The sequence below is a fragment of the Lutjanus erythropterus genome, chromosome 5 (genome assembly GCF_056507025.1).
Source record: "Lutjanus erythropterus isolate fLutEry1 chromosome 5, fLutEry1.hap2, whole genome shotgun sequence".
NCBI classification, from domain to species: domain Eukaryota; kingdom Metazoa; phylum Chordata; class Actinopteri; order Lutjaniformes; family Lutjanidae; genus Lutjanus; species Lutjanus erythropterus.
The window spans coordinates 39,187,686-39,259,774 of NC_139321.1; the positions used below are offsets into that span (position 1 = coordinate 39,187,686).

Genomic DNA, 72,089 nt, shown 5'->3' on the forward strand with positions numbered 1-72,089 from the left:
TTATGAAAACCATGCAATAATACTTTATGGTTTTAGCGAGCTAGTTAGCCTCCTGGGATTTAGCTATGATTACACATTAAAGTTTCAAACCACCCAAAGGTAAGATACCATCGAACTGTATCAGAAGGACAGCGCAATACCTTTTTTTTTATCCATAAAAACTGATGACTACAGCTCCCAGGTGTGAATGTGAAGGAGGGCGTTGCCGAAAAGCAGCCGGCGTGCTCAGCAAAAGCCTCCCTGGATAAATAAAGGTTTGAAAACTGATGCCAGCTCAAATTAGAATGAGAGTGCAGGAGAAAGTACAAGTCGTGCTGCTGCTGCCAAGTGAACATTTGAAATGCAGTCATCAGGTTTGTGTTTGTTTTATTCCACATTTTAGTGGAGCAAAAAGGCAAAAGGATGGTGTGTTTTAAGTTTGTGTCACTTGTGAAGGTTGGATCACCTTCTTTCTGCTGAGGTTTGCACACTTAAAGAGATAGTTTGTGTTGTATGAGGTACTTCAGAATCAGTGTATCACCTACAGGAGAGGGCAATCGGGACACCTCCAGTTTGGAGTAGCATGAGTACTGGTGTCAGAGGCTAAGAAATCCCTGCTCCCTGCTCCAATCTGTGGAGAACACACTCAGAGTGCATTTTTGACAGATGCCACATCAAGCTGCACAGAGCAGATCGAGCAGGCCGGAAGTCAGACACAAAACCAACTTAGAGAATCTAGTCCATTTTCAAAATAAAGTCAGATGTGCTATCATAAAAACTGACAAAAAAGAAACTGTTTAACTATGTAGCCTACTTATCCATGGTAGAAGCACGGTAAGCAAGGAAAAATGACCAAATCAAAAAATTTCTGACTAAGTCAACATAATCAGGCCTGCAAAACGCTCTGCCTCTGAAACACTGCTGGTGGGGCATAGGGAGACATGACGTCCCCAGTAGAACCAATGAGTAGGTGTACACTATATTTACAATATTTCACCACTTTTCCTTGCTGTGAGACAGCCTTTTCTGATGGGAAACATCAGAAGTTTTATCAGTTGTAATATCACTCGTACCAAAGCTACCAGACTCCATTGGCAAAAACAGTAATTTTACATCACATCGCTGGACTTCCGCTGCCTTGATCAGTTAGGTTGTTTGTGTTATTGTGTGAGTTTGGGGCTTAAAAGAATAGTTCATATTCACAGAGATGACAAAATCACAGAAACAAACTAACAAATGGAGGCAGCGGTAGACCTGCAACTGCTGTGTTCTTTAAGGTAAAATTACTGACTTTGTCAAAGGAGTCTGGTGGCTCTGGAGAGAGAGATATTTGGCTTATATTATGGCAATTTCCTGTCTGTCAGACAGCAAGGTAAAATGGTAAAAATATTCTAAATATAGCATACACTTAAAATGATATTGATCTCTTTAGGTGGGACTTTTTTAAGTGTCTAAAAAAACATTGCTTAGTTTCCTACAGTGGTACTCCTGCTGCTGCTCCAAACTGGTGGCATGCCAACCACCTTCTATTGTGGGTAATGTACTAACTACGGAAAGGTACGAACTGCAGCCCGACGTCAAAAAAATTTGAACTATCCCTTTAAGAAGCCCTTTAATGCCTTAAGTCTTGCACAGTGTGAAAAACAACTTTCGCAAGAGTGAGCTAATCAGCCAGTAAACAGGAAGCCATGGTTTGATTTGGTCAAAGTCCTTTTCCATTATGTTACGCTCTGCTGACATCTAGAAGAGGAATGCAAATCTCTGCCGTCAAACAATCTCTTAAATACCTGTTACATGACAAATTTGATCATAATATCTAATTTATGTTCCTCAGGTTGATGTTTGTTATTTCAGACGCTCCTGTGTAGATGTTGGGGAAAATGTCAACCAAATATAAACAATGGTTAGGTGACACCGAAGAATTGTTTTGGATGTTTGTTCCCACACCATTTTTGGCACTGGCTTCCATTGTTGTCTAGGTGAATCGTGGACACATAGACACCAGACAGCCATAAACATTTGTTATCACCACATCCATCCTATCATGCAAATGCTTATCACGCGAGTCATAACAAAAACGACTTATCTAGAAGCACAGTAAACACATCATTCAGGTTCCTTGCCCGTAAATGAGCCACCACCACCATGAGCGTCACAGGAAATGCACCCACCTCCTCCCCTTGACAGCCATTTTATTGGACCGCATCATGTCAGCCTCTTGTTAATCTTGGCCGTGCCTGCTGCTGACAAATACCGATCTATCACAACCCTCTAGGATGAACTCCTGGGCGAACATCTTGTACCTTTTGTTTGGGATATCAACAGCATCTGGCTGCTCCAGCCTCCAGGTTGTCGCTCAGAGCAGGTTGATGATTTGGTTCGAAACAGCTGTCTGCAACTGCAGCCACCCCCAACAACCCTCCAAACACAGCGCTGATGTTTAGTCAGTTTTTAGGACGTCTTGCCTGGTTGGGATCCTGTCAGTAGCAGGCAGTTCTCCAGGTGACGCCTCCTCAACCCCCATTTCCTCCGCTCCCTGGAGCTTTCATCTCTCTGTCTCAGATGCCTTGAAGACGTGACTTGGCCCATTCTAGAAAAATTCCTCCCTTTACTGTTTTCAAAACCGTGCATTGTGTTTTACTACAGGTGCTTAAAGATTTTTTTTCTCCTCTGTTGTCATGGCTCTGTTTTTTTCTCACCCCCTCTGCCTCTCTGTGTCCTTATCCAATAAAATGTCACCACACAAGATGAACAAGAGCGAGAGGCTCAGGCTATATCAGACTTCCTATCAAGCACTCTATTTTGAACAGGGGAACCAAAAAACTATTCATCACTTAAGCTGTGTTGTGCTCTGGGTCACGCTCCGTCTGCTCCCATCAGTTGTTTCCATCCTCAAGAAACACTGTAAACATTTCTAGGCAGCCGTTGGAGCTTCAGTGATCCAGTGAGTTGACCACTTTCTGGTGTGTAAGGGTTTGATTCATAAAGAGGGCCTGTTATAGATGGGGGGTAACTAAGTACAAAGAAATTGTCACTTTTTCCAGGTATCTGTACTTTACTTAAGTATTTATTTTTCTGACAACTGAGATGACAATGACATAAAAGACAAAACAGACAGGGAGGAAATCCTGACCCCGGAAAAAGGTGTTGGTGAAAGGCTTTAGCACTGCAGGACTGATTTTTAAAAATTGATTGACTCAAAGAAATTTCAGAATTAGTTTCTGCTATGGCTGAACAAAAGCTTTTGGTAGTCCCATAGAGACAAGGGAATACAAAAAGAAACAAAAGAAAAAAAGCTTTATTAGACCTGAAGTGTGTTCTCGTGCAAGTTATTGCTGATATCAAAAACTGATTTGCACTGGAGGAAAGTTAATGACCATTGTTTTAAGTATGTTTTTTTTTTTTAATATTTCATCTGACATTAGAAGTAAAGAAGTTGAAACAGTACTTCTACTTTTACCAGTCTACAGTTTACACAAGTATCTGTACTTCTATTTGAGCAAAGGATGTGTGTACTTTTGCCACCTCTGGGGACTGACAGACCTTCTGGTAGACCACCAGATGTCATAATTTACAGTATATAAATGGTCACTTTGAAACTTTATACAATCCAGAACTAATCCTTACCTATCAGGTGTTCAATAATTTACTGTATTTCATTACTTAAACTTGAAGCAGTCACCATAATCTTCTTATTAAGTGGTCCGTTCTTTTTTACATACAGTATATTGTGTTTATATATGACAATTTAGTTTTGTTTACTGAGATTTCAATAGTTAATATATGACTGTGCAGTCAAGTTGATTGCTTGGCCCCCAGAAGTGCTGTTTGCAGTGTTGCTGAGTGTTCTGAAGCATTCAGGGAAGATCAATTTTTTTTGAAAAAATAAATTCTGCCCACAGCATTTGAGCAAAATGTGAGGGCCAGTAAAACAGTATAGACTATCAAAAATCCAAAAGGTGTTCTGTTCCAAATGCAAAAAACAAAAAACAAACAAAAGAAAATGTGGATAGATTCCTCTGGATGCATAGAAGAAAAGAAGAAAAAAAATCTTGTTGAGACTTGTAAAGTTAATTGTTCTAGCGCCACCATCTGGCTTAGTTGTGTCTATTTCCACTGTAGTCTCTTGAGTCCTCAGAAATAAGAGCTTAAGTCCGTACTTTTCTGGTGGACCATCATGAAACCTAACTTAATAGGAGTCAGTAGTGAGAGACAAAATATTTTTTGTTTCTGCCACAAAATTTCACGTTTGTTAAAATACAACTTGTCTTTCCTGAACTGATTCATCCAGTGAATCCTGGTCCTTTTAATCAGCCAAGAAGCAAAAGAATGAGTAAGACCTGCTGTTGTGTGACTACATCCCGATGTGAAAACACACAGGCATCGCAGCCTCAGCAGCGAACAATAACTTTTAGAGAGAGAAAATCATGACGTAACTTGCAAGACTTCGGGTTGTGTAAGTCTTTTTAATTATGTATCTTTACAGGGTTGTACTAAAACAGTTTGAGACTTTCTTCACTTGTAAAATCATTTTTGAAATTGGCAGACATCTTGTGTGCAATATGTGGCAAAATTCAAACGGGATAAGAAAATTATTTGTTGCTCGCCACCAACAACAGTTCATATTTTTTGCGAAAATGGCGGTTCACCAAAGGGGATGTGACTTCACCTCTCGACACATCCATCACGTAGAGGCTGACATTTTGGAGGAAATCCGTTGCCCTAGCGAGATTTCTGTAGGACACCTGAAGGATGGGAGTCAATTTCACTATTCTTCATGGGACTGGGACAGGACAGGAAGAAAAAGTCAACATGGGCGAGCGAGAGCTGGAATCTTAATGACAATAGGCCAGTTTTTTGCATTTAAAAATGTGTTGATTGATGTGAGCAGGAGGAGAGGAGTATTTTTGTGAGAGTGGGATGGAACAGGAATGAAAATCCACTCTCTACCGCTAAGTGTGAAGTTGATTGGATGAATGGTTGTCAAGACAACTGAAGGACAGACATACAGACACTCCTTCCCTTAAGCAAGTTAAAACACATTTTCAGTGTTTTATCTGTTTCGTGACAATCTGTTACTTTTCACAAAGCTGAGCATGAGGATAAGGAGGACTGTTAACGGGATAGCTCACCCACAAATTATTATCTTATCACTCTCATTTGTCCACAAAACACTGCTGGAGTTTCACAGGAAAACAGTGTTGCAGAATCTCACAAACAATGGAAGTGAATGGTGACCAGTTTTCAAATGTAAAAACAACTGGAAAAAAACATAAAATGCCACCATACTGCTTGTCTGGCATAATCTAAGTCTCTCAAAGCCCCAGCATGCTGTTTGCACACCATCACACCACACACACCCAGTTCAGACAGTGTGCACGTGCACATAAACATGACTCCAAGCTAAGAATCTACAGTGAAGATTCAGGCTAAAAACATGGTGGAAATAACATTTCTTTAGTCATCTTGGCATGTTGGGGCTTTAGGAGACTTGGATTACACCAGATGAGCAGTGTGGAGGCATTTTATGTTTTTATTGTGTTGGGGTTTTTTTTACATTTGAAAACTGGTCACCATTCACTTCTATTGTTTGGGAGATTCTGCAGCATTGTTTTCCTGTGAAACTCCAGCAGTGTTTTATAGACTAAAAAACTAAACCCAACTTTCAATCAGCATGAGAATGAGTAGATAATGACTAAATTTTAATTTTTGAGAGGACTAACCCTTTTGGTAATGTAAAGAATAAAAATTAATTGTGTTTTACTGAAGAGTCTTGTTTCTTTAACATGTTTATTTGACTATGGCTAACATGTTCAGTGGGATTCTCTGCAGCACATCCACAATTACACAAACTCACGATTAATACAAGCTTGTCATGTGATATCATTTTTTTTATTATTTTGTTTCTTCACTTGATATCAGATAGAATAACAACCATTTTCAGGCCATGACAGCTGCTAGATATTGTAGGAAAGCAACGGCCACCTCTAACTGCCAAACTCTATTAGATTCCTGCTAATGTGTTGACGTGTGAGGCTTTGTTGACAAAGGGCTATTATGGTTCTTGACTTTAAAATTCTGCCACGGTCTGTTAGTATGAGTCACTTGGAAAATAACGTTTGCATATTGCATTATTGTATCAGCTCTAAATCAATAATTCAACAAAAATAAACCTACATTATGATGTGCAATGATCTGTGCAGATTACCTCTCATGTTAGGTTGAGTATGAAGTCCTCTTTCAATAATAATTCATAAACAGGTTTTTACGTGTGAGGAAAACAGATTTTGGGAAGTGGGGAAACAAATGAACTAAAAAACTAGTTTTGCTCCACTAGCTGTGAAAAAATGAAACACCTTTATTCTCTGTGCTCGTTTCAGCTCTGATGGAAAGTTTGAACCAGACATCAACTTTGTATTCAATCATGAAAACAGTTTACATCATTGGTATTTCACAAGTGAAAAGCTTTCTCACAACCATTTAACCTTTATCCTTTCCAATAAATCAACATTAGTAATGACTCAGAACCACAATGCTCTGGTGATAGATGTAATGGTTATTTTATCTTCAAATGAATTATTGCTCAGGAACAAATAAGGTTCCTCAATATGTCCTCCGGCTTGCCAGATTTCACAGCAGCTTTTTGTTTTTGGTCATTTTTGCATTTAAATTGTGGGAGCAAGTAAACATTGCAGATAAAGTTCTTTTTAAAACTCAAAGGCAACTTTTTCCCAGGAAGAATGAAACCACACTCTGTTCAAGTAACCTCACCAAAAACTGTTTCATTCAAAAATGGAGAAGGGAAACAAAATGTTTTTGGAGCTCAACCTCAGTGAAAAAGTAAAAAACTAAAACATAAAAATATGCATAGCATCAATACCTGTCAGTAACGATGACAAACCTTGTGTTCTTTCCTGTAGTGACAATAAATAAATTACGAGTAAATAATAAAACATTGAGTCGATACATTGTGATGTATGTGTACAACATTTGTTTGACTGGTGAAACTCACAGCGAGCTATGATGACTGTCAAATCTACGGAAAAGCTGCAGTGATTGGACAAAACTGCAAGGTTGTGCAGAATTCACCAGGATTGGCTGAATTTGAGTTAAATGTTGCAATCACAACTTCTTGGAGGGACTGACAAAGTTCGGTGACTTTCAAGTGTTTTAACACAATAGATGAGTGCAGGGCCTTTTGATGTCACCATAGCTGAATAGAAGATGACTATGAAACTTCTTTTATTCCTACACCTTCAGGCATCTGTACAAAGTGCAAAGTAAATGTGTTGAGTAAGTCCGAAGGGAACAACAACATATCAGTCATGAGAACAGATCTGCAGACGTGTCTCGGCAATCTGTGACACATTAAAGTTTTCAGGCATGCATGAAGACGACTCATTCCTTTGGGTGACTCAACACCTGCTCAATACGGGCCGGTTACTGACACACTTTGAGGTACTTACTTAGCGGGTTAAAAAGACATTTCACGATTAGATTCCAGATATTTGAGATGCCTCTGCGCCCAGAGACAGAAATTAAACGAAGTGAAGATGTCAGGGAGTCAAGGTGAAAGGCTGTCTTTCTGCCTCCCAAAATTCTGTTTATGCTGAACAGGGAGGTCAGAAGCCTGCAGCACTCAGTGGGTAAGTACACTGTCCAGCTGCTGAAAGGCCGTGACTCAAGGCCTATGTGACTAACAACCAGCCTGCAGTGCCTTTGAGCTAAACAGTGAATCTACACCAGCTCTAGGACTAAAGAGCAAAACAAGCAATCCAGAGTGTCAAAATTAAAAAATATAGTCATGACAACAGGAATGGAGGGAAAGGAATAAAGGCTATTGAATATCTGATCAACGTAGAGTATTAATCAGCTCTCATATTACACTAAACTTTTAATGATAATATATGGTTGTAATTTAAACCAACAGACCCAGAAGAGGAATGCTTTAAATACACAATAAATTGTGTTTTTTTTCTCCCTAAAATAAGCTGTGCCATTGATAAAATTATTCAGTGTGCAGTTTGGAAAGTTTCATACAAGGTTATGTAATTTCTCTCCACTGTAATACTGCAATGGCTCTCCATTTTACTATCAATATTTTTAACCACCACAGAAGACTCTTCAAGGGCTGCAACTGCCCCTTGGGCTGGACTTTTAATATTACTGGCCAAAGGCCTCTTTTATTTAGTTCAAACAGCACATTAAGCGATGGACATAAGGGAGAATATCCCAATATTAATATAAAAGCTGTAATGCTTATTTGAGGAAGCTGTTGCAGATTAGGAAGATACAAACAACTTGCAAAAGACAGATAATCAGGAACCTGGTGGCTGTGCAAAGAACACTTTATATGTTATATATACCTGATTATCAAACACGTGATCATTATTTCCCTTCTTGTTATCTACCTTGATGAGTCTCCTATTCCTCCTTACATATTTTAATATCTATTTTTTGAGTGTGGATTGTAGGTTATATATATATATATATATGTATATGTATATATATATATATATATATATATATATATATATATATATATATATATATATATATATATATATATATATATATATATATATATATTAATTACTAATTATTTACTAGTACATGTATGTATGTATGTATGTAGTCCAATGTAGCTTATGTCAGAGGTTCTCATTTTTTTCTAAGCCAAGGATGCTTTACAAGATAGCAAATAGAGCAGGGACCCTCTTCTATGCAGTATGTCTCTTGGACTACAGAGAGCTGGTTTCCACTAGGGGTGGGAGGAGGATTTATATTGTATATTTATTAAGGGTTATGGGTGTTTGGATCAGATCAGAACATAATTCATCTGTTAAATATTTTAGATTTAAAGTAGTAGTAGAAGTAGCAGTCATAGTAGTCATGGTAGTAGTAGTAGTAGAAGAAGAAGAAGAAGAAGAAGAAGAAGAAGAAGAAGAAGAAGAAGAAGAAGAAGAAGCCTCTGTTGAAAGATGATGCATAACTTCACTTTCAGATTAATGATTATTACATTCATTTGATTTATTTTTTTGTTTACAGAATGCCATTTAGTTGAGAGAGGCCCTCAATCTACGGTATATATTACGACAGCTCCATCTAGTGTTCATCCATTGGCACGTTCTATTTCGTTTGTCCCGCCAAGTCAGAAATTCTATTGGCTCAAGTGTTTTTAAACGTCATCATGTACTACTTCGCCATCGGCTCGATGATGTGTCTGTCACAGCAGTTTACGGAAGTGTAACCACCCACTACAAAGATGGAGGACGATATCTCAGATTTGAGCAGACCCCAAATGTACTTGTTTGGTGAGCTCGCTTATACTGACAAACCTAATCATTTTTCGGTCGCACAATCAGTTTAACTGCCATGTTGTCATGCACAGGTAGCCATTTAATAATTCTAACTGGAGGAAGTTAGCTAAATAGCTGGCTAACCTGCCTGCCCCCACTCGCGCCAATTCAGCTCTTTTGTTAGCTAGCAGAGCAAAGCATGGGGATACACAGCTAGAAGACGCAAAGTCCCCACACCTCAAACAGTTTTATACATTTAGGTATGGTGTTTAAGATAAATGCTAGCATAATGTTAGTTAACACGTTGCACTTATCGTTTTCACCAGGTTGCACCCTCACAACGGACAAACGGGAGTTCAAAGTTGACGTAGACGACGATGATACGGAGCAACAGCTGTCACTCAAAGCAGTAAGGACAACTCTTAACATTGCATGTAGAATATAATTTTCCCAGCTGAATGACGGCTTTAACGCATGTTTCACATGTAAAGATCATGAGCATTACATATATGAAGTTCCAGGTTGTTTGCACGGAGTGATGAGGAGGCAAACGTATATGTTAATTACATAATCTGTGTACTCTCTGTTCATGTGTTATGCGCCAGGGATTACATCCAGTCTAGTTGTACAAATATAGGTCCTACATGCTAATTTAATACCTTACACGTTTTATATATTATTCATATGTAGGGCTGCACAATTTATTGCATAATTATCATGTAATAGATTATTTACAGTTTGCAGATTATTGACCAGGGTGCTTAGAGATTTGACTTTTCATTTTCACAATGATGCAATTCAATTTTTTTTTTCACTAATGACAGCTATTCCATTGTTAGATTATAGAGTTTCCACCTGGAAAAATACACCAGCTCCCTTTAGGGAAGGTGGCCTTGTGGGTAGCCTGAAGTCTTATATGTGACAAAGACAAAAAGGACAGGAAGAGTCTGTCTTGGTGCCAGCATGTTGCTGCAGTCACAGAAAAATATATGCTATAAGCAATAGTTACATGTACAACAAGAAACAAGAAAAAAGCAAGAAACCTGTGAATCCTAAAATTATATCCTGACTGATAAAGTTACGGCTCTAATATTAAAAGTTGTACTTTTAATATTAGAGCCTCAGTTGACTCCAGGTTGGTACCTTAACTGGAAGAATTGCATTAACCTGCAATAATTACTGTCAAATTAATTAATCAACCAATTGTTTTAACTGTCAGTAGCACTGAGATCATTCTTACTCACTCAAACTGGAACTGGCATTCACGGGAATTTGAAAGAAAGTTTGACTCTAACTGGGGGCAGTAATCTTCCTAGGATGTCTTATTGCAGAAAGAAAAGAAACATAAGATTTATCAGTTGAAACGTGCACTTTTGTGGAACATCAGGATCAGCGTTAGCCTGATGATGCTCAGAGATTTAGGTGGTGGTGGTGTTATTAAGGGTAATCTGTGCTGTTTTTCCAGGTGTGTCTGGGAGCCGAGGCTGAGGATAAGTTCCACATGGTGGAAGTCGAGGGTCTCACTTATGATGGAAAAAGGACCAAAGTGCCGCTGGTTGTCCTGAAACCGTCCGTCCTGCCCTCTGTGAGTGATTTAATGTCTGTTGAGGCATGTCTATTAGGTAGGGCTGCGCAATTAATCCAAATATTATTGAAATTGTAATATGGCCAAGTGAAATATCTAAATTACAGCAGCTGCAATTTTTAAATAAAGGCTAAATGTGTGGCAGTGTTATAATGAAGTACTTTAGTGCTGTAGGGATGCCTTGATCTACAAATCTTAATCTCCAGGTGTAAGAAAATGTCCCATCTTTTTTTTTTCTGGTGAAAAGGAAAATTGTGATGTAAAAGTGATCATTCCCACTAATCATAAATTATACTGCAGTTACAATATCTGTCAATATAATTGTCTTTTTTTTTTACCATATCATGCAGCCCTACTAGTAGATGATATATAATCTATAATATCTAGCTTTGTAATTTTCTTTTTTTAAACTTGGAATAGTAAAAATTACATTTATTTCAGCTCTGTCATGCTTAATAAAGTGACAAAAACTTATAAGGAAAAGTCATTCATACCATGGAACAAACAAACAAAAACGTAACAAACCAAGAATGTAAGTGGGGAAAAAAAAACAATGAAATGATACAAATAGTATATTAATTGTTATGAAATAGTTTTTTTTGTTGTTGTTGTAATTGTCCACCTTGTCTTGCCAGATGGGTTTAGGTGGATTTGAAATCACACCTCCTGTTACCTTCCGTCTCCAGTCTGGTTCTGGACCAGTTCACATCAGTGGGCAGCATTTTGTTAGTGAGTATTAAAGTAACAGTTGGTGGTGCAGCTATTTCCTTTCCCTGAACAACTTACCCACCCCACACTAAGGCTGTCAGAATTATGGCATACCTCAGTACCTCATGTTTGAAAACAACACTATACTGACATTGGTTATCATGGAAAGTACAAGAGCAATAGTTCAGCTCAGTTGAAATTTGTCTTGCAGCAACACCAGACAGTTTTTTCTGTGTCAGCACTGTTTGCAGGTTTGTTAACAGTGAAAAGAAAAGGAAAAATAGCCTTTTTTGTGCATAGGACTTCTTCCTTTTTTGCCGTGGTATTGAAAGAGGTATTGAGAATCCGTTCTTCAGACTTTATTTTTGGGGTAAAGTGTTCCTTTAAGATTTGCATCTTTACAGCTAGTTTTGGTGGGAAAGGACCAATGAATAATGGGAAATATTTTTTCAGTAGAAGGTTAAAAAAACTGATTTTTTTTTACAAATGGCTTTTCTTCTAAAACAACTATGGATTATTACAGCGGGACATGTTAATTTTTGTATGAAACATCATCCATTGTTAAAATGTTATTTTACTCAATTGATCATGTAACTACTGTATATTACCAAACAGTCAATATATGGTACAGGTAAATCTTAATTAAACAGAATTCATCACTGTGCAGTTCCAGTGACGAGTGCTTTGCTCTGTAGGTGTGAAGGATTCAGAGGATGAAGAAGAGGAGAACAACACGTCACCAGTGAAGCGGCCTGCAGGCCTGATGTCAGGGAAGAAACCTCCACTGGTACCTACCTTCTGTGTGTTCTTTCAAATCGTTTAGCTACAGAGCTGCTTTCAACTCTTTTAATCTTTGTAAAATCATGACGTACAGTTTTTAAACTGTAATGTTAAGATGATATCAATATAACATAAGGTTTGGGAAAACATTCCTGTAGCACAGTGTTTCCCAACCCTGGTCTTCCTGATTTAAATGATCAGGTTGTTATCAGGCTTCTGCAGAGGCTTGATGATGAGCTGATCATTTGAATCAGGTGTGTTTGAGCAGAGAAACATATAAAACATGCAGGGGGCCCTGAGGACCAGGGTTGAGAAACACTGCTGTAGCTGATGCTAATTTCTTGCTTTGTGGCTACTAAAACAAATACAAACAAAACACTGCGTGTTGTCACATTGTGTAAATGAGATGAGATAAAATCCCTCAAAAAGTCCATTTAAGAAAAGATATATTGTTATTTTGTCATTCCATGGTAAAACCCTCAGCAGTACTGACCTTTCAGACCCTCTGTGAAACTGATTAATTTTCTTTGTAGAAAAAACTAAAGATGGATTCTGACGACGATGAAGACGACAGCGACGAGGATGATGACGAGTACGTTTTATTCATCCCTCAATGAAACTACCACATTTATCTGCCTAAAATTTAAGTCTCATGCATAATTAAGGAATCATTTTATTCACCATACTTATTGTTTATTTATTACTTTACCCTGAGTGCCTGAGTTTTTTTTTTCTGTACCCCTTTTTTGTAGTGATGATGAAGATGATGACAGTGATGAAAATGAAGTGAAGCCTCAGAAGAATGTCGGAAAAGAGCTCAAAAAAGTAAGAATGGTCTTTTTTTTGTTCTTTTTTAGAAATAATATTTAAAATTAAACTTTGATTGCACCTGTAAAAAAATGAACATCTGTAAACTGTGAGGTGCACTTCCTCATGAGGGCACACAGATATGATACACATATTTTTAGATTCAACCTGACTTAAGCTACACTTTCCAGTAATATTATGTGATTCTGATGTCTGTCACAAATAAACATCCATAAATACATGTAGAAATCATAGGAAAAAAAAACATGTTGGGGAGTTTGTCTTGATTTTGTCTTTGAAAAATCTCTGCTTTCGAGAAAAAGTAACTAAACATATGATGTGTAATAATGAAGTGGATATATTTTACTACCAGATACAATCTCCTTCACACTGCATGCAGCGAAACACCCATTATCAAGCACTTGCAATGTCACAATTCTGTGACTTACACGGCCCAGTATGACTGCCATGACATTAAATTAGAATTCGCTGAAATTGAAAACAACATATCTGTCCCCACTGTCAACATGCCAACCTAGAGCCTCTGTGGAGCAACTTTTCTGGAGTATTATGTAGATTTCTGTCCTTTTTAAGCGATCCATGTAACTGGCATTAAATAGTTATAAGAGCTTGATTGATTACATCTGACAGGGTCCACATGTTCTGAAAGCCTGTAGGGATCAAAATGAGTCTGAACTAGTGCTGGTTTTACCATCCTTACCATTTGGTCTTTGTTAGATAAACCAAAGCAGGGTTCAACATAAATGTCTTTTTTTTCACTTGCCCAAGTGGGTCAGAAATATCCTTGTTCCACTGTTAATTGCCCCTGTACAAATTGTTTTATTTATTAGCAGTTATCAAACAACCACAAATACTAAAGTTGATTGTCATGTTTAGTTTAGGGCTGCAATGTCTACAAACTTTCAGAAAATAGTGAAAAACGTCCACCCAGTTTTTCAGTCCAAAGTGATGCCTTTGAATGTCAAATTTCCAAAGATATTCAGTTCAATATGATGAGAAACAATATTTGAAATTTTCCATATTTGAAAAGCTGAAAACGGCAGGTTCCACAATTTTTGCATGAAAGATTACTTAAACAATTAATCCATTATCAAAATAGTCAGTAGTGTAATTCCTCTTTAACTGTTGCCCAATTGGGAAGGTGAGTTGCCTGACATTGCATTTTACTTGCCTCAGGCAAGCAAGCAGTCCTTGAGTCCCGAGGAGGAATTTGAGAAGCATAAATAGCATTAGATATTTGTTTGAATAAATTTAAATTGAGTTTTTATCCTTTTGAGATGTGTAAATGTTTGAAGCTATCTGCAGTCTTGAATTGTACCTTCAGTATTATCAGTTGAGAAATCTTCCTGTGTTTATTTTTTATAAAATATTTGCAAAGCCTTCATTGCATCACTGTGATCGGTGTTCAAACCAAACTAAATGTCCTTGCAGGTCACCAAACTTAAACTTGTAGAGTAGATCAAATGAAGTTGGAGTGTTTCCAGTCCCGTGTTGTCCACCAGGTGTCAGGGTAGCCAAGGGCTTCCCCTCAGTTTTTTCTTTGTGTGTGTGTGTGTGTTTGTGTGTGAAAGGAATTTCTCTGTGTTCCTGCAGTCTGCCTGCTCCCCTTTTGTTTCTCCCACATCATTTAAACTCCCACAGACTGTATCCTATAGAAGCATTTCATTTCAGCAGGCCCTTCCCATTTCTGCACTCACTGACCGTCCACCTTTCTGTATGAGACAAAACATGGAACTTTTTCATCCTGTTCGCTCATGTACCCACCTGTTTTCCACGAGTAAAACACAGGGTCTGTGTGGCGTAATGATTGGATTTCTCCTCTGTAATCTGCTTGAATTCTCACTGTCTCACCAACAAGGCGGCACTATGTTATCTTATACATACACACACGCAGAGACATCCACACACACACACACACACACACACACACACACACACACACACACACACACACCCTGTAGACATCTACAATTAAGTGTGCAGGTACACATGCATACTTGCAAAATGCACACAGTCTGCAAACTTTAACTACATATATCTACAGTACATATGCAGAGAAACACAAACTACATCCAGTTTCATGTACACAATATATGCACAAAGACTCCCTCTAGCACACACACACCAGTTATGGGAAACATCTTCCCCCATTTTTCTGTAACGCTGCATATCTTTGTCCCTCTGTCATCCCACTGTTAATATGATTGCTCCTTTTTATCGTCTCTCATGCCATTTCAGCTTTGCACCTGGCCTTTTTCCTTTGAACACTTGTTTTGCGTGTTACCACAATCATTTGCAAGTGTGTGGGTGCATGTGTGTATCTGCCTCATTTTTTACGTCGGTGTCTGTTTGTGATTTCTTTTCTTTTTTTTTTTTTTTTTTTTAAACACGCTATCCCAGTGCAAACTGTGCCAGGCAAAAGATCAAAGCGGGGCAGATGCGCATACCTGCGACGTGAGCGCCGATCCTTGCCTCAGGGTCAGATGACAGCTGAGCATTTCTGTCACCTGTTGATTTATTCTGTTGTCTTCTCTTCCAATTCGTCTGCACCCCACACCCTCCCCTCCATGACCTTAATCCTTTTTTTCACCTTTCTTCTCTTTAGTTTCATGCCTATCCTGTCCCATTCTTTAATAATGATAGCACAAAAGTCTAAAAAGTACGGCTGGGAGCAATTATAATTTTTTTGACTGCTAATTTAACAATATGTTATCATTTTTCCCTCTCTATTGTGTTGAACCGTATTACTGTTTTAGGTACCAGCCAAAATGTGTCCAGAGCATTGTTCATGGAAAGTTTGCATCAAAGTCTTGGTCACTTACAGATACTGGTCCTATAATCTAGTTTGCGTTCTTTGATCAGACATAGGGTGTTGTGATGTTAATAATGAAGTTAATAAAACATATATGTTAATTTCATGTAAATCCAGTGCAGCTTAAACATACTGCATGGTCATTTCCTTTTCTTTCTGTTTGTGCTTTGTCTCCCCTCCCCAAGTGCTACACACACACACACACACACACACACACACACACACACACACACACACACACACACACACACACACACACATAAAGTGTCATTGCACTTTTTGTATGCTTTTGTGTGTTTATGGTAACAGACTCTCTCTCTGCCTCCCTATACTTGTATTTTGAGTGTAATTCATTTGTCAAAAAACAGACAAAATACATCAATTTAAAGATAAATTTGACTGATAGAATTATTATGTTCCCTATAAAGTTTCTATAGATATTTCTATAATATCATTATTGTGAATTCTTTTTGCCACAATAATGCCGTAATGAAAACATATCGTAATCAGATATTTGATCTAAACAAGAAATGAGAAAACATTATAAATGTAGTCTGTAATTTAGACTAATGTCTTCTGAAGAGTAAACATGTTTGTTACAAGATCCAGAGGCATGTGGCCCACGTCTGAATTGCATTCAGGTGTTTGAATTGCAATTTTTCACCATTGTCATGACAAGTAAGTCTTGCATCATTACTTGAAGCAGTTATCTTAATTTTGGCAACGGAGCAGCTTGGCAATGCCAGTTTCATCACTGGGAATAAAACACATACAGTATTAAGGAGAGGACACAGTTGAGATACATTGTATTTAACGGGAAACTATGCAGGATTTCCACCCCCCAAAAAACAATGCATTGACTCATAAAAAACTAATCATCATCATTCACCGTGCACGACCCACCAGAGGTGTGTGGCAGTGCCTGCACCTGCAGAGACCCTGCCCTCTGCTCTTACCTTATTCTCTTTATATCATTATGCCTGGGACACTTTACCAAACCAAAACATTGGTATTTGACATCCTGAGAATAAGAATCAACAATCAACTACCTTTCTGTTGTGTTTACAAAAAGCAACTGACAATTCCTACCTTCTGATGAATCAGGAACTTGCAGTTTGCAGTCCTGAACATCTCAGACTGCTGCTCCAACACAAGCCTTGAGACCAGGGCTCTATAGAGTTTAAAAAATTACAATACTACTACCAATACCAGTCCATGTAAAGTGATACTGATACCAATGGAGTTCATTCAAGTTCAGTCCTACCTAGTACCAACTATGAAACCTCTCCAGTCAAACCATACCTGCATTCAATCCTTTTGGTAACCAATTCTAGAAATAAAAATACTATTTACATGGTTTTGCTTAAGTGTTCCTCATAAAGAAGAACCTTTGAAAAAAGGTATCGAATGAAGTACTAGTATTGGTATTTGCATCACTTTAAGGGTACTGGTACTGGTATTGGTATCGTAATTTTTTTAAACAATACCTGACCCTACTTGTCACCTTGTAGCGTTCATGGAGAGTTAGAGTCATGTAGCTGACTTAGATACCAAGTAGTGGGATTGTGAGGAAGTAAGTGATTGAAACGGATTATTTAGTAATTGTTTTGAGTTGTATATCTGCTAAACAAGTCAAATAAGCCAATCTTCATTATGATGGAGGCAAGTGTTTAACCTTAACATGACATGAACAGCACAATGCCTTTTTTTGTTCTTGTCACATGCAGATATTGTCACAATCAAAGCATGCACTCTGCAGTCTTTTAGTGGTGTCCTCCTTTTTGTGGTAGAAGCAAAGTGATATAAATCATTGGTTAAAGAGGTTGAAAGGAGATAGGCCAAAACCCAAGGAAAATATAACATCTTGTGTTGTTATTCTGAGGTGAAAATGAGTCAAGATGCATCAATGAAGAGTTTGAAGAAAGCACAAAGTTTCTCTACTTGATTGAGTTCTGTCTTTCATGTATTATCCTTATGTTCTGAGAAACAAAAAGCTACGCAACCATGCTGGAACATCCTTCCAGCATCTTGTGTTACCAGGCATTGCTCGAGGAAATAACATGTGTAATTGCCTTGTAGCAGTTATGTCAACACAGGCAATTACACTGCTAGCCCATTCCAAACTGAATACCAGTGATTGCAAGGAAAGGGTTGGTGCTCAGGAAATGCAGGTACTTGCCTCGGCTATTACAAGGTAATTACACAGGTGACTGAGAGCAATGGAAACCTGACGGGAAGGCCTCCAGTGTGGAGGAGAACAATGACAGGTTATTGGGGTACTAAGTATCTGATCAGTGACAAATTACCAAGTATTTCTGGTGCTTCCTCTGTAATTTCATATAGAGCGCTGGTGCTTGGAGATAATTTCAGTTTTGAGTCTTGATCTGGTTGCAGTTATGTTTTTAGTACAGCCTGTAGATGGACAAGCCTTTTTACTAAGATACCTAATCAGATCAAAAATATAATATTAGGAATGCCTCTACTCCCTTAGCTTTTAGAAAGTATGCCCTTATCCTTGTTGTTTCTAGCTGTGAGTTGTACGTTTTTGTCTTCACGGGTTAAAATGCTTTTAAAAATAGTCTACATGTGCGGCATTGATATTATTATGACCTTACAGGGGGGAGAGAAAACAACATGAACACCTCATGGCGAAAGACTCTGAAGAAAATGAACCACAATTCCAAGCCCTTCTACTAAATGTGGTTCATATTATGTTTCATGCCAATTATAATTTGTCAGCTATAAAAGAGGCTTGGCAATTAGCGCTTTGATATGGGAGTTTTCAAAACAACATGACACAATTACTAGAGCCCCAAAGAGGCAGAGTTATTTTAATATTTAACACAGACTATCAGGGGAAAAGTCTGTAAGCTACACAGAAAGGAACCACTGTCACAGTTTGGAACAAACAGGAATATGGTAAATATAAAGGGGTTGTTTGTAAAGTTGATCCAATACCAGCATCAGAAAATGACTCTTACTGCCTAAAATGCTGGAATCGATTATTGGCAAGTTTTCCTTATGCTTAGGATGACAAAGTCATACAGCATTCATTTTCTGTAGAGGTGGAAGAGATCATCAATTCTCTTAAGTATCCTGATTGTTTTTAAATAGAATTCCTGAATCGATTTTTAATTCCTGAATCATTTGTTTAAAACATATACAGTTAACTAGCACTTGATCTGTTAGCTCAGTGCTAACACATAATAGGAATTCCCATTGATGGGCCAATGGGAATTAGCATTGCAAATGCCGTTATATTATCTGATGCATTTTACTTAGCATATTTAACATAAATCAACATATGTTCAGACTTTAAGGCATACATTTCCTCTGCACTGTTGGAATAAACTAATAGCTGCTGATTTCACATTGCTAACTCAGTCTGCTACTCTGTAGCTTCATCACTTAACACTGGCCAGCTACAGTTGTCTCAAATGGTCCAAACTCAGGGGGGGAGTTTATGATCTGTACTGCAGCCAGCCATAAGGTGATCAAGATGTTGGCTTCATTTTTGGGGAGCTGTCTTGTTGTCTATCTTTATATACTGCTAATGTCTCAATTTTGGTTGAATTTCTTTCTCAGAGCCTTGAGTCTTCAGCAAAGAAGCCCAACAAGACTCCAGTGAAACAGAACGGCCCTGCAGGAAAATCATCAGGATCAGCAGTCAAACCACAGATGAAGGTAGGAAAGGCTCTTATTACAAGCTCAGCTTTATTTATTTGTGGTTGTTTAATTAACTGCTTGACAGCCATCAAACTGTAGACAAGATATCAGCTGTCAACTGAGAGACCATGTTTTTTCAGCACTTTTTACTTGAATGGCAACACAGGTCACTCCTTCCTAAACAAAAACAAATCCCTTTCTCCTTTTATTTTTTTTATAGTTTGAAATTTGTTTGGAAATAATGTTACTAGATTCGTTTTGAGGGCCAGAACATTATCTGTTTGACTGATTAATTAGGTCTGCAATTATGCTAGACTGTAGTCAAAGCCAGAAACTCTATTCCTAATGAAAGACATCATGTCCAGAGCTGGAAATTAACTCTTTTCCTCAGAGTCCTGCAACTGTCCTGCATTCTACTTTGAACTGTCCCAAACCTAACAACCACTGTCCACAATCTGAAGTTCTTGTTTGCATTCTACATCATAAATGTAGTTTAATAGCTTTGTTTAAGTAACTTGCATCACTTCATTGACTCAGTGATTAGCCATGCAATTTCAGCTGGTTGTTCCCTGCACTTCTATATGTATAAAACATTAAAGTCACATATAAGCACACTAACATAGTACAGAGCTTGAGCTGGTATCACATTTTCAAGATTTTAATGCCTAACAATTGTCCCTTCGCTAAACCCCGCCCCAAATGGAATCCCTCCAATCATAGGTTAGCAACCATAACCAGTGCTGCCAAGCTTTATGTTTCTCTACATGTTGAAGGTGTGCAGGAGGGTCTGAGGAGAGCAATACTCTGCATTTCATGAGTCTGGATGGTGGCGTCTTTTTTGTCGTCTCTCAAAAACATGAAACACAAGAGCGCATATGTGGTGAATGGATTAAACTCTTGTCTTCAATCGCATCATAAGCTGCGAATGTTAGCATGTCTGGCTAACTAACACTAGCTTACTAGCTGCAGTAACTTGTTAGATCCCACTGCATCTGCATTTGTTCTGGGGGGGCTTGAGGAGGAGGATGTTGGCTGATGTAGAATCAAAGTGGGTCGACGACGATGCGTATCTCTCTGGCTCACTGTCTCAGGTCTAAGCCGAGTTAGCTTAACTCTTATCCTAGCTGTCTTCCGTGATCGCAGTGCAGCTGGTCCAGCAGGGTGACTCATCTCAAGGTGCATTGCACCAATCAAGTCCCTGTGCTTCCTTTTCACACGTTAATGAGTGTATTTCTGTCATCTATTATGTAGATATACCTGCCAGGGCCTAGCGGAGGGTCAGCTGAGGCTGGAACGATACACTTATAGCAATAGTATTGTGATTCAATGTTACAATTTATTTTTTATTTTTTTGAATGGCTTTTTTAACACTAGACTGAAGAAGTAGATTCTGGTGACTGTTTATAATGTCTGATACTTACAGAAACAATCCACATTGCATGTCGGTCAATCTTTTGAGTTTTATGTCAGCAGCATCATTGCTACACTGTGTATGAAAGTAGATTGAAAACTTTAGCTGTTCCTGCTCATCAAACTAGTGAGCAATAAACAAAATATAAGTATATGTGCTGTCTTCTCCTGCCACGCAGTGTCTCCTCCAAGCTGTAGCTGTATTCTGAGTTTGGGTTTTGACCCTTTGAGGTTACTGTAGCTGGCCAGTGTCGAGTGTTGAAGCCAGAATCATAGATTTCATTCAGCAATGTGAAATCAGCAGATCAGAATAAGTACACATGGGCAATGGATGAATGAGGAATCAATTATTCAATTAGTTGCCAGTTTCTTCACTCCTTTGTGACAGTAAACTGGATATCTTTGGGTTGTGAGTAAAACAAAACATTTTAGGATGTCATCTTTCAGCTTTGGGAAACAATGATAGACATTTTTCACCATTTTCTGACATTTTAATACAAACAATAGTTAATCAAGAAAATAATTGACTGATTAATTTAATGATTTGGTGTGATATACACAGAAAAGAAACATAGCAGTGGAGAGCAGAAATATAAAACCTCCATATATAAAATCCTTGTTCTTTGCAAACAGATATGGATCTCCCACAACTTACAGTATCTCTGAAGTCAAAACCTGAAAGACATAGCAGATATGTTATCTATGAGCAAGGGTATTCTTTGGCATTTATTGGTATTCACAATTAAAACATGCTAAAAATTGAACAAAAACTTGGAAAGCCATCCCATTGTACTGCCAAGGAATGTGATAAATGCACATTACAATTAGCTCAACCTGATAGTTAATTTCTTTGGATGGAATGTCTCGGACAGCCGCCTCTCAAAACCCAAAGCTTGAACTCTGCCTCTCTTTAAGCAAACACACCTGACCTCTAAACAGGTTTCCTGGGGCAAGGTTTAAACCCGCGACCCCTTGGCCTGACCCCGACGTCTTGTGTTGCAGCCACCTTTGAAGCCCCCCCAGCCCCTTGTAGCACACACACACACACACACACACACACACTCACACACACACACACACACACACACACACACACACACACACACACACACACACACACACACACATCAGAGAGTACAAATTGGCAAGCTTCTCTGCAAGTTTACAAATTTCATACAGCATGCTGTGATTAAAATGATTACATAAGGCATTATGTGTTGGCATGCAAATGCTGGATTAGGGCTGTGCGATACATCTATTATATCAATGTTGTGATATGAAAGTAGATATCATCTAAGATTTTGAATATCATTTATGTGTTGTCTCTTCCTGGTTGTAAAGGCAACATAACAGTAAAGTGATGTCACTTTCTGAACTTGTCAGACTGATCCATCTGTTCCATTATTTTTCTTTACCCATTAGGCATTATATCCACATTACTGATGATTACTGATCAAAAATCTCATTTTGGTAATATCAGAGATGCTCACAAGTCTTTTTTTTTTTTTTTGTTCAAACCTAAAGTCTTTGAGATCAAGTCAGGTTTCAAGATTTTGGCCACAATACATCTGGCCTACTTAAAACACTGCATAATAATTAACTGCATAATTAACTTATGTTGTCCTCTCGGCAAAGAAAAATGAGACAGAAGTACAGTGAAAGCATTTTTAGGAGCAAAAAGATAATATACTACTACTACTACTTGTACCACTTGTACCACTTGTACCACTTCTATTACTTCTACTACTACTACTACTTCTAATAATAATAATTATAATATTCATAAAATGATGTTACTGAAGGAAAAAGTGTTGTTGAGCCCCAGTTGATCTTTCTCTTGTGGGTTCTTGACATGATAGGTTTTCTACAATGTTTAACAAGATAAACAAGACCAGTTGTGTAATACTAAATTGAAATGCCATCATATTCTTCAAAATCTTGACTTAACCTCAGTGTCTTGTGTTACAGTAAAGTGAACTACTGGCTCAATGTATCCCACAGAATTCGGCTCACTTTGCCTCATAGCCACCATTTAAAAAAAAAATGCCCAGCTTAGCAATTCATGCTCATCTTTAGTTAAATGATTCAAATGGTGTAATCCATGGGCAAATCACCAACATGTTTAATACACATTTTTAGAACTAAATGAATTTGCTCTGACATAAAATTTGCTTTGACATAACGGTTGTTAAAAACAATATACAACATATATAATATTGAGTTATTTAGTCAAAACTGTTGTAATATTTGATTTTTTTCCATATCGTCCAGCCTTACTTCACTACAAGTAAAAGTTCTGCTTTCTAAAACTTAATTAAAGTACATATGTATTATAGCAAAATTTACTTAAAATAGTCATATACTATTTGTCAGTTTAATCCACACCAGTGCATCATATTTTATAACATCATCATATGAAACTGCGCATGATTCAAGATTAACAGAACTGCCACATGATAGAAAATTGTCTTGGGTTAGGGGCTCACAACGTAACACACTAATGCAACCTAAAAACTTACATCCTTCAAAGACTCAAATAAAATTTACTTAAAACACAAACAATTCCTTAAATATTATAAGATATAAAAAAAGCTGTAATGATAATTGAATAATTGTTTTTAGTAGTTTTTAAGTAAATTCCAGCTTGTTAATTGCAAGTATTATCTGGTTTCTTTACTCCTTTAAACTGAACATCTATGGGTTGTGGGCAAAACAAGACACTGGAGAACATTGTCTTGGGCTTTGGAAACACCGATTGACATTTTTCACCATTTTCCAGACCAAGCAACTCATTAGTTACATGAGAAAATAACAGATTGATCTACAATAAAAAAAATAATGGTTAGTTGCAACCCTCCTATATATTGTCTATCATGGAATAGCCTAGAAGTATATTGAGATTATAGTATAGTAGATAGTAAAACATGGCTTAGGCTAAAGGCTTGCCTCGCTCACGCACACACCTGGTGCACATAAGAACATTGTCACTTCTTCAAAAGTCTTGAAAAATAGCAGTGTAATTCTTATCATGTTAAACACTGATCCACAGAGCCGCTAAATTCCTAAGGCGAGAAAGCGATTCCCCCCAGGGCTAGCGTTCTTGGTGTGTGGGAGAGTGCAGCTAATTCTGTAGTGGCCGTTGTCCAGACATAACACAGTGGCTTTTGAAACGCTCTGGGGCATTAGCCGACAGGCAGCTGAACTGTCGAAACCATCCCGCCAGTTCAGCTTTCTGGCCCGTGGAGCTTCGGCTGCCCCCATCCCCTCTCCACTTATACACAACAACTGTTCCCTCTCTACAACCTCTTCACACCCCTCACTTCCTGGACACACCTTCTCCCAATTGCTCTCATTACCAGCGTTTGATGTCTGGCGCAGCTTGCGCTTCCAGATGCCCCTGAGGAGCGAGGAAGCGGGCGTGGGTGTCTGTTTTTTCTTCACTAAATGCAGGTGACTGGTCATTAGATTGGCTTGTCAGATCTGTTGCCAGTACCGCAGTTCTCACCTCTCTCAGCCCAGCATGTTGCTGCACCTTCTTGCGTAACAGGCTTGATATGAGAACCAGCTAACTCGAGTTGTGCTGATCTGAAGTAACTTTATCTTGCAGCTGGTGTCTTTTGATTGATGGGTTTGGAGGAGTTGATGCCTTGAAGCACACGTCACAGTCATAAAAGTTGTTAACCACTCCACTCAGGCTTATCCCAAAAGGGTGTGAGTCATTGTTTTAGCGACTGATTGACATGTGTTACAGCAGGTGCCTGTCTTGTTAGCATTTATTTACTTTCCCCTTGAGTGTAAGGATGTTTGCTTCTAACTATGACTTGTTGTGCATGAAAGATGTTTGAAAAACCAACCCCTTTTCCATATACAGATACAAGTCATAGGATTAGACTCACAGTTCCTGGTGACCTGGCATTTTCCCCAGACATGGGCCTCCAAGGCTCTCATTCCAACAAAATGGCAATTACCATCCCCGGACAGACCTGATGAGCAAAGGTGTCACAACCATGTGTTTGCACTGGATTGAAGACAAGAGATTGCATCAAATGATAGCGTGCTTGTGATTAAGTTCCATGTCTCGTGGCATCTGTAATCAGTGTCTGGCCCAGATGAAAAAGCTTGCTGGCTTTGTGTGTTTATCAGCTGTTTCAGGTCCACAGCTGTCCTTGGAAGTAGAGAGCTGCCCATAAATAATAAATACGTAGCGCATTTGTCTGGCCAGGAGCCAGCAGCATATGTGCTCTTTTTTTTTTTGTAGAGTGGTATGTGTGCATCAAGGTTTTCTTCATTTTATACCTTTTGATCTACGCCATAAAATGCAAATCTCTTGGGGACAGGGACAGATAATTACATTTTTCACAGAGGGATTTTTTTTTATCAAGATCATTCCACCTGTTTTTAACCATTTCAAGTCTTACCCTGGTTTTTAAGGCCCAGAGTTTCTGAAGGTGTTTAAAGTATCAAGTAGTAACACATGGCATATGTTGATTGCTTTCTCTTTACTCATTAATAATAAGATATAAAACACACGTCTTTCTCTCAGTTTAAGCTTTATCTAAACAATTCTAGTGTCACATTAGTTATGTGAAATCTAAGAAAAGAAACTGAAAAATTCTCCACACCAAAAGAGCTCCCCTTTGAACAATTTATTGGTGTGTCATTTCAAGCTAACAGCTCTTCCTCAGACTGCTGCTCATCTATACAGAGTCGCCACCTTACACAAAGCACAAATCAGAAGAGGACAAACACAACACAGACACTGACCTCAATTCTGAAGGCAAACCTTAGACATATATACAGATTCACAGGTCAATAAACATCATAGGATATATACATGTTCTAACAAAGTGTGGACCTACAATACCTTATAAGTCTCAACCGCCATACAATGTTAGAGTATGAAAGATGTCAAAGATCTAAATCAAATCTAATTTGATGCATAATTCATACTGTATACATACATCTCTAGTAGCTACATATATATACACACACACGTATATGACACGTATATGTACACACACTGGAAAATTTCACAAATATATACAGCTCTTGAACCCCCAATAAGTAAGTTCTCCATCATAATGCACTAACTATTAGAGGTGCCTCTGTCTAACTAGTCTAACCGAATGAGAAGCTGTAACATCAGGAATGCAATATAATAGAGAGCATTCCACAACAATTGAATGTACCAAGATGCAGTATCTCATATTTACAGAAAAGAATATGGGGCAACATAAATCAGAATCAGATCAGAGTCCTCATTGTTAAGGGGGTAGAGGGGGGAGCAGCAAGCTTTTTATGTGATACGTTTTTGATCTAGTACCCAACCCATTGAGCTCAGGGATGTGTGTGTGTTTTTCTTACATTGTTTTACATTAATTATGTTAAACATAGCACAAACGATTGAAGCCTGGGGTCTTAAACTGCTAGTCTAGGGGCCATTTTCGGCCCCTCCTCCCCCTCCCTCCGGCCCGCGACATGAAATTATTATTTAGAATTATTATTCTTGTTGTGTCACCCCAATTTAAACTAGCCTTAAACTGAATAAAATGAAAATGAAAATACAGTTCTTTTTTAAAATGTTTCATGTATGTATTACTGAAGGATTGCACATTGCAAAAGACTGATATTCTCTGTCCAGAAAAGAAGAGCTTGTTCAACTATATTTCTATATCTGCAAACACAGTGGCAGAGCAGATTAGCAAGTTATCAAGTGGTATATATGATCAGTTACGTGACAAAGCTACAGTTTTCACTGCATCCTCTGTGGCGTTTGATGAAATCTCAGACAAAAACAAACAATGGTTAGTGAGCCAGGGGTCAGGGTTTTTGTCAGGTGTATTAAAGATCCACTGGAAGTTTGCTTAGGTTGTGTATATGTGCGGCAAACTAATGTATATAGACTTATACAGAAACAAAGTAAATCTAGAGAAAATATTGCCCTTTCTTGCAGCACTTGAACATTGAATTGACTTCCTTATAAGATGACAGTACTGTCTGGCCCTAAGCCAATTTGGGTTTGAGACCCCTGATTTAAACAAACAGAACAATCAAAAAATAAGTAAAGTGTAAAGTGCTCTGCAGCTTTCTGTGTGCATCTACAGTGTGGTTTACTGGAGCTGTGGTTAAACTGCACATTCAACATAAGAAAATGTTCCACTTGTGCATGGCAAGGTGTAGCATCTCTATTTTTTTTATTCGACTCCAAACAATACTTGGTTGTTTGTGACAAAATCAGCTTTTATGTCAGCCTAAATCTGCTGAAAATCAAACAGTTTTCACTTACAGCACATTTTGGTTTTCGTGTCTGACTCAAGTAATATGACAGGTTAGTAGAAGATCAAATTTGATTTAAAAAAAAAAAAAAAAGCTACTCAAATCGACATACAACCAACCAAACAATGTCCATTTGCTCGAGAGGTTTTGCTGTTTTTTGACTTGCAGGGTAAAGAGTTGCTTTATACATGGCTTCCCTCTTCTTTCAAATGTGTCTCTGGCTATCAATGAAACCCTGCAATTTCACTGGATTCCACACTGGCTTTGCATGTAGGGACAAGCTCTGTGGCTTGTGTAACATGCAGTCGCGGCTTATGGTGTGTGTTGTTGTTGTGTCACATTGGTACACTTCTAATTTAGGACCTCTGGGGCCCTCGGCTGCCCAGGTCTGGACACACCTGTGAGCCCCGCTGGTTCAGCACTCACGCTGCTCTCATCTTCACAAACACAGGGCACTCTTCATGTGTTGAAACAGCACCAAACACGATAAAGAAGGGCCGCTTGTGAAACTATTGTTTTTAGTCTTGACCGCTCATAAACGTTGAAAAGAAGAGTGAGAAGAGTCTCTTGGAAGTCATTAATTTGATTTGTTAGTATAGCTTTTATTGAGAAACGAGCAGAAGAACATTGGTTGCACTTTGACCTTTTTTTCTTTAGTTCACTCGTTTGGGATTTACCATCAAGGGAAAAACACATTTGACAAACAATCTCTATTACTCATTGGAGAGTTGGGGCTTGCCCTCTCCCGCTTGCAAACAATAAAAACATAATTTGTACCTGATGTATTTGTAAAAAAAAAAAAAAAAAAGAAAGAAAGAAAGAAAGAAAGAAAAGATGGTGTAATTAGGCTAGAATTTGTTGTCCTTTCTGATGCTTTTATCTTCTTCCAGCTGGTTGCCCATGCCAAGGCTGTAAACACAGACCCAGACAAAATGGGTCACGATAGGGCTGCAGCCCAGACTGGCCAGTCGGTCAGCAAATTGCTTCATCACCATTAAGTTAGAATTAGCAAATTTGAGTTGAGTTCAAATAAGGAGACAGAAAAATAAGCTTTTACGCAAGAGTTGAAGTTATCTTCTTATCTACAACTCTGTAAATTTCTCTCTCTATTTGACATATCAATCAGTGGTTCTTATCTGGGTGATGTATTTTTTTTTTCCCAAGACACCTGCCCCAGGAAAAGACAAACCCCAGGCTGGCCCGTCTAAATCTCCCTCTCTCCCTGAGATTAAGAACAAGTTGTCAACGGCAGCCAAGGAGGTAAGGCTGTCATCCTCTGTTGCAAATTACCAGTCTTAATTGAATGTCTGACGCACGCTTAAGCTGATGATTTAATGGCCTTTTTTTCCAACAGGGAAAACCACTACCGAAGACAGAGCAGAAGTTTGAGAATTTCGTGAAGAGTGCTTTTAAAATCTCAGACAAAAAAGTAAGTCTGCATGAGTCATTTTATATATTATGCATATATTTATTGATTTCTCTTGGCTTTCAGAGCCCTGATTACAAGGCATGCAGTAAACTTTCCAGCCTATATAAAATTGAACACAGTGCAAAGACAAGATATTTAATGTTTAAACTAGTAAACTTTGTTTTTTGTAAATTGACCCTCATTCTGAATTTGATGGCTGCAACAGATTCCAGAAACGTTTACCACTGTGACCTGTTTTATGACATTCAGTAAGTCTTTGAGAGCTGAGTACACTATTTTTTTTTATAGTTTTGAAAGTGAAATTCTTTCACATTGCTGCTTGACATATGACTTCATAATCCACCACACATTTTCAATGGGAGACTGGACTGACAGGCAGGTCACTCTAGTACCCAAACTCTTTTACTACAAAGCCACACTGTGGTAACGTGCAGAATGTGTTTTGACATTGTGTTGGCAAAATAAGCAGGGACGTCTCTGAGAAATACGTAGTTTGGATGGCAGCATATGCCGCTCCAAATCCTGTATGTAGCATGTTTCAGCATCAATGGGGCCTTCATGGATACTCGTGTTATGGCTACTTAACATGCCATACCATCACAGATGCTGGCAGATGAGGAGGAACTGATGGTTACATGGCTTAAAGCTGGTTTCGGTCTTGCCCCTACATGCAGAGATTTCCCTGAAAACTCTGAATCTTTTAATTCTATTATGATATATACATGGTGAAATCACTTAGTTTCTTGAAACTGTGTTTTGAGAAATGCTATTCTTTAGCAGTTTTTCACAAAGTGATGACCCTTGACCCATCCTTTCTTGTGGATGACTGAACCTTTTTAGGATGCCCCTTTCACACCCAATCACATAATATTAACTGTTATCAATGAACCTGTTTACCTGTGAAATGCTTTTGAGCATTTCACAACTTGCAAAAAAATCAGAATGACTGTTTATTTATAAAAGTCTTTTTTTCAGTTTGAACAATAAGTATCTTATTTTTGTATTATTTTTAAACAAAATAGAGGTAAAACAAAAAAAAAAAGAATTAGGAAATTATTGCATTCAGTTTTGATTTGCGTTTTACCCAGTGTCCAAACTTTTTTGGATTTGAGGTTGTAGAAATGTTCCACTCGTTGGGTGTTAGTTGCACATGGACACATTTACATCAACCTTCATTTCAGGTTTAAGAGCTTTTTTGCCATGAAAGATACCTAGGAATGCATTATTGTTCCTTGCACTGTCCTCATACCTTACACTGTCCATTATGCCTCAGACATCTCTGCAGCACAGTGTGTTCTCGTTGAATTATATTCATTTTGTGTCAGCGGGCTCTTTTGAGATGGAATGGGAGTATACCTGCCAAGGCAAACTCCTTCACAGTGATTTACTGGATTGTGTGTCTTTTGTAGCCTTAATGAAGGGACTGGCGGTATGTGGATGGTACCACTCTCTTTCACATTCAAGGCCTTTGACCAGCCCAATAGAAGGGTTTTTCTAAATGCAGGACTTAAATCTTTTCTAATGCTGCCTGTCATTTTAGAAGAAAAACAACAGCCCCTGCACATTACATGCACAGGACATGAATTAATCACCCAAAAACCTTTAGATTATCACCACAGACTAAATTATGTTAGGCAGTTTGTCATCAAAGCATCTGTTCGAAGGCGATCACTTGAAAAGGGCTATTTGAACATTGATTTGGGAATGCATTATAGTGTTAAAATGTTAACTGTACAGCTATGAGAGCAGGTGAAAGCTGTTTAGGGCGACGTAAGGGCCGGTTGGACAAGAAAAAGAGTGGGGGTGGAGTTGGGTCGGGGAGAGCTTGTTGATCCCAGTGTGTAGAAACATCTGTGGAAGTGCTTTGGTTTCATCAGCCAAGGCTGAGATCTGTCAGACCTGGAGCACCTAGTCATATACTCTGGTATGTACTGTTGCCCCCACCCAACCCCTCGTCGTTCCCCAACAGCCCCATCTAAACTCAGTGTTCCCACAGGCGAGACGCACAAAAGCATGTTGCAGTAAAAGTGAGTCATGTGTCTAATGCTGTGTAGCACTTCATTTGGATGATTTATAATTTATTTCTTCTGTTCTGTCGTTACCCCTCCCTCCTCTCTCTGCACCTTCCTCAGGTGGTCAAGGACCTTTGGAGTTTTGTACAAACACTGAAGATCGAAAAGAAGTAACAAACCTTGTGCTTTGAAGCATTTGTATGTTTTGCATCCTGACAGACATTTAAAGGCACAGTCAGCGAGATTTCCTACTTGGCCTTATTATGTCATCACTGCAAACTCTGACTTGGAGAGAACAGAAGGACTAAGTGCTGAAAATGGGTAAAGCCATTAATGATTCAGGTGTCATCAGTGTTGTTTTTTTCTTTTAGATGCGAAGCACCCCCTGGAGCTAGTTTGCAATTCACTGACAAACTCACTCATTTCTGTTTAGCAGACTGCACATTTTCCATAAGGGGGAAGCTACTTCATCATATGCCAATCTGCACCATCTATAGGGAAGGAAAGTATTAGCATCACCTGCAAATGTCTAAAGTTGTGCTCGAAATCACATGCTAACACACTTTATTCCACATATTCAAAAATTATGATTAAGTATGCTATTACCAGCAGTTTATGCCAAAGTAAAATCCAATAGTACTTCTTCTCGGTGTCATGTTACCAGTCCAGAATTTTTATTAAATATTTTAGTACCAATGGAAAACGCCCCCTCAGTCAGACTGAGTGGCAAAACATCCTTCAACATAGCTTCTTTTAGCAGGTGAAACTGCAAAACCAGAAGTAAAACAATCAGTTGTCTGCTTAAATTAAAGGCAGTTGGACTCTACAGTGATCCTAAGAACTGACCAAAGAAACAGTCATCCTTGGACAGTGACATGTGGACAGGAATCACGTTTTCTGACATTTATACCCGATTTCAACAGTGCGGACATTAAAAAAAAGCAAAGACAGCATAGACTTGGTCAGATATGTTGGAGGCCAAAAGATATTCTGGTTGCATATACAGATGTTTTTATTCTAAAACATTATTGGAGAAACATGTTTGCATGCAGCATGGATTTGAATTGTTTCTGTGAATTGCAACAACCCGTTTACTTTGCAGTAAATCGAACCGCTCTATCATTTTACATGTGTTCTTTTGTTTTCATGGCCTTCAAGCTGAAAGGTAATGCTGCCACTCAGTAGTCTTTTTGCCACTCAGTGGGTGTAACTGCATTGACTCCACCTACTGTGACATCATGTGCATATCCTCCATGATATTATCCAGCCACCTCTTACCAGCCTCAGTGTGGCGCTAGAACTTTGATACCCCTTTTAGTCCCTGTCCCCTTTTCCTCATGAGGTTTTTACCTTTTGCCAGGCTGTCATCGTAAATAAGAATTTGTTCTTAATGGCTTGCCTTTTTGAATAAAAGTAAAGTAAAATAAATAAATAAATGAACCGTCCCTCTCGCAGTCCAACATTGCTCAGTCTGAAGAGAAGCAATACAATTTGGGGCAGATGAGTACGTCCAAAAAGTTCATAGTGCACACTCAGGAATTCTTGCTAATTCAGTCATTTCTTACGTACACAAAATCGACATATGATGCTGCTGGAACTACATGACATTATCAGTTTGACACCATAGTTAATATGAGCAGTACGTTAGTATGCGATTCTGAACACGCCGTATGTTGCTGTCCTACAGGAAAGGCGATAAATGTTGCACCTGCTGATTTGTATAGCTAAAATAAATAACAGATCTGTAAATTATTAATTAACAACAAATTTTATAATTCACGTATTCAGAGCCAACGACAGACCAGACAGAAACTACTCAAGTTAGTCATTGCTGATTGCTGAATCTTTCTTTTCACACAAAAATAAATAAATAAATAAAGCTACAATCTGTGAGGTTTGAAATATTTCCCTTTTTTAATACATCTACAAGGAGTCACTAAAGACGTACATTTCCAAATCTTACACACAAGGGCTCTTAGATGTGAAACATAAATCCTCAAACAACAGCTATAAAAATGACAGCAAGTGTAACCGTCAAATTATAGGAGCTACTCCCTTCCTTGCCTGCAGAATGTGAGATTGGCATGCCTACATAGATACAGCTGCTTCATGTTGCACTGGAACTGCAGGTGTGAAACTCGCCCAGGTGCTTCGCATCCATGACACTGTGTGTCCTTGTTAAGTCAACAATGCAATAGGAGATATTGCAGAATGTGCCTTTAAATATCTCTACTGTCAACTGAGATAAATCAGTCCCAATTTGTATGAATTTCAGCAGTATAAACAAGGATGGTTACGACAACTGATAAAGAGGGACAGTGACAATATATTTTTCCTCCAAAGTGTTGTTTTATTCATTTAGGTTCTGTCTGGCTTTACAAGGCATTATTCGCTTGTGAGACATGCTAATGGATTTTACAATTAAATTGTCTGTTCTATAGATATTGTACAGAAGTTTGTCAGCATTGTCCAGAGAACAGGTTTTTTTAAATTATGTCATTCAGTTTGGTCACACCAATGTCTGCAGGAGAACATACAGTAACTGCATTTTTTAACAACTTGGCCAACAACATCGAGGATTTCATTTTGTTTCATGCACTGTTAAAACAAATAGTCATGAAGAAGTACTGGTTTAGAAATCGTTTCACTTAATATTAAGGAATCTGGTCTAGGAACAGTACGAACCATGTTTCTGCATGGATATGTGCAGTTTTAAACTGTGACATGTCTTTACCAGTTATTCTGTTGAGTAAACAAGAAATGTTTCATCCTATGTTTTTATCATGAACACACCTGACATTTCTGGATGGGTGCAGTGTCATTCTTAATGTTCTTCTTCTTTTTTTAAATACTGTCAGTACAAATGTAGATTAAGTTTATATTAGGGCAGTTTAAACTTGCAAACATTACGATCTGCTGACTTGAACCATTTCAGATGGGATTGTTTATTGTGAATTCATGTCAAGCCCATTAAACGTCTGTTAGAATTTGAGAGGGTATTCATTACAATGATCACAGTCCAAAATCATCTGTAGCTTAAGTATTCATAAGAATAGTAAACAAACATTCTCAATAATATTATAACCCCTATAAAACCATCAACAGATGCCCAGACTAAAATGCTTTTTCTTTAAAGTCATATAACTTACATAAAAAAGTTAAAAACAAGACAAATAGATTAACTAGCTCCAGGAGTATATTTACGACGTGGCACCAACACTGTTTTCAATGCACATTTCAATGTACTCTAACGCACTAAAAACTGTTTCAAGCCTAAGATTAACACGGATTACCTTATTTATTACAACATAATCATAAGGTATATATCGTAAAATTACATCAGAGCAATGTGACGTCATTTACAGAAAGCCCATAAAGATCTCAACCCCATAATTGTTTGCACTCTTGTATGTCAGTGCTCTGGTGACAATAAGTATACACCCGCTCTGTGCATAATGTGTTTATGATCCTGTATAATGCCTTTTATGAGCCAAATGTTGGCAATTGGATGCCATCTTTAACCAATCAAATGGCTTGGTCTGACCTCCCTGTCATCTGTAAAGGATATTTAAAATTCCTTGGCTGCTCTAGTACTTCAGCTAAGTCAGGTCATTAAAGTCGCCCTGATAATTGGCCTAAATATTCTGTTTTAAATATTATAACGTCCTATTTGTAGTAAGGTTTCAGCTGGAGCAGGTAATTTTTAGCTTGTGTTTCAGTTCATGACATGACAGCGTCCTTCGTTAATGATTTTTAAAATTTCCCTCATATCAAACTTAAAGAGCTTTTTTTCTGTATATAAATCTCTTGCTTTTATTTACAAGTACGGCAGCTGAACGATTATATTTTTAACTGTATGCCTAATCCGCCCTTGCTAATAGCTGGTTTTGCAGCTTGAATCTGTTGTCTGGATTTTTGTTTGAAATGCTGTGTTTTAGTTTGGTGTAGAAGTGTTTTATGTTGAGTATGAAACCCCTTTTTAAACTGTTGGAAAAAAAAAAATCCTGTCCTATTTTTGTTAAATTGTCAATTTGGTTTGATATCTTTTAAGTTGTCCTCCTTTGAGTAACTCTCGAGCCAGTCCAAGTGAAAAAGAATGCGATTATAATAATTATAGTAATGTCATCATTTTAGTTATCACAAAAATTGTTAAAATTTGACTGTCAAAAATTTGAGTCAAACTGAGTAGTTTAACTGCTTCTTATAAAGCTACTAGCATGGTAAAACAGAGTTTAGAAGATAATTATTAAGTATAAAAGTTGTTTGGATTGTGAGCAGTAGTATGTCTAATTGTAGAAGACTGAAGTAGTCCTGATCATTGATATCCAATCGCCCCCTCTGTATTTTCTTTATCCATTATATTGCCATGTGTCTGTAACCTGAAATATAAACTGTGAAACTCCAGTATCTGGTGAGAGTCATCTTTAATTTCAATTGATAAGAAAAAAGACTGGTACCTATTTGCTGCATATGTCAATGCAAATTAAATTGTAACACACTGTACTGTTGTGAAATCTGAATGGTTATGAGTAGATTATGGCTGGGCTGACTCAGCATGTGTTGAAAGAAAGTGCATTTTGTCTATTTTGTCTAAGTTTATTGATTAGTTCATGCATGGTTGCTGATAGTGGATATTCATTCATGGTTTGTTAAGAGAAACATATCCCTCCATTTTTTAAAACCCTACCTGTATAATTTACCTGAATAAAGTGGATTGCAGCTGGTTTTGAGTCTCACATTCTGAAGTTTTTGTTTGTTTGTTTGTTTTTTTACCTGTAGACCTGCAGGGCAAAATATTACTGCTCTGATAGACCTTTTCCACCAACATGGAACCGGCCTTGCCTCTAGCACCTCAAGGATTCAATTTTGAACATTCTGAGCATTTCCACCAAAGATAAAGACAAAGTTGGTTCCCACTTAGAACTAAAAAGTAGCATGTTTTCCTTGGGAACTGAAGTAGGTGTGTCATATATATGTTGTTTTGCATTGTGCAGTGCCCTCTGTTGATGCATCCTTGATTACAATAGTTCAGCTCAAAACTGGTAGAAATGTGGGCTGGCTCACTCAATAGCATGAAGGTTCATGAACAGAACATTGACCTGACAGTTTTCTCTTCCACAGCACTCGAAAGACATTTGTGAATTCAACATTAACAATATGTCCAGAACAAAGAGATTCGAGAAATGATAATCAATTATTACTTTAATTCTAATTTAAGTATTTTGCAGTCAAGAGGCAGTTGTTTTGAAAAGAGGCAGATCATCACAACAGCTAAATGTATTCTTGAAAAAATGGAGGAAACAATCACTCTAGTTTGTCCTTTTTGTTGCAGTAAGTGCAAACTCATTGTTATGGTGTCTACATCTCCTCCCAAATCCTAGAATGTGACCATTACTCACTTGTGATACTTTGGAAAAATCAACACAGTTCAGAGTTTGACTACATCATCAGATGAGCTGGGAGGAGATTTGGAGATCTGGATATGCTCATTTCACTTTAACGTGTTTTCAACACAGAATGTGTACTTTTTATGTGCACAGCATTATCAGCTGACATCTGGTTATTGAAGAAGACATCAGGAGACACCAGATGCTGTATCATTTTTCCTCATTACCTAAATCCCACAATATCCTTTTTAATCTTGAAAGGATACATTCACATCTTTTTAAAGTCTGTCTTCAAAGTCTTTTCCACAGACAGTCCAAAGAAGGCTGAGCTGCAGTGGAGAAATGATAACACGGCTTTATTGTACAGGAAAGACTAACTTTTAGCTTCAGCTGAGCTTTGTTTTTGCAGTGAAATTGGACTCTGGAGTTTGTCCCTCATCGTACATTGAAATTGCTTTTAAGGACCAGTATGTAGGATTTAGTGGTATCTAGTGGTGAACTTGCCAGTTGCAGCCAACATGCCTCACCCTCCCCTTCTAGGTGTGTAAGAAAACCAAAAGGCATTTCAGCACCAGTTAATGCAAATTCAATCCATTTCTGCGTGATCTTGCAATTTTGTCGAAACTCTGTATGTCTCATTGAACTGACTCAGTGTTTTGTTTTATTATTCACGATTTTCTTTGCATTTATGTTTTTTGTCACAGGCACTGAAAAGAACAGGAGGTTTATCGGTCTTATTAACATTTATCACTGCTGTGTGTGCAGTTATTTTATAATTTTGAGCTGTTTTCACTGAGTTTGAGCTCAAAAAGATTTTGCTTTTTTGTGGAATACCTTTAAATTCTTTCTTTAAAAAATAGTATTTACAGTATCAAATGTGACATAACAGGCGGTAAGTTATGCTGTGTTGTGTTTTAAGTGTTTTTGTTTTTTTAAGTGTGTTTTCTTTTGAATATGTACTGGATGCTGTATGTCAGTCCTACACAGGTCTAGTTTTGGTAACCCGCCTGCATCTGCAAAGCTAAGAACCAGAACTAACCCGTTACCTGCAATTATTGCAAAGTCAAATATGGCCCGACCAGAAAACACCTGCTTTTAGAATGGAGTTTGGTTCAACAGTATCAAAACAGCAAAATAAAGTGTTTCAGTGATATAAAAGATGAAAAATATATGGTAAACATTAACTGACGGTAGTTGTATATGTCAGATTCGATAACTTTGATTTGAAACACACTGAAAGGACCTCTGTTTTTTTTTTCCCCCTTTTCAATGCAACACCTATTATCGATCAACAAAGACAGCATAATTACTCACCTGACTGGCCAAAGGATTCAGGCTCCTAATAGTTAAAAAGCAATGTGGTTTTCTTATTTTATGTGTTTAAACTGGTAAAGACCTCAGATTTTATTGACTTCCAGTCACATTAGTGTTTTTTTTTTTTTTTTTTTCATCCAAAAAGGGGTGGGGGCATGACGCATGAGCCAGGCACCCAGATGGGTTGCTCTCATCCACATAAGCATGTGTGATTTAACACACAAACACATTCACTCACTTCTGTTCTTAACTGGCGCAGTGTTTGTGCCCCTGCAGCTGTCGATGTGTTTCCATAGTGACATTGAGTCTAGCTTGCAGCTATCAAAAGCTAGTACTTTTTGAAACGTTTTATGGGCAGCAAAGCCACTGACAAGATATTCTAACAGTCTTTGAACGCACCAGAATCCTCTTAAATGTCCAATGAGGCCTTCAGAGATTTTTGTCCACAATTCATTATACTCCACTGATTATTTTTTCCTTCACACCATCTGTTTTAGCCAGCAGAGAGCCTACATCACTGTCAGATCAAACACTGACATCCCACTGTTTGGCAGGATGGGGGGTCAAAGGTTGTGGTAAGCTTTCACAATAAAATCCTGCCAGCTGAGTAGGCTTATTGTTACTGTATTAGTACATATAAATACTGATTTCCCCCAGGGAGAAATTGTATTGTATTTGTTTTATTATTGTTTTCACCTGCTGCCTGCCCACAATTCAATCATTTCTACCTGTGCCCGCACCTGTGAATTTCTATAAATGTAATTTTTTTTACCCGTTACACAACATTTTTGCAGGTGCAGAACTCTACCACAAATAGGCAGGGATGGAGAGAAAAAACAGTACTGAGAGAATTGCCTATTCTGCCTTTGATTTTGATAATTGACAGTGAAAGCTCATTTTGATCGACTTCCAATTTAATATTTAAATTGTGACATCCCTAGTAATTATACACTAATGAAAACATGCATATAAATACTATAGTCCAAATAGAGTTGCAAAAATGTTACATACTTGACTTTTAAGATGCATATTTATCTTATTAGCCAGCATTGCTTTCAGTGTACATATGGGCATGAGTATTGTAAAGAAAAAAAAAGTGAACTTTTCCTTTAATTGTAATAAGCGCCTATCTTTGCTGTCACCACTGGGTGGCACTGAAGTCCAGGTGTTAACATCAAAGCGAGACTTCATAATGATATAAATTGATTAAGCTTTTACCTGAAGTGTGAGTCAGGCATTACTTCACTGCCAGCTGAACAGTTTTTGCCCTGTAGCCATGAGGAAGTGAGGCGCACTTGCGGATGCAGCCACGGGATGACGCACAATTTTATGTTCCAAACAAGACAACTGAGAGGCACGTGGAAATCCCCCCTTTGTGGTTGACTTGAATTCCAGTCCAGGGTTTGACTGAACCAGCCTGGAGGTATTGACACACACACACACACCAAAATCCTAAATCACTTACACACACACACACACACATATGTATATAAGAATGGAAGGCCTAGAAATTGCCCAGGCACCTCAGTGAAGAAAAAAAAAAATATGGACACTTGCAGAATTTAGGACAGTTCACCTCAAAATGTGATGGTATTTATCCATCAACATTGTTTTGTTGGAATTTGCAGAGTTTTGGTGTATTGGCTGTCGCTGGCTTCTGTCCTATATAATGGGACTAGATGCCTTTGAAAAAACTGTTTTTTAGCAGAAATCACGACCTGGTTACTCAAGATAATCCACAGACCATGTTGAGAGCAGTTTCATGTAGGAACTATTTTCTTTCTATCAAACTAATGCTCCCAACTGTATCACCATGCAGAGGGAAGATGCACACTTCCTTCTGCGCTGTGATGGAAAATACTTTTGGTGGATTTTATTTAATTCCATTTAAACCCCTCATATCCAGTATGATGAGCTTTGGGTAGGTGGTAGATATCAAGAAGGAGTTATATACATTAAAAGTCCCTTGTAGTGGCAGGTTAGAAAAGGCAATGAGCTGTACTTCTAGTAATGGACAAAAGGAAGTGGAATAAGAAAAAAACTGACCAAAAAGGTAGATTTACCCAAATTATACCAAAAAAAAAAAAAAAGTAAATTCACAATAACAGCAACCATGTACAGGTCATGTTAGATGAATCAAAAGCCATCAGTCACAATTACAAGCCACTCCCATTTCCATGCCCCCTTTCAGCCAATTGGCCTTCATGCTTTGTGCTCAAATAACAGAAGAGCAAACTTGATACCTCATTCTCCTTTTCATGTCAAAGCATCCAGTTAACTATTGTTAGCAAATTGCTACATAACTATCTGGTCGATGTTAGCAAAATGCTAACTAACTAGCTAGCTAATCTCCATAAATCATTAGCTAACTTGCTGGAAGAGATGCACCGATTCCAATTTTCTTGGACAATTCAGATTTCTGATTTTTTAAAGGGTCTGACCTGCCGATTCCGATTTTGGCCGATTCCGATTTTCAGTCTTTGTAAGACTGAATTGACAGCATTCACAAACATTTTTGCAACTTTTCCTTCCTGGATGTTTATAATAAAACACTGACTACTTACTTAATACTGTCTCCAAAAGTTTATATATATATATATATATATATATATATATATATATATATATATATATATATATATATATATATATATATATATATATATATGTATTATATGTACTAGAGGGAACATGATCCTTTGCAAAGCTTTGCAGTGAGAAAAACAGAAGCAGAGGTCAAACTGGATGAGAAAATGACAAAGGTTGTTTGTTCTTCAGCGAGAACTGGAGGTGAGAGATTTTAACTGTTAGTCTGTGAACAGCAGTCTGCTGCTGGCTAACATTAGCCTGACCGGCTGGTCATCAGTCAGGGCTGGTCACACAGAAAACTGGCCGGTCAATCAATAAATCCCTAAATAGCTGGTGAAAGTTTTGCAAATATTCTTTTCAACATAGACGAGCCAAGCATAGTAGCATAACATAGTTAAGTACAAAAACCAGAAAGAGAGACCGACTGAGGTACCAAGTTTGCTCAACTGTTTGACCCAGCACAGGGTGAAAAGGGGTGGGACTTAGAAAGGTTCCATTTGCATGAACACAAACACACACCTTCACACACACGCATTTGACCTTCGTACAAAATGTCAGTCTACTAAGGCAAACTGGCCACAGGCAAACTGTGGCCACCAAAGGGTGGGGGGATTTTTATGGCACTGACTCACTTCTAGTGACATCTTACTTTGACCAATTCAGAATTCAACAGTGACTTGTCCTTCGAAGTCCTTATTCCTGTGGATTCACAGAACATATTCTCATTGGGTCAGTTTCTCCAGTACAAAGTATAGTTACAAAGAAAACAGCTATTTCATTTAATTATCACTATAATTGTTTTTCGGGTGGAGACGGAAATAAGAGCCTAGCATTTCCAAACCTGGGCAAATAAAACGGTCTGCATGGCCGGATTCTAATTGACATAAAGTGATGTTTCTTTTGCAATTTGGGGGAACGGTCCCTTAAATTCTTTATTCTGGTAGTGTTAGTGGCTTACTATAATGGTTAGACCACACAAGGACAAGGCAGGTGTGCTGTTCATGTATCACTGTGGGTATCACTTCCCTGCGTGTGTCACAGCCAAACACAACATTAGGCCATTAGGGAAATATCGCCCTTTTCTCTAATCCAGCAGTCACACGATATGGCACAAGACAGTCATGACAGTCTGTTCTCAGTCATAAATGTCTCCATCTGAGGACAATCTCTGCAACCTCTGTGTGGGTTTGTGCTCTTAGGAGAACAGGTGTGTTTTGTTTGTGAGTGTGTCCCCTATGAAGAACATGTGAGTAAAGAACAGGACGGCCACTTTGCGCTGCATAAAACCAGCTTGTCCAGCCATCTGCCTTATTAAAGGCCTGAAGCCTCTGTGTGTTTCTGCATGTGTGTGTGTAGGAGTGATGGATTAAATCATCTTTCATCAACAATGAATCACTTGTACAATTCAGGGGTATTTAAGCACAAATAAAACATAATTTGTGTGTGATTTTTCTCTAAATTAAACAAAGAAAACCTGCAGCTCCAAGGATGTTATGTTTATTGCAAGTTTAAAGGCACACACAACTGCAAACCAGACATGATCACACACAAATAATTGTTTTCACAACACTTCTCAGTGAAATGCAAGAGTGGGGTATGAGGGCGGACAGTAGATAACATCTAATAGTCTCAGGCTGTTCTTGTTCATTCAAACAATCTGTTGTAAAAGTGTCAAAAACCACTTGAAGAACATTTTTAGAGTTCTTACAACACTTAAAGGAATCTAATACAAACCAGCACGTCACATTATAAACTGACTTATAGCAGATCATTTACAAAATGTGGACAAAACATGAGAACCAGCTTCTAGTAACTTACAATGATATTTCAGCAATGTTACTGTGGAACAAAATGGATAGGAGGACAGAAAAAATGTCTGCTCTATTGCTAATTAAAGTGTATTAAAGGAGAAATCTGAAATGTATTTACTGTAATAAATCAGAAAATGAGCACAATATGTCATCAGAGATCAAGAAAACATGTTGAAACAGTTGAAATACTTGGTTCTCTGACAACAGCACTACAGATGCGGTGTCACCCTTTAAAATTTCTATTCCAGCCTGGAAAAACGTGTTTTTTTGCCTGTTCGTGCTATTTGGAGTTAAATTAATGCCAAATATTCACAGACTGATTAAGTGTCTGTTTATGAGTTGTTAGACATCGTTAATAATCTTTTAGCAGGCATAAATGTTTATGCCAGTTAAATTGAGACAGTGAGACAGGCAGTCACTGAACTGAACTCCAGAGTGTGTATTTTCAGAGCAGTGGGCTTTTGTTTTCAGAATAACAGGCTTAAATGTATATTGACAGACAATTAAAAGTTATGAACAGTTGACCGAATCACAATGGATGACTCATTGTCAGTTGTTATTGTCAATTTATGATGTTGCACACATATTGCACTCCTGCAGTGTTCCTGCAGCCTGCCTGAGCCTCCTCGGGTCATATGAGAAGGGGTCGGGGGGAAACAACTCACTTCAACCATAGATCATATGTTAAATAGGCCTTCAACCTATACACCATCTATGTCTCCAGCTTGCTATTTGGACTGAAGCACTCATTTTTGCACACGCAATTGTTACATTCCTTCAACCATAAATTTAAGAATGTGTTTTTTTAGTGTTTTACTTAACTACAAATTCAACTTCAAACTAAAATCCATTTGCACCCCCACCCTTCATACTATCTATCTCTCCCTGCTTACACTTTTCCTCTTTTTCCAGTTTCTTCTGTGCAATGGTTGTAGTGGGTTTAACGAATGAAAGCAAGAACATGTTCCAGCTTTCACCTGGATTTATCTGCTCAATGAGCCATGACAGAATACTTTGTGAAACACTGAAAACTCATGCATGAAAATATGCAAATGTAAGTGCTGCAAACAGATGAAATCCAGAAATATATATACACATATATCTGCTGGGATATGTTTGGGACTACATTAAAAATGTTCAAACTCTCACAGCTTGTAGGTGCAACAGGCTGCCAGTTGAAATTCCATCTCAAATTAGCGGTGCCCTGTGTAGTTTTCTTATAGGCCTATAAAAGTTATGTTTACATTCAAGTTTCCCAAGAAAATGCACTGTGTGTTTCTTTCAGACCTAACAAACATGTTGAATTCATTTTGTTTCTCATAAAGCCGATTTGTAGATTAATTTTTAATTGAGCACATCCATGTTTGCTTGTTTGTAGTCTTCTATGCTTGCATTTGTTGGTGCATTGCTCCATTTCTTCGTGCATGTTACAGCACCAGCTTATGGTCAACAGAATAGTGTAAAACTAGCAACAAACAAATTTGACCCACTGATAAATAAAAAACATTGCTCTATAAGTGCTAAAAGAGGTCAAAAACTCAGGGTCACTCAGTACCTATAAGCTCATTTCAGAGTCGAATCATATTGTTGACATTTACTTAAAATGTCCAACACATTCTTATCCAAGTTTGGCAAATACTAATGCTGCTTTGCCACACCCCTCAACGTCTCCTGCTGATGCACAAGGGACCTTTAACATCTGTATGAGACACTGCCAGAAAGCCTTTTAAACACCTGGGTAACATTGTGAAATGGTCACAGTTTGGTAAGGTTTAGTGTTGTGGCCAAAATGCAAGGCATCTCATTCATTTTAAAAGGGGATGGTGTGTTTAGGCTGTGGCGGTAGAGTCACAGGGGATGCTGGGAAAAAAAAGAAACAGCTTGCAGTGGAAAAGTTGAAACAGAGTCTTCTTTTGGACAAATACAACCCGACGTCATGCTGCAGTGATCAATCACAACCATGATTAGACTGTTGACTGTCAGCCTGAAATATCTTTGAAACTGGGTACAATCCAGGTGGAGTTCATGGACTAAATGATTATTTTCTCGCAGTTGTGTCCTCACTTGGTTTATTTTGTGAATCCACCTTTGACATCATCATCTAACTTGCAGCTTATGCTTAAAAATAGCGACATCACAAGAAGCTTGTCTTGGTTTGGAGCTAGTCATATAAAATATGAATGAGAAGAGGGAGCAAACTCTGGTAGAAGGACAGTTGGTGAATCAGAGAAAAACAACCCTGTTTCCTATTTGTTTCATCAGTTTCATTGTAACCATAAAAAAACACCACCCACACCACAGCACAACCCTACAACTAACCACTGCAACGCCTGATTGTGTCTGAATACAGCCTTACTCCTTGTCTAGATCACAAAGGTCATGGCAGCATCACGCTCACTTAAGTGTCTGTCTATATAGGATCTGTATTATCCATGCATTTCAAATGAGCCGCCAAACTTTGATATGTATGAATATTGCTGATCTGTTTTTACATCAACATGATGCATCTGATTGTGCCGTTAACACTGCAGTGGGAGTGTGTGTACACTGAATCGCCTCGTGGCAGTAAATGTACAGGTGTACACTTGCTGAAAAAGTTCAAGTGTCTTGTTCCCCAGAGTCTGTGGGATTAAACCAGAGCAGTTTGCTGATCTCTGCTCCATCTCAGTTACAATATCTAAATAAAATACATTTTCAGTGTCTTTTTACTGGGCACCAGCCTCACATTTGCACATATATTGTCAAAAAAATAGACTTGAGGTCTAAATAAACGCTTCAGGATGCAGCTGAGACATGAGACGGTGTAGCTGGTGCAGAGAGCTGCTTGGATTAAAATGTCTGAGTTGCCTGCGGCCAAGACAGGGGATTAGGCACCAAGACTAGCCTACTTGGTTATGTTTAGGAAAAGGTCATGGCTTGGGTTAAAATAAATACGTGATGTAAGTGATGTGATGCGCGTAATATTACGTGACTTAAAACTTTAGATAATGTATGTTTTTGGTTTAACATGGGACATGAACCCTGGCCTCCTGGTTCCTGTGTTTGACCCACCCATCCACCCCACCTCCTCCATACATGGACTTTCTTGCTCTTTATGCTACATCACCTGACACAAGTGGGTTTACATCAACTTGTAAGACTGGTGCATCTTATGCAGGCGTTCAAGGATACCTTGTGCGTCTTTAATAGAGGGCCACACAAGAGTGGGTTTTCACTACTGTCCCGTCCCAGTCCCCAGATAGAGATAAAAAAAATTCCTTCCCTGCCCAATCCTGGAAGAATGATTCCAGTCCCATCCTGTTCCCGTTAATCCAAAGTCCACACAAACATTACACACATTTTTATATATTAAAAAATGACTTATTGTTATTATGATTCACGCTCCCGCCTGCTCCCATTGATTTTTTTCCTGTCCTGTCCCAGTCCCATGATGAATAGTGAAATGACTCCCACTTTCTGAAGAAACGTAAGCTGTAGTGATGTAGTGCTTTGACAACCTGGGAACGAGAACAGGCTGAAACGTTGCATTAAGTTTGAATTCGGGTCAAAGGTCAAAGCCCATTGTGGTTTAGTCGTTTATGAAAAGAAAAAAAAAATCTTGAAAATCTGCTTACATAACCTCAAAGAAACAAACTCAAATTCACATTAAATTCAGACATGTGTTGTCACGACTTCATCATCTCCCTTGTTTGGACGGCTTGTGGCAACTAGTATCAATTAAGCTACAAATTTCCATTTCATACAATCACCTGCGTTGCTGCCAAGTGTTGCTCCACATGCTTCTCTCCAGACGTCTTGGAAGTGTCAGTATATCTTTCTCAAAAGAGCAGGCACTCTTTTCCATGAATCTGAGGCACAGATTATGCAACCTCATACTACACTGTTCTTTAAACTGCCTTCAGGGAATGCTAACACTACTGTCAGACTGACTGCTCCACTCACAACGCCTCAGCCTGCATTTTTACAGCTCCGGTGTTGATAGCTAAAGCAGTGGTGGATGGCAACTAAACCTACCGCGGTTATTAAGCTTTTTCAAGAAATGTCACCTTTGAGACTACTGTTATATATCTATCTTAGTGTGAGCTCCAACTTTGCGTTTTGCATTGCTTTACTACATTAGAAGTTCAGTGGAATCAGTCAAATTGTCTTTCTAGGGTGTACCTGCAGGACATCTAATTGAGGACAATATTTTGCATGCTCATCTCTGGTGGAAAGAAATGTAAGGTCATGTCTCTGCAGGCATGTACATTTCCGCCCTCTTTTTTCTCACGACCCAAAGGGATGTGTGATTTTAAACACATCTGTGCGTCTAGTTAAAAAAAAAACTCACTTCACGACAACAGGTGTTGTTAACACATGTTAATACTATATAATAATTCTGCGGTTTAGACTGTGGTCAGAGCTGTTACTTGTGATAAGTGTTGTTATTAAGAAAGAGTGAAGTTGGACAGCAGCTCAGTATTTGTCCTACAAAATGGGACATACAGATGTGCTGAGAAAGAAGCATTCGTTTTAAAGCTGCACTGCCAGATTTACTCTTTGGCGGCCCCAAGTGGCAGTGAAAGATAACCTTATGGGACTTCAAGTCTTTTACAACTGCTAACAAACATTTAGATTTACCTTTTCTAAACTTTGAACACAGCAACAAACCAACTCAATCTCACAATTAGCCAAATACTTTTCTGCTCAAAACCACTTTTTTTTCATTAAATACCAACTCTACATTTCAAAATATAAAAACACTTGCCTTTATATACGCGAACTCTATCAAAACATGGAAAACCTGAATCTGTATCACATCTTTTAAAACACTAATAGTTAATGGTATCACAAATACTGCATTATTTTTCATGTTTCAGTTCTGCCAGCATATAATTAATCAGTTTCTTTTTATTATAAACCACTTGTACAGCAGAAAAATTTATGTGACAAATTTGCTGCAGTAAAAGTTATAACAGCTAAATGAAATAGCTGCCAGTGATCAACCAAAAAAATCCAACATACGTGACTTTTGTTTCCATGTGTCAAAACATCTGTACGCTCTTCATCATTTGGCCATATGTTCTCATCCACTTCCACCGATCTTTTCTTTCCTTATATTTAAGTTTTTGAACAGTTTTTAATTTCTGGCACACTGTGTGCAAGCATTTGTAAATAAAACTAGTTATATAAACTTTTATGTAAAGAAGAGGTATTATAGAAATGTGTTAACTGACAGCATATTCTGTAAAAACAACACAAATTAATTGTGTAATGGTATGGTCCACAGCATTGTATTAATTGTGTTTGGAGTTTTGAAACTGTGACTACAGATTGGACAAATGGGTGTTAGTGTTATTAAAAAAAATAAATTACCATTCATCAGCCATGTAGTGTGACTTCATGTGATCTGAACTAATGGATATGGTAGTTTGCAGTAATTAAGTAATAACAATATTAAAACATGTGTTCAATAGCAGCACCATGTAGTCAGTTAAAAAGCATTTTATGTTTTGGCTGATAACTCATGAACTGTAAGGAGTAGAAGAAAGATTTTTATGCAGTGGATTCCTTAGTTGACGACCATTCAAATGATACAGACCAATAAAAGTTTCAGTGACAACCAATTTTGGAGGGTATCTTCAGACTGGAATCACCATCGCTTTCATAAGCTGGCCAGGCTTGTGGCAGCAACAGTGGCCTCACAACAATCACATGCATTTTTCTCAGGAAATGCAAATATTCTAGTTTCATTTAATATGCAAATCAGTCCCTCCAGGAAGTTGTGATGTTGTGATCACAACAATTCACTCGAATTCAACCATTCCAGGTGAATTCTGCACGACCTTGCAATTCTGACCAAACTCCGCCTCTCTTCCACAAATTGGACCACTCATCTTTGCTCCCCACGAGTTCTACCAATAATAGCAAACATCATACATGTACGTGTCAATGAACCAACTCCATGTTTTCTTATATTATTCACTATTTTTTTTTTTCACAAGAACTGAAAAGAACACCAGTTATTTTAACTGAGCTTGTGATTTTGTCTTTTGGTAGAATATGAGGGTGCACTTCTTCATCTGCAAATAAAGCAGCTTTTGTTTGAGGTTTTGTAACCATGAACCTTTTTGGTGAGGTTTAGTAGAACGTAGAAAATTTGCAACTTTCTTATGCAGTTTTCCCTTGCTATTGCAATTTAATCTAAAAAAAATGCCTAAGAACTTTGCATTTCATGCATTGCAATTTTTTTGGAAAAGCTGCAGTGAAATAGGACATTTTACAGTCCCACAGACAACCTGCAAATCCTGGAGGGACTCACAAATATGGCAAAACAGTCTATGTTAAAGTGATCACAGTTTGTGATAATAATGTGGTGTTTTCATAAAAAAAGCACAAATCTCTTAGAAAATTTCTGTTTCCTTGGGTAGTTTGCACTTAACATGTCAAAGTAAAACTTTTGAGTGTGGTCTATCCACCCCCCCAAACACACACACACGCCCATCCTTCCCGTGACAATTGTTTTGACCTTTGCTCTGAGGAAATAAGGCCGTCTGTGCTTGATGTGACAGGTTGGCACATCACCTGGATACAAGCAAATAAACGAGCAGAGGGAAAAAATATCAAGGGAACATTTCAAGCATTCACAGAGAGCTTTCAAAATGGAACAATGACTTTGCCCCGGGGGAAAAAAGTGATCATGCTGGTATGTTTATATTAGACGGAAAGGAAGCCATCATTGTCATCACCAGTGATTTTCTCTTTCAGGGCAAGATTTTGACAGTTGACTGTATCTTAATAACAATTCCTTCTATGTATAAGTCAATTGTCACGGATGATGCGCTTATGTAAACATTTTTCTTCAGAAAAAAAAAAGCAGGCAACTCTTTCCCTGTCAGGATTTGTGAACTCCGTGGCATGATCATGAATAGTGTGAATACTAAACAGAGTTATTTTTAAATTAAGTACTTGCACTCCGTCTTTTTTTTTCTTTAATGCCGTATTCACACTTTATTTTGCTCAAGTGTGCTCTTGGCATTGGGAATATGTGAGGGATGACAGGGTGGGGATGTGCGGGGATTGCTCATTCAGGGATTGGGAACACTTCAGTGAAACAGACATCAGGGGAAGTAATTGTGTAAATTAGAGGAAGAGGTGGGGGAGTTCATCATCTATCTTCCCGTAAGCAAACCCTGGCCCAGTAAAACACAGCCCAGTTGGTACAGCAATAGGACATGCGGTTATTAATACAGAAGAGGGAGGTGCACTCACCTCGACAAGCGCCAACACGCGAGCGCATTACCTCTACGGCTGCTATGGCAAAGATGTGAGCTGCATTCCTCTGCCCACAAACTCAGAGCTTTTTTCCCCTGACACAGAGGAGAGGCTTCTGAGAGTCAGGCTCAGTTTGAGGGCTCACCAGGACTTTTTTCTGTGGTCTCATCTACCACATTTTCACCTCTCTAAGATTATACTTGCATGATGATTTTGTAAAAGCACATTTCATTTTTTTTTTTTAATCTGTGACTTTATTTTTATTTATTTTATCTTTATTTAACCAGGCAAGCTGTTAAAAACAAATTCTAAATAGTGTCTGAGACAACAACTGTCTGGATATAAACTGACTAATGCTGCTGGAATTTCTGCTACCTGTTCAGTAAAAGTTGAACTAGACAGCGTATGACTATTATATTCTGATATTCCAAACATTTTTAGTTAGGTGCCAAATTCTATATGACTCAGTCTTCTGTTTGGTTTGGTAACCATCACAAGTGCTTGATGTGGGGTTGAATGAGGTACTTCTACAGTATATTTACAGTCAGTGTGTTACCTACAGAAGATGTCGACTGGCACGCCCCCAGTTTGGAGAAGCAGAGAGGGGCACCAGCATGGAAGCTAAGCAATGAAGTGCTTGGGACAGGGTCAGCAACAGAAGGTATTATAGCTACTTATAAAAGGTCCACCGAAAAAATCTGTATCATGTTAAGTGTACGCTATATTTAGAATATTTTTACCACTTTTCTTTGCAGACAAACTTCCATATCTGATGGGGAACTGCTGTTACATGAGACAGATATTGTTATCTACAAACTATCTAAACTCCATAGGTGAAATCAGTCATTTTACCTTGCAGAATATGGGAGCTGCTGGTTTTCTGCTGGCTTGATGTGTTGGTGTTATTGTGTGACTTCAGTAAATCTGAACTACACATCTATAACACTGCAGTCACACCAACAAACTAACAGAATGAGGCAGCAGTAGACAAGCAGAGCCCATACGCTGTAAACCCAAATAAGTCAGAAGTACTCAGAAAAAATTGAGGCAATCAGTTGCCACAATTTTCTTGAGTTCATAAACTTCAAAACTGGAGGTTATCACAGCTTAAAAATTTGGAGTTAGTTTTACATATGCACTTTTATTGCAGTAAATTAAAATTATTGATTAAACCAACTAATATTTAAAGTAACTGCAAGTCAGAATTTGTATTCATGCTTTTCATCGCAATAAGTCAACAGAAATTAATAAATTTTATATATTAAAACAGGCTATTTCATGTTCAGCACACTCAATAGTGATAAATAGAACTGTGTTTTTACTCTCAAAAAATATTTAGCTTTTAGGGACCTTTTAGTGATCTTTTCCCCCATTAATCAAAAATTATGAGCTGCATAAACACAAAAGAAAGAAAACACTAATGACACTCAACAATCTTAATTAGTAGAACCTCTACACAAAGTTTAAGTTTTCACTAGTTATTACAAATGATTCATTTGAGCATTTGGTTTTACGGTGTTTTCTGTGGGGTAAAATTACAGATTTCCCTATGGAGTTTGGTTGGTTTAGCAACTGTGATTTACCATTAAAAAAAACCTTTAGTCTATATTGATTTTTACTTGTGGGGCACCAATGGCTCGATTGTTAGATCAGTCCTGTTTTCATCTTAAACTATATTTTGCCATGAGCTGTGTTGTCAGGGGCAACGGCACTTGGTAGGATCTCCACAGTCAAAGGGTGATTTAAAGATATCTACTGATGTTCTGACACTGTTAAATTTAGCTCACTTCCAATGCACAAGCAAAAAAAAAAAAAAAAAATCTGATCACTCACTAATAGCAGTGCTAAAAATCTGTCTGAGAGTTTTGATCTGAGAAACAAATCTGATTGGCCTGCAGTCTAAAACCAAAGCTGATGAGAACTGTCTCTCTAGAAGTTAACAGGACAAAGCCAGTGTGAAAGATACAGCAACACCACGGGTCTAGAACCAAACTCCTCATTAAGGGGATGGTTTCTCTATTTTTGTGGAGTTGTCTGGTGTGAGATGCACTGCGCCCATGAGGATATCATGAGGTCCTGGCTATGTCTTCTCTGGAGAATGATTAGGTCGACTCTGTGCACGTCTGAGCTCCCTGTTCACAAGGTCTTCAGCGCAAGTTCAAACCCTGTGTTGCAGAGGTGGGTGGAGTTGTGCTTCTCAGCAGGGGAGAACTAGTAACCTTGACTGCTAATTTCTTCACCTGACCAGAAGACTCAGAAGAAGCCATGTCTATCTCTCTGGCAAAGGTCACTGAGACGGTTCCTTCAGCACACCTTTCGGATGTTGCATTGAAGCCAGGACATGGTCTATGGCCTGCTAGATTGAGGTGATTGTCTGATTTGTTAACAACAATGATACTTCATATCAGGAGGAAATCTACAGTCTTGATTTTTGGACAAAAGGAAAGATGCACTAACCTGAGACACCACATGGTTTGTTACACAGAACCATCTGGGAAGCTGTCCATAGAAACTGTTTGGAAAAGGGCAGGCACTTTCAAGAAAAGCCCTTGCAGGTGATTGGATGAACCATCTGTCAAGTGTAACATGAGCTAACTTCAACAAGTCAGATCAGCTCACTAAACCGACACCAAATTTGACCAGAAGAAGAGTGAAAATCTTTCCATCAATATAAACCTTCAGTGTTGTTCTTTGCTCTTCTTTCAATTAAGAAATACTCTCCAGTTCTGATATAACTGATGCTATCACAGCATCTGTGCTAATCTCTTCAGGAGCTGCCATTGTTTGATCAAGATGAGTTGTTTCTATGGACACTGTCAGTGCACCTAAAACCACGCCCATAGCTGCCAGCAGTCCCTCCGAGGACGCTGACTGGCTCACACCACCTCTTGTGTGGACACAAACTGATAGTTTGGAGGTTGGCAAGATGGATTCTTGCATGATCTCGTGAATCCATCTGCCTCATAGGATAAAAGACGCACACCCCTGTCTACATTGGAGGAGCTGAGTTCCTGGGAATTAACAATACAGAGAACCCTGACATACATCTCCACCCTGATAAAGAAGACTCAGAAACAGCTGCATTTCTTAAGGAAATGTAATGAAAGTGTCATTTCATGACCTTGTTGTAAATGATAAATAAATCATCTTGCATTTTTGTGTTTCTTCTTTTAATAACCGGTACACGTGCTCCAGTTTTTGGGGTAACACACTGTTTGTCCTCCCCAGAAAAGCTTCTAGTTGACCATGTTAAATTGCCCCTTAACCCATGCAGGCAGTGACAGGGCTACCCTGTTTGGCCACGACTTGGATGTGGATAAAAGTGGATAAAAGGATGGACCCTCAGTCTCTCCCTAAATATCTGTTCTGGGTAAGTAATGTTGTCTGATCAGAGCGGGGTTGATCAGTATTTCAAATAAACCATTAATCGTTGATGTGTAACAGACAGGTGATGTGCAGGGTTCCTCTACAATCTGTCTGATCGTCGTTAGCTCATGTTGCTGCCATAAAGGACTCCATTCAGACGGGTGTCACCACATCACCAGATGCCAGCAGTTAAGCAGTGAGTAACATGTTACTTGAAAGGAACGATGGCCAAAACTATGAAAATGAGGCCTAATAATATATTTAAAGACAAAATGAGTGATCTGCACACCAGGAAACTCCTGTCTGAAGTATTTATTTGCATGACCCTTCCAGCTCCAGGATCCCCTGAGACAGTTTCTTGTATGTAGAGAAAGTTATAAATAATTATAAATAAATACCTATAATTCATCATACATCCACCATGTGATACATTTCTAGCAGGTAACTTACAAACTGCATTACAGATTTTCACACCAATTGGAAAAATACCAAAATTTTCAAAGAAAAAAAATGTAAAAAAAAAAAAAAAAATACTCAAAAATATGTATAAATCTATAATACAATCTATAGAGTACATGTTGCAAGTCTCACTAAAGTACTTGTACTTTTATGAGTAGATTTTCAAGTCTGTACTTTTACTTGTACTAAAGTATGCATTACACCATGCAGTCTACTGAGTTACTTTCAAAATCATAATTGAGTACAGAGTACCAGTTGAATTAAGATCCAAATGTTTCATTTACATTTTTTTCATCTGCAAACAGGCCAATAAAACCAGGACATATGGATGAAAAACTTAACACTGCTGCAGCACAGGTTTGGGAAATTAATGATTAATAATTAATCAACTAATCATCATCAAGAATTTGACCAATTAAAACCATATCCATGAATATTTAATCAATAGTCGAGAAATGGCAGTAACTGCATGTTTTTTCTGAAAGAGCCATTTGTTGACAGAGGAAACTTTAACTTAAAATGAGAGAATGAAAGAAAGAAATGACAAAACAGATCAGGAAAAAAAAATAAAATCAGAAAAAAGCTTAAAATGTATCTTACACATTATTAATGATTCATTGATTGTTACCATTTTCAACTATTGGTTAAGGAAAACCAAAAATTTGCAAATCTAGTTTATAGTTGGGACAATTTGGAGAAACAGAAACCACTTTGATTGAATGCTGCTATGGATAATGTATTAAACATCAACAGTTTCAACAGAATTCCAGAAGAATTCTTGTTTTAATAATTCATATCCTCCAATTATGACCCAGCATCCATCACACTGGGTTTATGGATGTCCATGTCTTTTTCATTTTTTTATCTCATAATATATTTTCCAATAACACTGAAAGTTTTTGTTCTTTAATCTGGAGACAGTTACCTTGTGGTGACCACAGGAAGGACATTACATTCAACTTACATTTCAATTTATCACCACAACACAAGTGTTATTCAGTTCAATGCACATGTATCTGTTTCACAGCACAGTCAGCAGCGGCCCTTAGGCAGCACTTTTATCATATATTTGACAGACATGCCTCACTCAAACCAGTGTGATTCAACAAGGTAATTTGTCAGTCCCCAAACGTCAGAAAGCCGATATGTGTAATGACTTCAGCCCCCGAGCTCCGTGAGGCCGTTATGCACCTTGCATGATGTCTCATTTGACATCTTTCCCTGCTTCCCCAGCATATTCTCAACCAGGTTTTAGCATGATGATGGCTTCCATTTTGTCTGCTCATTTGCGCAAACAATGTAAGCAATTTTGTGGCATTTATCAGTACTTTCATATTTTCTGTTTGTCCTTAACAATCATGCTTAAGCCAATACGGCAGCTTGTGTTTTGTTCTGTGAAATATTAATAATTATGGGAAAAAGGTAATTTGCTTCATGAAAACATTGAATAAAATGTTATACAACAATTAATACAATTAATAATTTTTCATCTTTACACTCGAAGATGATTAAGTTACCAAGACCTGTGTTCTGTTCTGGAGCCTCAACTTAGACAAAACAATCCATCTCATCTACAGTTACTCACCACTATCGGTTTCCTGGCCCTCCAAAGAGGGTTTGGCAATGGGTCTGACTTCCTAGTCAACGATTTAACCAGTATTAAAGCTTCCAAATGGACAGATTTGGCTGTCATAAATCCCTTGTTGGCTTTTCAGATTTTCCTCTGTCCACTTCATTGAAGAACAAACACAGGGAAAGTAAAGTAAGAAAACATTCATGCATGAAGCCCATTGATTGGTTAGTTTTCTCTCTTAAAGTGATTTTTTTGTTTCCACTGTCTGCTTATCCACAGGACACAGAATAGACAGTGAAGTGCAGATTTTAAGCCAAGGGACATTTGATAGCAAATCAGTTCATTTATTTCACCTACATAGTCTAAGTGTAAGATAAAACAAATGGCAGATGAGAAACTAAATACTGAAATTATCCATCACATACGATTGTCATTGAGTCCTTCTCACAAACGTAGATGAAAATGCAGGAATTGGACATTACCACACTAAAAATGTGATCCTATAGAAGTTGTAAGTGCCTCCTAAACCTTGAAAACCCAACACACACACACACACACACACACACACACACACACACACACACACACACACACACACACACACACTCTCTCTCTCTCTCACTGCTTAACTTACATGTGTTCCTCCCCTGCACAGGTAGGCAAAGCTGCAGGACTACAGACAGTTATGATTCACATTTTAAAATGGTTTTCACAAAAGGGGCACAGAGGAGGGATTTGGGTTGAGCTACAACACGCTTTTACCAACGCTGCGATGGGCTTTAACCTGATTTACTGGTTTTACTGCCACTGTTTTAGCTCAGCTTTCAGTATTTTCTCTACTAATAATGACACAGATTGCCAACAATAAAGATTGTCCACCAGCCCTGGACCAGTCCATTTAGCTCACTTTCTGTACATATCAGTGATGCCACAAATTAAAATGAATCACTGGAAACTGAGCAGAGTGAGGCGCCGTGGTGGCACACTTGGTGGAATACTTTTATTCCAAGTGAAAACTCTGGCAAAACTGATTGGATCGGGCTGATTCAGACTCTGGACTGTGGAGTTTTTCTTACCATGGTGACAAAGCAGCAGATTCCCACGGGATGGCATTTTACCTGGCTTAATAATTACATTCTAATTGGACTGGTTCCATTAATGAATAGGGCAGTATGTAATGGTCGTACAAATAAAAGTGAGCAATGATACTGCTAACTGTGCAGCAGAAATTTAAATTTAGAAGTCAGCTGTCAGTGTGGCAGTAAATGTACAGTTACAGTGTGTCAGTTAATAAAGTCTCATCTGTTTTTGTCAATGTTAAAAAACTGAAGGTGCATTGCCCCAAAATGAGCTGAATAGGAAAGGCTAATGTTAAGCTAATGTAAACACTAGACATAGTCAAATAAATCCATAAATCATAAATCAAACACCTAATGTCTTCTGTAGTTATTTATCATTTTTTCATGTTGAAAAGAGTTGTTGTTGTTGTTGTTGTTGTTGTTGTTGTTAGCATGTTGTTTGCCACCCACTGGCAATTCCAAGATTCCCTGGGCGGAGTCTGTGAGGCCGTGTTCTTTACTTATCAACCAATCAGAGGCTGTGTTGTGCATGACAGCACTGATCCATATATGTATTAATCCATCGGTGCACTGATGACACAATGACAATAAATGAGCTCAGCCCTGAAGTAGGGCTGGTGTTACAACAGAAAAGGTCCACGTTGCAACCATCCCTCTGATACTAACATCACAAACTTGATTCAGATGATTGACACTGGGTCTCAAAACTGAAAAAAATGACTTAAATGATAACTGGTACCACTGTATTCAGATTATACTCATACGTCACCCCGGACGACATCATATAGGTGAAATTATGGACATGGACATGATTAAAAATAAAAATTTGCCTCCCTGCAGACGACAGCACCCTATTATTTAACCAAATCTCTGCATATAAACAACCTACATGACTGACTGTGTTTGGGTTTTGTTCACAAGCCTTCACTTGTTTATTGCTGCACTGGATGGAACTAAATTAACCAAATATACAAAGTAAACAATTCATTTCGTATCAGTGCACGACAGTGTTGTCCAATGAAATTAGAGTTGCAGTCCCTTCATGCTACTCGCAAAATACAACAAATATACAGATAATTCATTAAATTCAGAATAGAATATGATAAATTCTGTAGTTCATTTTTGACTTTGCATCAGGTTGGACAGAAACAGCAGCAACCAGATGGTGTTAGTCAACATCTAAACATAAAACACACACATTAAAACTACACAGTAAACACTACATATATTTTTTATTTGGTACTTTTTAACTAAAAGACTTGTGGCAAACCTGTATCCGCTCATCTTATCTAGACCTCTAATCCCAATAGTAAGTAACATGTTGGGAATTTAGGCATCACCCTGAATTTCTAATAACAAAGCCTTTTTTAAATCTATTTTTCCAGAGAGGGATTATAGCCACCGTAATCCCATTCATATGAATATTTATATACTTGTTTTTACCTGTATAAATGATCTAGAAACATTCCCAGGTGACGTTCAGCACCAAATAATCCAGTCAGACCTCAGCATGCTTTGACAGTGAGACTGCATCAATCATGTTTTATTTTATCTTTCATGCTGCCTAAATTTAGTCCGAGGTGACGCAACGCATCACATATTTCTTTGAAGGAAATGGCGTAGGCAAGAGCAGAAACAACATCAGCCATATCAAAGCTGGATGGGTGTGGAAGGGTCCAGCCTTTTTCTTGGTGGGTGGAGGTACCAGCCTGCCTTCCCTTCCCTTTGTACATCTTACATCTGGAACGGGCACATTTTTTCCCCTCTTTTCCAAATAACATCTGCAGCTAAAAAGCCAGACAGGTAGTTAGAGTTGATTGGTCATGGATGGATTTTCTCTCTCTATGTTGCTCTCTCGCTCTCCCTCCCTTTTTTTTCTATTCTACAAAGCCCAGAGGCTAGTATTTCACTGATTACAGAGTCCCTCCATTTGAATGGTCGTTTGTGTATTGTCAGAACAAAGGGGCGAGCGGCCTCTGAAGAGGTGCTAGACAGGGGAATGGATTGGGCTCAGTGATTAGGATGAGTGGAACTGCAGGTTCAGGCTAGCTTAGCAGAGCAGAGGCAGCTCAAGGAGGGACTCCACTCCAAACTGCTGTGGGACCTTTCGTGACTGGGAAAAGTGGACTTATGTGCAGCAGCTGCACTCCACTGCAACTTATTGTTGAACTTCAATTATAAGGCAGAACATCGGGAGTCTTATAGTGGACTACCTGACCCCTTGTGCCGCTCTGGATGGAGGGGGTGGTGCTGCTGAAACCTGCCCATTATATCCTTAAAACCACCATAAAGCAGCATAAAATCCAGATACTGACAAAATATAATAAGAAAAATATCAGGAGAGGCCAGGAGGCCACAGGTTTATACAATGGATTTCCTCTACCATTAGGAAAAACTAACAACAGAAAATAATGATACTAATAAAAACTAAGCTAATATAATTTCCAGAAGATGCAAACAAAAGGAGACGACAAAAAATGCATACAATTAGCAGAAAAGCTAACTAATCAGTAAACAAGGATCCAAAAAAAAGAAATGCATATGTGAAAAAAGGAGAAAATAATTATAGTATATTTATATATAAGCCAGGGTTTATAATGTTTAATTATTTCTTGATGTTTACCACTTGCCCGGGACAAGTTAGATGCCATGTTGGGCAAGTAAATTTGGCAACTCACTTACCCAAATTATACTATTTTGATAACTGATTAATCATTTAATCAATTTTGCATGCAAAAAGCTTCAGAAAATGCTGTTTTCAGCCTCTCAGATATAGAGATTTACTTTTTTTCTGCATTTATTATCATATTTGTACAGGGGCAAGTAAAACTGGTAGTAGATTTCTGAGCTGAGTTGCCATTAAAGTTGAACTGTCTAAACTTCAAAAAACATAAATCATGGAATATATAATGTTAATAAACAAGGATTTTTTTTATGAAACTTAGTTTGATAATGAAATATTTTGAAGGCTCGTCATAAAATGTGGATCAGATCAAAACACCTCATCCTACCTAAATGACATACCATACATCTGCCACAACCCACCCTGCTGCCACCCCAAAGCCAGCTCCTGCTCGAGGTTTCTGCCTCTTATAAGGAAGTTTTTCATTGCTATTTTCACCTTAGTGCTTGTTCTTGGTGGGAACTGTTGGGTCTCTGACACTTTTTGGCAAAGGAAATTATTAAATGAAACTTTCAACCAACATCAAAGCTGCAATGTCACTTTTCTTGTTTGTCAAAAAATAAATAAACTGAGTTGTGTGTTGCAGATTTTGCACCAGTGATGTACAATGTTGTTGCTCTAAAACACAACACAACTTCACTGAAAAAACAAATAATAATAGATATAGAGTTTATATAATATTATATCCGAGAGTATATATAATAATAATAGAGTTTTGAGTCCAACTCACACTCTTTGTGAATTTTGAAAAAGTTTTCCTAACTACTTATTCTATTATTCTTCTTTAGATAAACTTAAATCTTTGAAATTCAGAAACTCCCAAAAGTTTTGCAGCAAAATCATTGAATTAATGTTTTTTTTTTTCTTTTCAATTGCAATGATTTAATTTCCACGCAACCAAATAATGACAAAATCAGGTTCATAGTTCCAATTTTTAAAATACAAATGTTTAGGTTCCTTAACCTCAAAGATTCAAGTTTATCTAAAGAGGAAAATTGAAGCTTTATTTCAAAACTCAAGAGTTTGAGTTTGATTCAAAATAATCAAGTTGACTTGAAATTATGAGTTTTCTTATGTTTTCTTTCTTACTTCTCTTACGGTCTTAGTGTTTTTTTAAAAATACAAAGCTAGTTTTGACTTGAACAAAAGGTGAGAATGAGCAGTTTTGTTCCAAAATGTTGCCATTAATAAGGAGAATTATGTAATTTTTTTTTTAAACACTGCAGATCTCCCACAACTCAAAATGACATTCTCATCATTAAAATGTTCTTGAATTTGATTACACAAATGGAGAGACCGGTCTCGTGTGTTGCCCCAACAAGGGCACAACAGACCAGTTGCACCTGAGGAAGTGCTTTTCAGACAGCACAGTAATCAGATAAACATGAGCCTGACAGGTTTCGGCTTTGAACACTCACTTAGTACTTCTCACCCCTAACATGAAGGTAACGACTGAAAATCAAAGTCCTCATCAAACTATGTGGGTGAGTCCGGGTCACACTCTTGGTGGCCCTTCAACATCCTTTTGATTCGGAAGCATCACCTTTTCAAAGCTGCTTTCAGGTTGATTTTTAATTGACTTTGGGCCTTTGTGTCATTAATGAGATCTATAAACTGCCATTCATCAAGGGCTTCAGATGCATTTAAAACACAGCGGGGCAGCGAGGTGTTGTTAATAATTGTCAAATAATTGCACATTTCGTGTGAATGAGTCAAACCCTCTGGCCAGTTTGTGAGTCTCACGGCAGTTTTATGCCACGTTACAAACAACCAGACCCTTCATTTGGTAATTATGGCAATCCGAGAAAACAATTATGGGGTTGTTCAATTCAGGGAGGAAAAAGAAATTAAGGAGCTGACAAAAAACACTTACATCATTTTGCTTCCCAAACTTTCACCACCAGTCCGCCCAGCTCTGACGGCTTATTATGTCATTAAGGCGCTCATATTGTTCAGCAGAGAACAGAAACTTTTTGATTACCTCTGCTCGTCCAGGGGACTTGACATTTATCTGTCAAACACCGGCCAAGAACTCAGGACACATGGGGTCTGTCGGCTGATTGTTATTCAATTGTAGCGCTGTGACACATTTTGGCAGTTTCTCTGCGCCGAGCGACGGCCAAACAATCCATCCAAGCGAGAATAGTTTAGTGATGTCTTCAAAATGCATGTAGTCACATAAAGTTATTCCACGTGTTAGCAACAGGAGAGACCCTACTTTTGTTTATGTTTTTGGACAACTGCAGACTCCCCGCTGGATGAGATGGAGCAAATCATCATTAATGTCAAACAGGCAACTGAAGTCAGTGGAAACATTAATATGTTCTGCATGTACCGCGGTGCTCACAGATGATTTGTTGAAGAGCGACGCTTTAATTTTCACCCTTCACTCCCAGAGAGCACCCGCACCCAAATTCTCTGGCCTCTTCCCTTCAAGGCACAAAACCTAAATGGCCCTTAATGACTCCATGCAAACAACGTGTGACGGAGGACAAATTACTAAAACACTTCCCGCTTTTTTTCCTCCACGCCCACCCCCCACCTCCTCTCCTTCAGGTGATACTTGAAAGGTCTCCAAGGAAGCTGCATGGCTGTGGCTGCGCCCTCCCTCCTCTGGCTCCTCTCTCTGTCACCCTCCACAGTGTCAAGGTGTCGCGACCCCGTTACGACCCGAGCCCACACTAGCCGTTGGACTTCAGTAGCCTGCAGAAGGGCACGGCCACCAGTGTGAAAAGGGATGTTTGGAGAGGCGGGGGTGGGGTCAGCATGTACTCATGCTTGACAACTGGGATAAAACCGTATTTTGAGGGGTGTTTGAGTTTTTTTTTTTTTTTTTTTGTCTTCAATTATGTTGAGAAAATAGATAAAAGATCACACTCTTGGCTATTCAACCTTGGATTTTTAACCATTTTCAGCTTTGATATCTGTGTTCTTTATCATTTTTAGTACATAAATCTGGGTTTCTCGAAATTTTTAGTGATTATATCTGGGTTCTTAACCATTTTTAGCACTGACATCTGGGTTATTGGCGATTTTTTGTGTCAATATCTGGGTTTTAAACCTTTTTTGTATTAATAACTGGGTTCTTCAGAAATCTGGGGCAAAACTTTGAAGGGCCAACATTTTCATTATGATCAATTTTAAAATAAAGATGATTATGAAGCACACTTTTACACCTATGCTATCAGTGGGTATTGATAGTTTTAGATTTTGAAGGCTTTTAACACATTTTTAGATGATTTGAGCTGTGATTTCTTGTCTGGAACAAGTCTGTTTTCTGGCACAGAGCAAGTTGATGAAAGCAGGAAATTAAAACAAACCAAAACATTTTATAAATTACATTTATCTCATATACATATACATACTGAAATAATAAGAACAAACATGATTTGTTCTAGTTCTCAATAACTCCTTGCTAATGAGGTGAGTCTGATTTGAGGGAGATGAGAGGAAGAGGGTCGTCTCCTTTAGGTCTCACACGCTTGTCGGCCTGTGACTTCTAGTTTAAAAAAAGGCTTCTGGGTGGCTTATATGAGTCAGTGGTCACCCCTCTGCATCAGTCGCCTCACCTTGAGAATTGAATGGGGCACATATAATGCCCCCCTCCATCGACACACACCACAACTACCCACCCCTCCTTTGCGGCCCTGGCACCCCTCCTTCCCTTTAAGTCAATATGTCCGTGTCAGAGATGAAAGTGCAAAGTGGGAGGGACGCGGAGGGGGTCCTGACACTAATGTAGTACATTGGGCTTCACTTACTGATCTGCCAAGTTCTTTTGTCAAGCCCTAAATGCCTGCTAGGGCCCTTTGAACCGCTGAGCGCCCGCCGGCCCGCCCGCCCTCAGATGCCTCCTCCTTTAGCTTCAATGAGATATCCTCGGTGACATTCCCACAGTCCCGTCGCCGCGGACAGACACGCATAGCTGCACGGCCGCGGCAAGGTTCAAATTCAAAGGCTTGAAAAGGGGTCTGGGAGTCGTGTAAATAAAATCATTCGCCACTTTGCAGCCCTTTAAAATTTGTTTTCATCAAAATTGAAATGAGAGTTGGCAAATGTGGCTGCAGAGGATCGTTTCAGGCTCCGTTTGAATCTGTGGTTTGAAAGCACTTTCATTGGCTGCCAAGCACGGCGAGCCAGGTAAACTAAGACCTTTAACTTGCTTGCTTGTTTTTCTCACTCCTTCACTCTTGTCAGCTAATCTCTGTGGGTAACCTTATCCCGACTCTTGAGTGGCTGCCCCCCACACCCCCCTCCTCCTCAGAGCCTCAGAAACTGGACTGTGAAACAGCTCTCCCCATTCATAAAGCTCACTCTTGTTCTGCTCGACCAGCAGCATACTGCTTTTGATTGATTCTTGCTTTTCTTTTTATCATTTTTTAAAAAAACTTTTTCAAATAGTGTCAGCAGGAGATTTGCAGGAGCACCAACTCTTTTAATGGATGGTGTGAAAATGTTTTCTGCAATCCACAGCTAAAGGACCAGTTCACTCAAATTGGAAAAAAAACTAAGTAAGTTAGTTCATTTTTATTTTTGTGTCATGCCAAACATCTGGTCTGTCCCACATGGGACTACAAGACACCACCAAATTACAAATCATAGACAGACCACTACATTACAAAGTGTCACCATAATCTATCAGAGAAAGCAGGGAAAAAAAATTCAATAAAAAACTTTGTAAATAGATTTCAAATAAACTGTGCACTGAAGCTACAGCTGCACAATATGGCACTTGGTCATATTGCCGCTTAAAGCTTTTCCTCATCTCTCAGGCTTTTCTCCAGGTAACTAGCTGAGCTAAAGCTAAAGCTGAGTATGTGAACAGACAACTCAGTCTTTGCGCATCATCCCTATTCACAAGATCAACACATGATGTTACATTACTGAACAGAGTATTGTGCAGCTCCCAATAAAAAAAGGTAGAAGGAAAATAAGCTTTTTAGATACATTATATTGAGCATAATTTTCAACACCATATTCATATTTTATCATCCTGAATGGATGCAGTTTGGGTTTAGTCCATGTATAAGTACTCTTACTAAGTATGCACAGAGGTGGGAAGTAACTAAGTACAAACACTTTATTACTGCACTTAAGTACACTTTTCAGGTATCTGTGGTTTACTTGAGTGTTTATTTTTACAACTTTTCACTTTTACTCCCTACATTTTAACTCAAATATCTGTATTTTCAACTCCTTGCACTTTCAAAACAGGCTGGTTACCTTAGCATAAATGCAATTGATTTAAATATTGATTTTTATTGTGCATTTTTGCATGCAGTCTTCTAACATTTTTAGGCTAAAGGTATGGAACAATAACACAGAAAAAGCAATTATTCGGTCTATCCATCAGTTAATATCACACACAACAGACACAAGAATGAAAATGTTAAAGACATAACAAGATCAAAAAAGACATAAGTTGAACATAATAAGACAAAAACATTATGAATCATGCAACAAAATGAAAGGAATGTAGAAGACAGAAACAAAGTAAAAGACGTAAGAAGATGAGGACGATATAAAAGACATAAGAAGACGAAACAAGATGAAAATAAAGTAAGGTGAAACAGGGAGATTCAATCATGGAAAAGAGGTGAGGTTCAGTTAGCTTTGCACAGAAACAGCTGGTATAAATGTTCTTCAGAGGACGACTTTTCACTTTTATACTTTGAGTACATTTCAGAGCCTGTACTCTTCCACGTTTACTTGAGTAAAGAAGTTGAATCAGTACGTCTACTTTTACCAGAGTCTTTTCCTACACAAGTATCTGTACTTCAACTTGAGTAAAGAATGTATGGACTTTTGGTCTCTTCCTCTTTAAGAAATGCATCATCAAACACAGTTATAAAACAATGTGTGCACACATCTCTTGACCAAGAGCCAGTCATTTGTTTATCCCATATCAACATTTTTCTTGTCAGACTATTTTCTTCCATATCAATTAACAGATTCCACGACTGGGCTGCACACATTTTCCAGTGAGCTTCACGTGGGTCCCAACCCATATCCCCCACTGTAGATAACTTAGGTGCATATTATTTGGGCAAGCAGACTGTTTTGGGATTTTTGTCACCACACAGTAACAATGCAAGTGAATGAAAATTACTCTGTAGAGCTCAAAGCATTAAAAAAAATTACATTTAAAAAATCGAGCTTTTAAAAAATAATGCTTGAAAAAACACATTAACATGAATCTAAAATATTATTACAAAAATAAATTGGCTTATTTGTGAAAAAAATTAAACACTTAAGGTACACAACATTTTGGCTTAATCCAATTTAAATTTAAATTATAGTAAATTTAAATTATAGTAAGGCTGGATTGTCTAAGATTGATGAGATCGTTGTCACACAGAAAAGGCGGACCTGATCCAGATGTTCTGGTCTTGTCATAAGCTGAACAACTCCTGGACTACTGTATTTCTGACTTCATCTGAAGCATTTCACAAGGACATTCATCCTAGTGTAGAACTGGCAGTCTCTGGAGTCCCACGGGAGGGTGTATTAATGACGAATAAAACGGAAGATGTGTTTGCCTTCGCTACACTCCTTGCACAGAGAAGGATTTTGTTGGAATGGAAGTCAGAATGTTTCTGCTTGGATAAATGACTATTGATTATTCCTTAAGTTAGAAAAGATTAGATACTCAATTAGAGGGTCAACTCAAAACTTCCACACTACATGGGATCCTTTGGTACTTCATTGTCAGACAGACTTAAGACTCCCGCAAAATTAAGCAGGATCTGTAATCTTTATTGTTCATGAATGGCCCTCCCCAGGGGCCACTTATGGAGCTCTCAATAGAGAGTGTAGGTGAATGTAAATCAGGCGATATACTAGAACATCCACATTTCATTTTCTTGTCTGTGAAGTGTTTTATTTTATTTTTGTAGTATGGGCAGGTGGGTGGGGGGTGAAAAAAAAGAAAATGTTACTTGTTGAACGCCATAAGCAATGTCTTTTTTCTTTCTTTAATAAAAGAAATACACTATGAAAACAACAATATTAAAACCAGCAAAGATAGCTGACAGTTTAAATACACAGCATCAACAAACAAATGGGGAAAGAGTCACAGTCGAGGAAAAAAATCAATGAAAGAAAAAAAACAGCAGTTATTCATGAAATCCTCACAGGAGTCTAGGGATCATCGTGGTAAGAGGAGAGCATTCCATAATTTGGATGCATCGCTTTGAAAGGCATGGCCACCTCTGGTTTTACAGCAGGTTCTAGGAACAGTCAGTGATGAGTAAAGAGTCTGATTCACTGGAGAAGAGAGGAGAAGGTCTCCAGTTAGCAGCGGCGTTTTAAAACAGATGCAGAAGTTTATTAGGAGCCAGTGAAGGGAGGCAAAAAATTAGTGTGATATGTGATCGCTTGTTATTTCTAGTTAAAAGCTGACCAGTGGTTCACAGAGTTTTGAGTCACACAGGTGAAAACAGTGTTACAATAATCTTAATGAGGAGAAATACATGCATGAATAATCACCTCCATCTCACACTTGGTAAGCACAGATGTGAGCTAACTAACCTACTAAATCTTGTGCTGCACCAATCCATAACAGAAAACTAGTTAGCTGAGTATTATTTTAAACTAATGGTACCACAATGGATTGTTTCCAAGAGACTTGCTACAGCTGCTGCTGAATCAGCAGCTGTGGGTGAACGCAGAGGAGAGAAGACCTGAAAATATTCAATGCGATACATGTAGGGGGTCCCTGCTCCATCTCTCTATCAGCAAAGGAAGTGGTTCTCAACCTTTTACCCTTGGAGGCCCCCCTACTGGCATCTAAGCCCTCAGCCCACACACACACACACACACACACACACACACACACACACACACACACACACACACACACACACACACACACACACACACACAGAGCAAAGAATAAGCAATTCATTCCAAAGCCTGTCAAAAATGAACACCAACAATAATTGTTTCTGTTCTTAGGACCTTTAACTTTGATAAATGTCTCTTTTCTGCAATAAGTTTTTTATTTTCTTTTAACAACCAAACAGAGTGAGCTCATATGTACTCATACCAAAAAATTCATAATGATTCATTATCACAGACGTCAGAGAAGTGTGGCCTACTCACTATTTTTAGGCAAGAACAAAAAATACATCCTTTAAAGTAGTTTTGTATAAATATTTTTGTATAAATTGTGATTTTAGTTACGTGTAAATCTAATTTTTGATGACCTCAGAGCACACAAAGTCTTGGAGACCCCTGTGATTTTTGCTGCTCCCTTTGGAAGGGCGTGGACCCCAGTTTGGGAACCAATGAGGGGTCCATGGCCTTAAAAAACCTTGGAGGATTGTTGGTCTAGAACAATCATTCTCAAAGACTAGGTTGGGACCCACAGGTGGGTCACAGGACATTTTATTTGGGTCCCAAAATAAAAAAGGAGCAAATTCTGAAAATTTAAGGTTTATATGTGCAGTATATATTTTACAAAGCACTTTTTTTTCTCACTCATGAAGCAGGCTGAAATGTGCTATATTGTACTACTGATAAGATAAAATAAAAACAATGAGATAGCCTGTTTACTCAGCCTAAATACATTTATGTCACATTTCTCAAGTTTTAACACTTGTATGTATTTTCAGTAAAGCATCAAGATGATACAAGGTGTTGTGGAAATGGCAGAAAAACTGTCAGAAATGTTAATTTATGCACAAATGTATTCTTTTGTCACAATAGTTTATCATATTTAAAAAGTGGGAAGAAAAAATTGGGAAACACCGGTCTAGAAGGTTAGCTGGCATGCTTATGTTTTTGGTACTATTTGTTTGTCAGTAGGATTATGGACAAACGATTTTAATGAAACTGGGTGGACGGCTGTAGCATGCGCCAAGGAAGAACCCACTCAGCTTTTGGAGTGGATTTGAATCACGGGGCAGATTCACAAATTAATTTTAACTTTCGTTAACATTGCGAGACAGGTCATTTGGCCTTTTAGGTCTGCACTCCCTGAGAGCCCTTCTAGCACTTTCTTTTTCATAAGTTGTGTGAACCAACCTGTCAGGCCTGCTAAAGATGACGTATATTGTTTGTTTTAGACCTAGTATCACTTTATTCTTCACATGCAACAGTTTCCCAGATTGTTTTTTCTGTGGCTTTGGTGCAGAAACTTCAACAGCTCAAAGTTATTACAGGGAACTTTCATATTGTGTTGATTTTGGAGGTGCCTGTGGACAAAAGCAGCAGTGTTTCCCCCCTAATAACCACCAAATATGATATCAAAAATAAAATTACCCAAATAAAAATCTCATCCTTCTTCCTTTTAAATGGCCAACGTACTACTCAGTGTTACATAGTGTGGGAAAATGTAAAACAGGCTTGTTTCATTGGGTTTCTCTGAGAATCTGACCCAGTGGCAGACATTACAGGACAGTACACACACAAATTAAAAATACATTTTTCCCCCCTGGCCTGTAGTGCTGTTTATCCATCTAGATAGTTTTGATGTGAGCTGCAGAGTTTTGGAGACATCAGCTGTAGAGATGTCTGCCTTTTCTCCAGTTTAATGCGACTAAATGCAGCTCATGGTGCTCAAAGCACCAAAAAGTCTGTATATAAATATGTAATTTTATTTATTTACATTTAAGAAGAACTACACAGAAACAGTCAAGTCAAGTCAAATTTTATTTATGAAGTCTAATATCACAAATCACAGTTTGCCTCAGGGGGCTTTACAGTCTGTACAGTGTGTGACACCCCCTCTTCTGAAGATCCTCAAAAGAATCAGGAGAAACTCCCCCAGAAAACACGGTCTCATAACTAGTTAAAAACTTCTTGTAGTATCTTTAAAAAATAAAATATAGATGTGGATAAACATGGTCAAATGACAAGTGTGTCTTCTTTTATGTCAACAGAGAATTTGGATCATTATAAATCCCTTTTTGTCAAATTATGTTTAGGTTGGGCAGAAAAATATAAGCTATATGTCTTTGGTCTACTTTGCTTTCTTTTGTGCCACATATTAGTTTACATTACCAGCATAAATCTGTCCCTCTCACTCCTGATTGGCCAGCTGCCAAAGCGAGTCATGGTCCAGACAAGTGCATGGCAGAGCCGTCCAAAATCTGGCTTGTGGCCATCACTTATTTCCCATACTCTTCAGCCTGATAAAATGATAAAAGTTGTCCTTAAAAAAAGCTGCTATCTTCCCCTTCGCCACAAGCAGAGATACGTTTCCTCCTCCTTATGACTCACAGGTGGCCACATCCGAGCCTGCTGCTGCGCTCTCTGCTCTCAGTTGTGGATTTACAGTCATGCTCCGAGAAGTTTGTCACAAACATGTGCTTAAGAGGCGATGAGTGACTCCACAATGCTGGCTCTATCACAGTCAGTGTGGTAATTGCTGTTTATCATCCTGCCTTCTTTAAATCAGTTGTCAGGTGCCTTTATTTTGGACTTTCAGAGAAATCTTTATCGTCAGTGTGAGCAACAGCTAATGTAAGCCTTAATTTGATCAAACAAAACCCAAAGCCTTGTATTTGTAAAGAAACCATCAAACTATCTGTCTCCATAATTACTATTTGCTCTTTTTTTGCTGTGATTTCCCTCCCTTAGGCAGACAAGGCTAAATTAGTCATGCTTTAAATGATATTATACATCAGTTGTGTTACAGGGATTATTAAAGTGCACTGTGGTTGACTGGATCAAACCTTTTTGTCAGACAGACAGCCATGAATCACAGGGTAAACCCACATCAACCCACTTTATCCACATTTGTACTCACAGACAACACAGATGATTTCCTGACTTAACCTGACATATAAATCATAAACACTGAAACAAAATCCATAAATTTATATACTTTCAAACTGTTTATTTTGCTGCCTGTTGATCAGCAGCTGGAGCTCAAACACTCCTCTTCATTTCCCACCAAACTCTCCACAGGAGGCCCTTTGCAATCCCCAACATGGGAAGTTATGTATGTAATCATTTAGAATCATTTTGAATATCAATGGCGCAGGAATGCCGAGGATCCAGTTTTAATGGGACAATAAAGGCGAACCACAAAGGATTTTCTTTTTCTTTTTTTTTTAATGGCAGCAGGGATGTGGGCTCACTTTACTGCTGCCAGCTCGTAAACACATTCACACCTCCCTTTCATTTAAATGCGGGATAAGTTATAGCACATTATTGAAAAAAATCGAGGTCGACAACAACCTGCATTTGAATACTGTCTGGGAGAGCCGAGGCCAATCCACAAACCAGCAGCGGTTTAAAAAAAACACAAACAACAGAGAGAGAGAGCAGTTTCTGTGGCTGCTACAGCACAGCAACTGTTTTTCACTCACGGCCACAATGTAATAATAATTATTGCAATCATATTATCACACAGGCCTTAAAGTAATAAAAATAAAAAGTAAAAATATTGTTAAAGTTAAAAAATCAAATTAAATAAAAAAAAAAAGGTAAGCCTCCAGTTAGACGCAGATCTACTAAACCAGGCTGTCTTGTCCATATCTGAATAGCAATTAAAGCTGTTTCCTTAAATTTACTTCAGGAGACATTCGAGTTAAAAAAAAAAGAAAGAAAAACAAAAAACAAACCCAATCGCAGCTCATCTCCTTCCTCTTGTTCTCCTCTGCGCAGCGCTTTGCCCACCGAGAGGAAAAAACCCTTTCCAAGCTGATGGTCTCTCCAAGATTACCCTATCAGGTGCAAACCGCTGACATGTTTCCACCCACCAACAACAAAAAAGCCTCTCTGTGCCCAAATCTCCAGCCGCAGACGCACAAACACCACTGACAGGCACTGCTGCGCCATCATCAGCCCCCAAACCTCTCCAGGGATCCGCTGCTGCTGCTGCCGCGCTACTTTTTTCTTGAAAATCCTCACTTTTTTGTGCGTCTGGATAAGTTTGTTTGCTCACTTTTAGCGACTTGTTTTTGGTGGAAGGGCGTTATTATATTGTTTACCGCTTTTTTTCCCCTTTTCCCAATGCAGCACTTGGTAGAATAAAATGACCCATGCAAGGTGTAGAAATCCCCCGCAGGTACGGACGGAGTTAAGGAGCCTGTGATCTCTGAAGCAGCAGGATTGGGATTGTGGGGAAACTTGGCTGTAGGTGCGCAAAACTCGGAGGATATTTTTTTTTTATTTTCTTTTTGAACGAGGGAATTTTTTTGGAGAGGTTGAATTTGAATCCTTTCCACGCTTGGCACCGATTTACGTAGACGTTGCGGGATTTCGGGGAGCGCAGGAGACTGAGCTGAGAAAAAGAAATCTTCTGGATAATTCCCCCCCAACAAGGAAGCACCTAATGTTGCACCCTGTGACTCTGCTGCTGCTCTCCAGTGATCTATCCTTACACTGGGATTCAATCTCCTACTTACCCCCGGAGTTGTGTGCGTAAAGGACGCGCAGGAGAGCGAAAGCGACAGAGAGAGGGGGGCGATTTCGCCAACCTTTCCCGGGGCTCTAAATCTGTGGAAGCAGGTGTATTTCAGGTGTATTTCTGCAAGTCAAGATGTCTGTGCTGCCTTCGAGGTTCATATACGTGTAAGTGTTCCACATCCCCGCTCGCCTTTTGCACTTAAAATCACGCATTCTTACCAATAGAAGTCGCCAAAAGCTTCATATTTGCGCATTGCTTTCATCCAGGTAGGCTGCGTTTATTCTTCATGTAATTGCCTGTGTGATTCACTCCCCTCCTCTCTTCTCTCTCCCTCTCTGTCTCCACGTAGGTGTTTACATTTTCTGGTCCTCTATTTCCAGCTACAGGTATGTTTACAATGAGTTTTCTCAACTCCTTTTTGTGTGTGTGTTTGTGTGTGTGTGTGTGTGTGTGTATGTGTTTGCATGCCGTTGTGTGCATTTTTAACCTGAACAACACTAGTAATGGCTATTTTCAAGGTGGTCCCTACATTATTAAACGCAGCCTTCAGTTAAATCCTCATAATTCACATTAATCGGGGTCCTGAAGAAATAAAAAGGTCGATAATTTTGAAAGGAAAAGATGTTACGCGGAAGTAAATGTTTTAAAAGTATATTTTTTAAAGAAAAAAAATAGGAATATTGCGATAAATTCAAAGAACAGACAGTAGGTTATATATTATTACGATGCTATATAATTAAAAAAAAACCCAAAAACGATTAATGTATGAAAAGTATCCAAATTCAATGTTGGGCACTGAAAAGAAACTAGTCCCCTGCTTTATTATTATAGCAGCATCACTGCGATGGGATATATGAGATAAAAATGCAATTATTGCACTATAATCGCAATAAAATTGCATATGCATAAAGGCTATAACCCCCTATAGTGATAAATATAAACGTTAGAAATATTATAGAAAGTTCGGCTTTGGGTAAAAGGAAGTATATCAGCTGCTTTGTAGCCGGACTAATCTCCCAACATCTCCAATCGATACTGTAAAAAAAACACTGACTAAATGTAATTAAAACCTGTTGTTTTTAATCTGGAGTTCAAGTAGCAGTTTCAGTGTTTTACAACAGAATTGTGTAATAAATATTTTGATCCCTGAGGTTAAACGTTGCTCTCTGAACAGATGGGCTCGTTTGGCGCTTGTTGCCTCAGTTTTTTTTTTATTAGTTGCGTCTCACTTTGAACAGTAATGATTTGCAGGCATCCACTCACCTAATTGCGCGCTGCGATTGAAGATGCAGAGCGCACGCTGCCTCTCTCATAAACCTATCTGATCAGTTTATTGGTATGACGTGTTTGATCATAATATCCCACGTGCTGTTTGTTTTAAATTAATTTCTCAGTGCTGTTATGATCTGAAATATTAAAACAGGATTAA

General features: G+C 38.4%; 2 protein-coding genes across 2 annotated transcripts in view; both read left to right on the plus strand.

Annotated features, from left to right (window-relative positions):
- The first annotated feature begins 9,217 nt into the window (after positions 1-9,217).
- Positions 9,218-31,453, plus strand: npm1b (nucleophosmin 1b). The gene is made up of 11 exons (XM_084719798.1): positions 9,218-9,293; positions 9,605-9,687; positions 10,744-10,863; positions 11,499-11,592; positions 12,267-12,358; positions 12,885-12,943; positions 13,104-13,176; positions 19,577-19,675; positions 28,508-28,603; positions 28,698-28,772; positions 30,905-31,453. The coding sequence occupies exons 1-11, from the start codon at positions 9,245-9,247 to the stop codon at positions 30,956-30,958; spliced, it is 894 nt and encodes a 297-aa protein (XP_084575924.1). The 5' UTR covers positions 9,218-9,244; the 3' UTR covers positions 30,959-31,453.
- Positions 31,454-68,072: 36,619 nt separating this feature from the next.
- fgf24 (fibroblast growth factor 24) overlaps positions 68,073-72,089 on the plus strand; it is a 20,055-nt gene continuing 16,038 nt past the window's right edge. Inside the window, exons 1-2 of the mRNA XM_084719799.1 lie at positions 68,073-70,824; positions 71,010-71,046. Of these exons, the coding sequence (XP_084575925.1) occupies positions 70,793-70,824; positions 71,010-71,046 (69 nt within the window). The 5' untranslated portion in view covers positions 68,073-70,792. The remainder of the gene's footprint in view (positions 70,825-71,009; positions 71,047-72,089) is intronic.

Excerpts from the sequence above, each read along its gene's own strand:
- npm1b (XM_084719798.1), top strand. The coding sequence starts at position 9,245 with ATGGAGGACGATATCTCAGATTTGAGCAGACCCCAAATGTACTTGTTT. Across the intron at positions 10,864-11,498 it reads AACCGTCCGTCCTGCCCTCT|ATGGGTTTAGGTGGATTTGA; the intron begins GTGAGTGATTTA and ends TTGTCTTGCCAG. Across the intron at positions 28,604-28,697 it reads TGTCAACGGCAGCCAAGGAG|GGAAAACCACTACCGAAGAC; the intron begins GTAAGGCTGTCA and ends TTTTTCCAACAG.